Source organism: Heptranchias perlo, unplaced genomic scaffold (assembly GCF_035084215.1).
Source record: "Heptranchias perlo isolate sHepPer1 unplaced genomic scaffold, sHepPer1.hap1 HAP1_SCAFFOLD_192, whole genome shotgun sequence".
NCBI lineage: Eukaryota > Metazoa > Chordata > Chondrichthyes > Hexanchiformes > Hexanchidae > Heptranchias > Heptranchias perlo.
Genome location: NW_027139187.1, coordinates 373,799 through 445,199, shown reverse-complemented (window position 1 = coordinate 445,199; position 71,401 = coordinate 373,799). Strand labels below are relative to the sequence as shown.

The window sequence follows — 71,401 nt, the reverse complement described above, 5'->3', positions numbered from 1 at the left end:
TTCCATCCTGAATACAGGAGTGTGCCCTGGGCTCTCTCCCTCCTGTTACTGTTCCATCCTGAATACAGGAGTGTGCCCTGGGCTCTCTCCCTCCTGTTACTGTCCCATCCTGAATACAAGAGTGTGCCCTGGGCTCTCTCCCTCCTGTTACTGTCCCATCCTGAATACAGGAGTGTGCCCTGGGCTCTCTCCCTCCTGTTACTGTCCCATCCTGCCCACAGCTTGATTAAAGCCTCCATCAGTTTACAAACAGTACCGTGGTTTCACCTGAGAATTCGGGTGAATCTTATGTCCCTTCGGTTAGTCCCTGTTCACTGTGAGTTCCCCAGGACCCCCCTCCAGCCCTGAGTCTGAGACTCGGACCAATTCCGAGTTGTGGAGAGGAAAGAGGTGCAGGAACTCGACCCTCGAATCCTCTGAGCTAAACCCTGACTGAAGAAACACCAGAGCAAAACAAAGAGTTAAACAGAAATGAATCACTGCCCCCGTGATCCTTGTGTAAGATTATAAACAGACCTTGGGATATTCCCGCTCTTCCCGTGATCCCAGTCGACAGCTGGAGGACATTCCCTGGGACAGGGGCTGCTCCAGAGGAGCTGTGTGGGGGAGGAGTTACATTCGATGGGCCACTGTATTCGGTGGAAGCTGGCACTGTAAACAAAGCACACGGTGATTGGGAATTGTGACCCAGTGAGGTATAAAGACTCTGAGAAAAGGGCAGCAAATACTCGAAAACACTTGTTCTGTTGGACCCAGGAAGCCAATCGATGTGTGGGAACAAGTTAAGTCCTGTTTTGTCATCTCATCCACTGATTGGCTCTTGCTTCTGTATAGTTTTGCTTCTTGATAAACACTAATTACTATTTTTCACCTGTACAGAGAACAAAACAGACCGACTGTGTATTGTGTAGAGTGAACCAGACAGCACGGGTGTGACAGACCCTAACACAGTGAAACTGACGGGGCAGGTATTACAGTCGGTGAAACCGACAGGAAAACGGGGTGTGAATTACAGAGTGAAACAGATCAGTCAAGTATTAGAGAGTGGAACAGATAGGGCGGGTATTAAAGGGAATGGAATAGAGAGTCACAGTAATACAGAGAGTGAAACAGACAGGGCAGGGATGGGAACAATTCAATAAATAAATCCTTTTGATGCCAACTGTGGGAACAGTCAATGTTCCTTAAATCAGTCAGTATCAGGACTTCCATTGATTTCAATCTCTCTCTCTCTCTCTCTATCTGTTTATATTTGTGTATTTATTGATTGTCTCTGCATCTGTATGTGTCTGTCTTTGTCTCTGTGACGGGGCGTGTGTGTCTGTGTGAGTCTCTGTGACAGGACGTGTGTGTCTGTGTGAGTCTCTGTGATGGGGCGTGTGTGTCTGTGTGAGTCTCTGTGACAGGGCGTGTGTGTCTGTGCGAGTCTCTGTGACAGGACGTGTGTGTCTGTGTGAGTCTCTGTGACAGGACGTGTGTGTCTGTGTCTTTCTAAGTTCCTGAATTATTTTGGATATTCCCAGCTGTCTGAACACAACTAACCCGACCTGCTCTCAGTCCCTTATATTGGAGAAAAGCTGCACGTTCTCACCAATGATTCCCAATATGTCTGAGTGATACTTTTCCGATCCATTCAGCCTCTTCTGGATAAGTTGAGATATATTGGACAGGTTCAGGGTGAGCGCTGGAACATCTGGGTCTGTGACTCTCTGAGTCTCAGTCACTCTGGAATGAAAGAGGAGAGAATGTTTTTATCAGTGGGGACATTTCAGATCAGAAACCCAAAGGGGAACGAGTGATCAGTGCAACAACCTGCACCCCTTCGAATGCTCGTACTGAGGCCCCGCAGCAACCCATCCTGAAAATGGCAGAATCCCGGGATTTGCAGTCTCCCTGCATTCACACTGATCTCCACACGTGCAGTGGGATCCTGGTTTGCTGCCACTTCAGCTCAGTTTGTGATTTTCAAAGCCGTCTGTGTTCAATCCAGTTTCTCTGTACTGGAGCCCTCATCTTTCCATTATTAATAATTATTATTATCCCCGAGGGTCTCCAGTCTGTGCTCCCCCCTCTCTGCAGGATCACACTCTACAATCATGTGAAGTGAGGAGAGGAGAAGGAACAGCCTCCCAGGGACCTGGGATCGGTGGGATTCCCTCACAGAGGCCATGATTTTAATCTGCCTGTGGGATGGCAGCGGGGGGTCAAGGGGCCCGCGGGAAACCCGAAAAATTAATCCCCACCTTTCCCCACACGATCGCGACTTAATTGATGGCCCTTAACGTTGGTGGCGGGTTTGCCGTCTGAAAGCTGCGCAGCGGGCGGACTGCGCACCCACATGACCTGCTGTCAGTTGGAGTGTCCGTATTTAAAGGGCCATTGATGCAATGGCTTTTGCTGCACAAAGGAACAACCAGGCAGAATGGAGCAGCAGAGGGACAAGGCAGCTCCACGATTTAGTGACTCCTCACTTGAGGTGCTGCTGGCCGGGGTGAGGAGGAGGAGGGAAATATTTTACTCGGCGGACAGGAGGAAGTGGCCTGCCTCTGCCACCAAGAAGGCCTGGCTCGAGGTGGCTGAGGAGGTGACCAGCAGGAGCAACATCTCCCGCACTTGGGTGCAGTTCAGGAAGCGTTTCAATGACCTAACCAGGTCAGCAAAAGTGAGTACACTTCCTGATTCTCCTGCAATCCGTGGTGCACATCACTCCCCCACCCTCACCCCCTCTCACTCTGCACTGCCATCACATCACTCCTCACACCCACTTAAGGCTCATCCTCAACTTACCTTCACTTCCTCAGCACTTCCTCACCTCCCCATTAGTCCCCCCACCACTACCACTCACCCCAATCCTCATCCAATGTGATGTCTCTGTCTGATACTCACCCTCTGATGCACCTCTTTCACGGTCAGCCTCACCCAAAGCAATGCATTCATTGGCTGACCACTTCACCCTCACTCACTCACACGTCTGTACTTTCTCCCCTCGTGGGAGAAGAGCTCAAAATACACGGGAGAGGGTGAGGACTGGAGGGGGGGCCACAACTAATAGTGTTCCTCACAGAGGTGGAGGAGGAGGCCCTGCAGATCAGACGCACCCTCGAGTGCCTGTCCATCGGGGACGCCGAGACTGGCACCCCACAAACATCTGGTGACACAACTTTAACATTCATCACACACAATCTCTGAGATATTGTGGGAATATCTGAGATAGTGTCACAGGTACGTGTGGGAATATCTGAGATAGTGTCACAGGTACGTGTGGGAATATCTGAGATAGTGTCACAGGGACGTGCTGGAATATCTGAGATAGTGTCACAGGGACGTGCTGGAATATCTGAGATAGTGTCACAGGGACGTGTGGGAATATCTGAGATAGTGTCACAGGGACGTGTGGGAATATCTGAGATAGTGTCACAGGGACGTGTGGGAATATCTGAGATAGTGTCACAGGTACGTGCGGGAATATCTGAGATAGTGTCACAGGTACGTGCGGGAATATCTGAGACAGTGTCACAGGTCCGTGCGGGAATATCTGAGATAGTGTCACAGGTACGTGCGGGAATGTCTGCGATGGACAGAAGGCTAGCCTCCATTGAGCATCAAGCACGGCTCACAAATGAGTCCATTCAGGCCCTGACGATGGGCATGCGGACTCTGGATGCCAACATGTCTGCCACCTTAAACAGGCAGACAGAAACTTTAGAAGTGGCCTTACCAGGCATCACACATGTCCTCCAAACTGTTGTCAGCAGGGTGGTACGAGTGATGTGGCCCTGACCCAGGAGAGGGATGTTGGCAAAAGGGGACATGGAAGTGGGGACACCACTCAAAGCGTTCCCATGTCTCACCCTTTGCCCCCCTCTCAACGAATACCCACAATGCTGCCTTCTCTCCAGGTTGCCGAGTCTGCCCCTGAACAGGTGCAGGTGGAGCAGTCTTTGGAGGGACCCTCATGGGCTCCAAAACCCAGAGAGCGTCGGCCGAGAGCATCTTAACAGTCAGGGTATGAATCTGAGCAACCTGCCACTACCTCTGTTACAGCCACAGGGGATGCACCAGGTAGAAGTGGGAGGAAGAGGAAGGTGAAGGTTTTGTGATCACCAAGGGTTTGCACAAGAGTGTCTGACAGACTGTCAGGTTTATCATTTATATTTGGTTTTTGTTAAAGTCACATTAAATGTTATCATTCTCACCACTACTGCCACATCTTGCTCATTCTTGAGTCCCTTTTGTGATAGGGCCCTTTCATGTGCTTCATCATGAACGGTGAGACTTGATGCCACCCAGTGGGTGCGTTTACAGTGGGTGTATGTGTGGTTGTTGGACTGTTTTGTGCCGGGCGGGGGTGCTGGTGTTGGTGGTGCTCATTCCAGGTGGTCTGAGGACTGGACTATCCTCACTTTGCAGATGTCCTGATGAGAATCGGTCAAATATCAGTGACTCCTTGGCCTCACGAGCAGCCAGGTGAGCCACTGCTCTGACGATGGGCTGCCCACCCTCCTCATCCTCGTCCTCCTGCCCCTCCTCCTCAATGTTGATGGCTGGGGCCTCATCCACTGGTAATCCTCTCTGTTGCGCGATGTTGTGCAGGACACAACAGACGACTATAATTCTCCCCACTCTCGCTGGTGCGTATTGAAGCTCTCCCCCAGATCGACCCAGGCACCTGAAGCCCATCACATCGCATGTTCAATGACAGACCTGGTGGTGATGTGACTGTCGTTGTACTGACTCTGTGCCTCGCTGATGGGGTTTCTCACAGGTATCATGAGCCATGTCTGCAGGAGCTTTCCCTTGCTTCCGAGGAGCCAGCCCTTAAGTCTGTTTGGTGCGTGGAAGAGGGCCGGGATGTTGGATTCCCGCAGAATGAAGGAATCGTGGCAGCTGCCAGGGAATCTGGTGCACACGTGAAGAAATCTTTTCCGGTGATCACAAACGAGCTGCGTGTTGAGGGAGTGATATCCCTTTCTGTTGGTGAACAGTCCTGGCTCGTGTGGAGGTGCTCGGATTTCTACGTGTGTGCAATCAATTGCACCCTGTACCCGTGGGAAGCCAGCACAGTGAGTGGAAACCCACTGCCCTCTCCGTCTGGCTGAGATCGTCCATGGGGAAGTTGACGTAGTGAGACACCCTGCAAAACAAACCATCGATGACCTGTCTTATGCACTTGTGGGCAGACGAATGAGAGACCCCGATGATGTCACCGGTGGCACCCTGGAAGGATCCGGAGGTGAAGGAGTTAAGGGCAGTGGTGACTTTAACTGCGACGGGCAATGCGATGCCACCAGGCCCAGCCGGGAGCAGCTCTGCATGAAGGAGGCTGCAGATGTCTGCGACCACCTGGTGACTCACTCTCAGCCTCCGTATGCACTGCTCCTCAGAGAGGTCCAGGAAGCTCAGCCTCGGTCTGTAGACCCTCTCACGAGGGTAGTGCCTCCTGCGATGTCAGGCCCTCTGTTGTTCCCCTCTCTGCTCTTGTGCGGGTCCCTGTGACGTACCTCTGTCTTGTGGAGCTGCAAGTGGTGGATCTGCAGGCCGTGCCTGGCGAGGATGGTGATGTGCCTCCTCCTCGGATATACTGGTGAATGCAGCCATCGCGCCCCCCATCCTGATGTTGTCAGTTTGAGGGGGTCCAAAATGTAGGTAAATATGTGTAAACAGAACAATTCTGAGTGTGAACCAAGAATTCTCAGACTAAACACAAAGAACTCCCAGCCAATAGTTTGTCTGAGAGAACTGAGTGCCCTGCTGCAATAACTCACCTTTTATCCCCATCTGTCAAACAGGGATTTCAATGGCCAAATGGCTGCCGGCTGCAACTCACCTCCGTTTCCATGGCGTGCTTCACACAGCACAGGAAACACGTTGAGGCAGCGTTGATATCGTTTCCCTGCATCAATAAAATGGAAATCACAATTCCAAGGACTTTAACTCCGTTAATTGTGGGTTTAAATATCGTCCCGTCCCAGCTTCCTGAACCCCGCGCACCCAGGTGGCTCTGGGTCGGACGTGTTTTTCAGCGGGTTGGAGCCGGGATTCCTTCCCGCTCCGGAAATCCCCGATTTTGTTTGCCCCACGCCCCCAACCCACCCGGACCTCGGAGATAAAATCGTGGCCCGAGGGTCCAATCACAGTGACATTACTGGGAAATCTCAGCACTGACTCATTTCTCTGTTAGTGGATAGAATGAGCCAATCACAACACATTTTACTGTCACTCTGACACTGGGACCTGCCCCTCTCCTCATTTCTCCATGGGCTGGTTGATGGAACAAGCCAATCACACAGCACTTACTGACCCAATGGAATAAAGCTGTCACTGACACACATGGAGCCTTTCGGAAGCCTCGGTTAGATACAGGTCACTGCAGGTTTCTCTCTCTCTCACTTCCTGTCTAACAGGTTCCTGAGAAGCTCGACACACCGATGGAACAGCCCAGGTCACTCAATAACAACAACAACTGCCTGGAAGGGTGGGAGAGGCAGAAACCCTCATCACATTTAAAAAGTACTTGGACATGCACTTGAAGTGTCGTAACCGACAGGGCTACGGACCAAGAGCTGGAAAGTGGGATTAGGCTAAATTGCTCTATTTTGGCAAGCACGGACACAATGAGCCGAATGGCCTCCTTCTGTGCCATCAATTGCTGTCATTCTGTGATTGTATGATTCTCAGGGGTTGTCGGGCTGGAGGAGGTTATAGAGACAGGGAGGGGCGAGGCCATGGAGGGATTTAAAACAAGGATGAGAATTTTAAACTCGAGGCGTTGCTGGACCAGGAGTCAATGTGGGTCAGTGAGCAGAGGGTGATGGGTGAACGGGACTTGGTGCGAGTTAGGATACGGGCAGCAGAGTTTTGGATCAGCTGAAGGTCATGGTGGGTGGAAGATGGGAGGCCGGACAGGAGAGAATTGGAAAAGTCGAGTCCAGAGGTAACAATAGCATGGATGAGGGTTTCAGCAGCAGATGCTGAGACAGGTGATATTATGGGGTGGAAGTAGGAGGTCTTGGTGATGGAGAGGAAATGGGGTCGGAGGCTCAGCTCAGGGTCAAATAGAATGTCGAGGTTGGGAACAGTCTGGTTCAGACTCAGACAGTGGCCAGGGAGGGGGATGGAGTCGGTGACTAGGGAACGGAGTTTGTGGTGGGGACCGAAGACAATGGCTTCGAACTTCCCAATATTTAATTGGAGGAAATTTCACCTCATCCAATACTGGATGTCGGACAAGCAGCGTAACAAATCAGATGCTGTGGAGGGGTCGAGAGAGGTGGTGGTGAGGTAGAGCTGGGGGTCGTCAGTGTACATGTGGAATCTCCCATTTCCCACAGGCTGCCTGAGCCAATAACCCCTCAAACCACAGTTAAACATCACTCAATATTCCCACCATTTGAAAGCACCTTATCTGGGAAGGTTTCCAAGCGGTGATTCTACTTTCACTCTTCTCCCAGATACAGGGGAAGGTTCCCTATCAGCAGCAGGTACTGTATGACTGAGAGGAACTTACCTGGAAAGGAGCTGCTTCGAGTTCTGTGAATAAAGAGAGGAGATCAAATCAGTCAACGAACAAATCAACACCCAATGGAACCAAAGAGTGAATTTGGGATTGAGAGTAAAGAGTTCAGTGTATAACAGTAGGTGGGGCCAGTCACAGGAATGGGCAATAATCCCACATTTCACTGCACTCCATCCTGGGGCAGCACCAACACTCCGAGGGCAGGGCTGAAGGGGCAGCGCCAACGCCCCTAGGGCAGGGCAGAAGGGGCAGCGCCAACGCCCCTAGGGCAGGGCAGAAGGGGCAGCGCCAACACTCCCAGGGCAGGGCTGAGGGGGCAGCGCCAACACTCCCAGGGCAGGGCTGAGGGGGCAGCGCCAACACTCCCAGGGCAGGGCTGAGGGGGCAGCGCCAACACTCCCAGGGCAGGGCTGAGGGGGCAGCGCCAACACTCCCAGGGCAGGGCTGAGGGGGCAGCGCCAACACTCCCAGGGCAGGGCTGAGGGGGCAGCGCCAACACTCCCAGGGCAGGGCTGAGGGGGCAGCGCCAACACTCCCAGGGCAGGGCTGAGGGGGCAGCGCCAACACTCCCAGGGCAGGGCTGAGGGGGCAGCGCCAACACTCCCAGGGCAGGGCTGAGGGGGCAGCGCCAACACTCCCAGGGCAGGGCTGAGGGGGCAGCGCCAACACTCCCAGGGCAGGGCTGAGGGGGCAGCGCCAACACTCCCAGGGCAGGGCTGAGGGGGCAGCACCAATGCTGGGCCCCACCAACAATCTTCAAACAATTCAGCCCTCTCACCAGCCTCACAGAAACGCCCCATTCCCCAGACATGGCCCTGTTTATATTGAAGATGTACCTGAATAAAGGAGAAATGGTCCCTCTGTACCAGACTCTGGGTTTCTCCATCTATTAATGTAATCTGTTCCATCCTCTTGTTTAATGCTTCAGAACAGCTTCTAATCTGAGAGAGAGCTCGGAGCCCCTCCTCATCGATCAGTTTCAGTGCGTATTCTTCATCTTCTTCCAGCTGTCTCCTCCATTCAGAGAAGCTCTTCGATAGCTTTCCTTTCAGCTCATTGATCCGTGTCTGAAACCCAAACCAACTCTCATTACAAACGGCCCTTCCACACAGCTCTTACCCTGAGCACACGGCACTTTCCAGGGACGGGACAGTTTGTTTCGATCACTACTCGATCACCCGTTAAAGATAGACAAGCAGTGAGGGGAGGATCCACTGGGAGAGAAAACAGAGTTTAACGAGTGTTGCCTTGAGCCTTGAGTTTAATAGAAAGAGCACTGTATTTAGACTGTGTATGGCACTGCCACCTGGTCCATCCACACCTGGAGTGATGGGTCCAGTTTTGGTGCCCACACCTGGTGAAGGAGATTGAGACTCTGGAGAGGACGGTGGCCAGAATGACACGTAGTCTGATGGATTTTAGTTCTGAAGATCGGCTCCAAGAGGGAGGGTGATTTAGAGAAAGGCAGGCCGAGAGGGACATGATTGAGGTTTTTAAAATGATCGAGGGATTATTGGACTCACTCGTTGGGTGAGGTACTTGAGATGGATCAGGATGGTCGGACTAGAGGGCCTGTGTATGAAATCCATAGGCACAGAGTTAGGTTAGACCCCAGAGTCCTCGATCTCTGGAACAGACTCTCTGAACATGTGGGGGGTATGGAGTCACTCCCACCCTTTAAAAGGGAGCTGGGGAGGAATTTCCCAGAGTTTGTCCTGAATTGTCTGCAGGTGTTTTTTCTCTCTTCTGTTTGCCTTTCCCAGGTGAGTACATGGTTCGGGGTGGATCAGTGGTGTGTGTGATTGAACCCTGTCTGCATGGGGCAGGCTCGCTGGGATTAATGGTCTTTTCTTCCTCTTCCTTTCTATGTTCATCTGATACAGGCTTCAGGGCAAGTCTCCAACTCCCAACCTCTGACTGTGTCTGTTTCAGGAAATCCAGTGCCCAAGTGATGTAATAATATTCCCTGGGAGGTGCAGGGAGAGTTAAGCAGCTCCCCCTCACATCAAACACACGGGGAACTCAGTGTAATCAGTGACTCGGCCCCAACACAACCAGTCTGGTTTGGAAGGCCTGTTTCTGATGTGCTCATTGACTCAGCGGGGAGAGAAACCCTTTCTAAATCCAGTCCCACTTTACCCACCTTTATTTCAGCTTCTGATCTCTCCAAGTCTCGCTGTTTGCTGGAACAATTCTGCTGGACTCCCCGAAGCCTCTCGATTTCTCTCTCCAATTCTTCCTGTAAAGGTAATTGGAAAATGTTTAAAAGGGATTGAAACTGGAATGTAAAAGGGAAATGATTCCGTTCCAGGAGTGACCCCACTGGGTGTGGATAGAAAGTGGTTTGGGGGATTCTCAGTGTCTGGGCCCTGAGCAGAAATATTCCCTTCTGTGGCTCTCAGTAAAGAGGCACTCCCTGCCCTGTATAAACTGAGGAACCACACACACACCGGCTTCTTTTCACACTGACTCACCGTGTGCTGCATTTTCAAAAGAAATCAGCTCCTCCATTTCCAGGAATCAGCCGAGGGGAAAGGGAGACAGACTCAGTCACACCAGCATTTCTCAAACACCAATTCCCTCTTGTTGCGAGAAACAGTTTCTCGCCCCAGCCACTGAGTCTCCCCCCGTGGGTGTCCCTCACTCCCCCCACCGGTGATGGTCCTCTCCCTGCTGGTCAGATGGCAGAATACCCCAGCGTTACACAGGGCGACAACATGCTCTGCTCTAAAAACAAACAGCTGTAAACCCAGACCCGGGCAACAAGAAAACACTGGGCTAAATCAGCACTGTCTGCAATCAGTTCCAATTAATGTTGGTCATTCACAGGAAAACTCCCCCTCACTATATTTAATATCAGGAATTGTGTCACTCACCTTAATTGCAGCTTGTGCCTGATCCAGGCTCAGCAGTGTGTGGGATTTATGTTTCCCTATTATTGTACAGGAAACACACACACACTCTGCATCATCTTTACAGTAGAATTCAAGAACCTTCTTATGGTCAACGCACTGCCTGTCTGTAAGATCAGCCACAGGTTCGATTAGGGTGTGATCTTTGTAGGCCTCTTTCAGTAAATGTGGTTTTAAATGAAGGGAGCAAAAGGAAGCTTCACATTTCAGACACGTCTTGACAGCTGGGGATGGATTCTCGATGCACGTATCACACACGACATGGGCTGACTCAGCAGGAGGCTGTGACCGCTTGTATTTTTCCACAATATTACACAGCGTGAAGTTTCTCTTCAGACTGGGCCTGGGGTTGAATTTCTGGCGACACTGAGGACACTCAAACCCTTCTGGGCCTGGTGTCTGGGCCCAAACTCCCTCAATACATTTCAAACAGAAACTGTGCTGACAGGACAACACCACCGGGTCCTGGTACACCTGGAGACACACAGCACAGGTTAATTCATCCTCTAAAGCTCCGGGCTCCATTCCAACAGCACCTGAAGCAGCTTTCACACAGCACAAGAGAGAGCGAGGAACCAGAGCAGGAAGTGAAATTCTTATAAACACTCGGTGCAGGGAGTGACGATGTTCGTTTCATTTCCTGATTGACTCTGTCTGAAGATTAACCCTTTCAGGCCTGCAGCAGCAGTTCAGAAACAAAATCAGAAACACAAGATTAGGATATTTGACTGTGGATAGCATCACAGCTCAGCCCGAGCCTGTTTTTTATTTCTCTCTCTCACTCGTGCTCTGTCTCTCATAGAAACAGTAGCAGGCCATTCAGCCCCTTGAGCCTGTTCTGCCATTCAATTCGATCATGGCTGATCTGCATCCTAACTCCATTTCCCCACCTTGGCTCCATATCCCTTAATTATTAATTGAGCGAGTATCTCCTGCTTTTTGTGGGAGAGAGTTCCACACTTCTACCACCCTTTGTGTGAAGAAGTGTTTCCTAACTTCTCTCCTGAATGGCCTGGCTCTGATTTTCAGGTTATGTCCCCTTGTCCTCGACTCCCCCACCAGCGGAAAAAGTTTCTCTCTATCTACCCGATCAATTCCTTTCAAAATCCGAAATCAAATCACCCCTCAACCTTCAATATTCCAGGGAATTCAAGCCTAGTTTATGTAATCTCTCCTCATCATCTGACCCGTGGTATGTTTTGAAGTGCAGTCAATGTTGTGAGCTGGAAACACAGCAGCCAATTTGTGCACAGCAAGATCCCACAAACAGCAATGTGATAATGAGCAGATAATGTGTTTTGCTGGTGTTGATTGAGGGATAAATAGTATTCAGTCCTGCACTGGAGTGTCAGCCTAGATTTAGTGCTCAAGTCCCTGGAGTGGGACTTGAACCATCACATTGTGACTCCCGAGGCGAGAGTGCTCACACTGAGCCCCGGCTCACACCCACATTCATTACTGAGGGAAACACTTCAACAGATTCAGTTTGTGCTGTTTTATTTATGATCCTTTGTACAAAATGTGGTTCTAAATCCTGTGAGACGGTTGTTTAATAAAAGGTGGTGTTGGTGAAAGTGCCTTTGATTTGCTGCATGAGTCCTGTGTGTAATGACAGTCCCTGGACTATAATACTGGGCCAGGATTGGGGTTTGTTATGTGAGGAAAGAGAATGGGATTTCTCTCCTAATCCTTTCTCCCTGAAGACAAGGTGGACAGAGGCTGGGGTTTGGTTCCCGAGGCCCCGGCAGTCCGACCCCACCTCATCCAAATGAGCGCTGATGGATGAGCCTCGACGGGGAGTGGAGACAGGAGACTTGAGCAGGATGTCTGGGGGAGGGGGGCGAGGCATCATTGCCGGCCTCGGGGAACATCCAGACAGGCCTGGTTTCCGGCAGGAGTCCCTGGATAATGAGAGTGATCAGGAGCAAGGCCCGGGATCATTTCTCCCGCTCCCCTCCCCTCCCCTCCTCACACCAAAAGCCCAAAACCTCAAGGGAACTGATCAGAAGCCCGGGATCAAATCTGGGCCATTCGCGGTCTATTCGGGTCACTGCCCCAGTGAGCGGGGGATTGACCGCGCTCCATGTCGGGGGATCTGATCAGAAGCCGATTACAATTTACTCACAATCAACGGCATTGACTCTCAGCTCACAACTCGCAGCGCGGGCCCGCCCCGCGCGCTCCCGCTCCCCGCCCCCGCGCGCTCCCGCTCACCCCCCGCCCCGCGCGCTCCCGCTCCCCGCCCCCGCGCGCTCCCGCTCACCCCGCCCCGCGCGCTCCCGCTCACCCCTCCCCCCGCGCGCTCTCGCTCACCCCGCCCCCGCTCTCCCGCTCACCCCCGCGCGCTCCCGCTCACCCCGCCCCGCGCGCTCCCGCTCCCCGCCCCGCGCGCTCCCGCTCACCCCTCCCCCCGCGCGCTCTCGCTCACCCCGCCCCGCGCGCTCCCGCTCCCCGCGCGCTCCCGCTCCCCGCCCCGCGCGCTCCCGCTCACCCCTCCCCCCGCGCGCTCTCGCTCACCCCGCCCCCCGCGCGCTCCCGCTCTCCCCTCCCCCCCGCGCGCTCCCGCTCTCCCCTCCCCCCCGCGCCGCCATCGAGCAGCGGACTGTGATCAGGGGGAGAGCGGGAATATTCCCAGGTTTGTTTATAATCTTAAACCGGGATCAGGAATTTCTATTTGACCCTTTATTTGATGATTTGACCCTTTATTTGTTGATTTGACCCTTTATTTGATGATTTGACCCTTTATTTGTTGATTTGATCCTTTATTTGTTGATTTGACCCTTTATTTGATGATTTAACCCTTTATTTGATGATTTGACCCTTTATTTGTTGATTTGACCCTTTATTTGATGATTTAACCCTTTATTTGTTGATTTGACCCTTTATTTGATGATTTGACCCTTTATTTGATGATTTAACCCTTTATTTGATGATTTGACCCTTTATTTGTTGATTTGACCCTTTATTTGATGATTTGACCCTTTATTTGTTGATTTGACCCTTTATTTGTTGATTTGACCCTTTATTTGATGATTTGACCCTTTATTTGTTGATTTGACCCTTTATTTGATGATTTGACCCTTTATTTGTTGATTTGACCCTTTATTTGTTGATTTGACCCTTTATTTGTTGATTTGACCCTTTATTTGTTGATTTGACCCTTTATTTGATGATTTGACCCTTTATTTCCCGGTGCTGTTTCTTCAGTCCGGGTTCAGTGTGAGGGATTCGAGGGTCGAGTTCCTGCTCCTATTCCCTCCTCACAGCTCGGAATTGGTCCGAGTCTCAGACCCGGGTCCGGAGGGAGTGTTGGTGAATTCAGAGTGAACAGGGAGCAACAGTTTAATGGACAGAAGGGAGATCAGATTCCCCTCAATTCCCCACTGAATCCTCCCTCCTGTGAGCTGTGTGTTCCCAGTACAGCCGGTGCTGAGATTGTGGGGCTGGAACTGTGAGTCTGTGGGATGTGTTGTGTGCCGGTGAATCCCCTCCATTGGGGCTGGGAGAACGTGAGCACAGTGTCTGTGTGAATATTACTGTCTCTTTAAAAAGCCTGTGTGAATATTACTGTCTCTTTAAAAAGCCCGTGTGAATATTACTGTCTCTTTAAAAAGCCTGTGTGAATATTACTGTCTCTTTAAAAAGCCCGTGTGAATATTACTGTCTCTTTAAAAAGCCCGTGTGAATATTACTGTCTCTTTAAAAAGCCCGTGTGAATATTACTGTCTCTTTAAAAAGCCTGTGTGAATATTACTGTCTCTTTAAAAAGCCCGTGTGAATATTACTGTCTCTTTAAAAAGCCTGTGTGAATATTACTGTCTCTTTAAAAAGCCCGTGTGAATATTACTGTCTCTTTAAAAAGCCTGTGTGAATACTACTGTCTCTTTAAAAAGCCTGTGTGAATATTACTGTCTCTTTAAAAAGCCTGTGTGAATATTACTGTCTCTTTAAAAAACCTGTGTGAATATTACTGTCTCTTTAAAAAGCCCGTGTGAATATTACTGTCTCTTTAAAAAGCCCGTGTGAATATTACTGTCTCTTTAAAAAGCCCGTGTGAATATTACTGTCTCTTTAAAAACCCAGTGCGAATATTACTGTCTTCTTAAAAAGCCTGTGTGAATATTACTGTCTCTTTAAAAAGCCTGTGAGAATATTACTGTCTCTTGAAAAAGCCCACTTGAATGGAAAAGCAAGTTGTGATGAGGACACAAAGTGTCTGCAAAGAGATATTGGCAGGTGAAGCGAATGGGCAAAAATTTGGCAGATGGAATATAATGTGGGAAAATGTGAAGTCATCCACTTTGGGAGGAAAAATAAAAAAGCAAAATATTATTTGAATGGAGAAATACTACAAAATGCTGCAGTACAGAGGGATCTGGGTGTTCTCGTACATGAAACACAAAAAGTCAACAGACAGGTGCAGAGGTAATCCGGAAGGCAAACGGAATATTGGCCTTTATTTCTAAGGGGATGGAGTATAAAAGCAGGGAAGTCATGCTCCAACTGCACAGGGTGCTGGTGAGACCACACCTGGAGTGCTGCGCATAGTTCTGGTGCCCTTATTTAAGGAAGGACATACTTGCATTGGAGGCAGTTCAGAGAAGGTTCACTCGGTTGATTCTGGGTATGGAAGGGTTGTCTTTTGAGGAAAGATTGAACAGGTTGGGTCTGTACTCATTGGAGTTTAGAAGAATGAGAGGAGATCTTATTGAAACATATAAGATTCTGAGGGGACTCGATAGGGTAGATGCTGAGAGGATGTTACCCCTCATGGAGGAATCTAAAACGAGGGGGCATAGTCTTAGAATAAGCGGTCGCCTGTTTAAGATGGAAATGAGGAGGAATTTCTTCTCTCAGAGGGTCGTGAATCTTTGAAATTCTTTACCCCAAAAAGCTGTGGAGGCTGAGTCATTGAATACATTCAAGGCTGAGTAAGACAAACTTTTGATTAGCAAGGGAGTCAAAGGATATGGGGAAAGGGCGGGAAAGTGGAGTTGAGGTAAAAATCAGATCAGCCATGATCTCATTAAATGGCGGAGCAGGCTGGAGGGGCCGAATGGCCTACTCCTGCTTCTATCTCTTATGGATTTCTCAGTTTGGTTTGGAGACTCTTAAACATGGTGATTGGTTTCACTGCATCAAATACTCACCTGCCCAAGTAAACACATTGAAATGCCTCCCTCTCCTCTTGTTCCACACGGTGGAGATCATTCTTGTCTGGGGATCCAGCTGTATATTTTTTCCAGATAGTCCTTGACACAATGTGTCAGGAATGCTCACTAATATTTCACCTTAAATTCCTTATGTGTGTGTGTACACTGTTTCTCAGTTTTAAATTTCAGAAATGTTGACAAAATAGCCTCTGTACTTTGAATAAAATAAATTGCTGACAATACACAGCAGAACTGACTCAGGATCCCACCCAAACCATTGATCCTCAGATGCTGACTGACCTGTGCGGAGCTCAGTTGGTACCATGTTCCATTCTGTGACGAGAGAGTTGTGGGACTTGCTGGGGCTCGGAGTTTGAGCTCATAGAATCATAGAATGGTTACAGCACAGAAACAGGCCATTCGTCCCATCGAGCCTATGCCTGCTCTTTGTATTAGCAATCCAGTTAGTCCCATTCCCCTGCTTTTTCCCCATAGGCCTGCAAATTGTTCCCACCCCCGGCACTCTCTCTCTCCGTTCCCTCCCCCTACACTCTCTCTCCGTTCCCTCCCCCTGCACTCTCTCTCACCGTTCCCTGCCCCTACACTCTCTCTCACTCTCTCACCGTTCCCTGCCCCTACACTCTCTCTCTCTCTCTCCGTTCCCTCCCCCTACACTCACTCTCTCCGTTCCCTCCCCCGACACTCACTCTCACTCTCTCCGTTCCCTCCCCCGACACTCACTCTCTCTCCGTTCCCTGCCCCTGCTCTCTCTCCGTTCCCTGCCCCTGCTCTCTCTCCGTTCCCTGCCCCTGCTCTCTCTCCGTTCCCTGCCCCTGCTCTCTCTCCGTTCCCTGCCCCTGCTCTCTCTCCGTTCCCTGCCCCTGCTCTCTCTCCGTTCCCTGCCCCTGCTCTCTCTCCGTTCCCTGCCCCTGCTCTCTCTCCGTTCCCTGCCCCTGCTCTCTCTCCGTTCCCTGCCCCTGCTCTCTCTCCGGACCCTGCCCCTGCTCTCTCTCCGGACCCTGCCCCTGCTCTCTCTCCGGACCCTGCCCCTGCTCTCTCTCCGGACCCTGCCCCTACACTCTCTCTCACTCTCTCCGTTCCCTCCCCCTACTCACTCTCTCCGTTCCCTCCCCCTGCACTCTCTCTCTCCCTCCGTTCCCTCCCCCTGCACTCTCTCTCCGTTCCCTCCCCCTGCACTCTCTCTCCGTTCCCTCCCCCTGCACTCTCTCTCCGTTCCCTCCCCCTGCACTCTCTCTCTCCGTTCCCTCCCCCTGCACTCTCTCTCCGTTCCCTCCCCCTGCACTCTCCCTCCGTTCCCTCCCCCTACACACTCTCTCTCTCCGTTCCCTCCCCCTGCACTCTCTCTCTCCGTTCCCTCCCCCTGCACTCTCTCTCTCCGTTCCCTCCCCCTGCACACTCTCTCTCTCTCCATTCCCTCCCCCTACACTCTCTCTCCATTCCCTCCCCCTACACACTCTCTCTCTCCGTTCCCTCCCCCTGCACTCTCTCTCTCTATTCCCTCCCCCTACACTCTCTCTCTCCATTCCCTCCCCCGACACACTCTCTCTCTCCATTCCCTCCCCCTACACACTCTCTCTATCCATTCGCTCCCCCTACACACTCTCTCTCCATTCTCTCCCCCTACACTCTCTCTCTCCATTCCCTCCCCCTACACTCTCTCTCTCTCCATTCCCTCCCCCTACACTCTCTCTCTCTCCATTCCCTCCCCCTACACTCTCTCTCTCTCTCCATTCCCTCCCCCTACACTCTCTCTCTCTCTCCATTCCCTCCCCCTACACTCTCTCTCTCTCCATTCCCTCCCCCTACACTCTCTCTCTCTCCATTCCCTCCCCCTGCACTCTCTCTCTCTCCATTCCCTCCCCCTACACTCTCTCTCTCTCCATTCCCTCCCCCTACACTCTCTCTCTCTCCATTCCCTCCCCCTACACTCTCTCTCTCTCCATTCCCTCCCCCTACACACACACTCTCTCTCTCTCCATTCCCTCCCCCTGCACTCTCTCTCTCTCCATTCCCTCCCCCTACACTCTCTCTCTCCATTCCCTCCCCCTGCACTCTCTCTCTCTCCATTCCCTCCCCCTACACTCTCTCTCTCTCTCCATTCCCTCCCCCTACACTCTCTCTCTCCATTCCCTCCCCCGACACACTCTCTCTCTCCGTTCCCTCCCCCTACACTCTCTCTCTCTCCATTCCCTCTCCCTACACTCTCTCTCTCTCCATTCCCTCCCCCTACACTCTCTCTCTCCATTCCCTCCCCCTACACTCTCTCTCTCTCTCTCCATTCCCTCCCCCTACACTCTCTCTCTCCATTCCCTCCCCCTACACTCTCTCTCTCTCCATTCCCTCCCCCTACACTCTCTCTCTCTCCATTCCCTCCCCCTACACTCTCTCTCTCTCCATTCCCTCCCCCTACACTCTCTCTCTCCATTCCCTCCCCCTACACTCTCTCTCTCTCCATTCCCTCCCCCTACACTCTCTCTCTCTCCATTCCCTCCCCCTACACTCTCTCTCTCTCCGTTCCCTCCCCCTACACTCTCTCTCTCTCCATTCCCTCCCCCTACACTCTCTCTCTCTCTCCATTCCCTCCCCCTCCACTCTCTCTCTCTCCATTCCCTCCCCCTACACTCTCTCTCTCCATGGTTGGGGATCAATGATCTTCAGCGCTGCGGGGCTCGGGGCTTTCAATAAAAACACAACCCGGGGCCGCGCTCACTGAAGGGCAGCGCGGTGCGCAGGCGCGGCCGGCCGGGGGGAGCCCCGCGCATGCGCGTCAGTCAGAGAGGCGGTTCCCGAGATTCAAAGAGCAACTGTCGCCCTCGAGAGGAGGAAATGGCGGGCGGGCCCGGCCCGGACAGTCCGTGTGGGAACGGCGGGGTTTAGAGACGATCCCGGGCCCGGCCCGGACAGTCCGTGTGGGAACGGCGGGGTTTAGAGACGATCCCGGGCCCGGCCCGGACAGTCCGTGTGGGAACGGCGGGGTTTAGAGACGATCCCGGGCCCGGCCCGGACAGTCCGTGTGGGAACGGCGGGGTTTAGAGACGATCCCGGGCCCGGCAGGTCTGCCGCCAGTTCCAGGTGTTGCCGTTTTCACTCAGTGCCGGTGAGCGATTGGGCTTCAGCTTCCCGGCTCCAACATGTGGGACTGGCTGAGCTCGGGGGGGAAATGAGCCCATCAGACAAGATGGGAGTCGCCCCCTTCACCTTGTCGCTGCTGATGGAGATCCGCACAGCCTGTCCGCACCTCCCGCACACAGTCACGGCTCTTCTCCATTCTCAGGGCAGAGAAACTCAGGGCGGACTCACCTCCTCGGCCTTTAAATACAAAACACCGGCATTTCAAAATCTAATCCGAGAAAAGCCGTGTCCACAACTGGCAACAACTGGAGAAACCTCAAACACACAGAAACGCTGCAAATTCACAGCAAGACTTGCATCGATCCAGGATGATGTGTGATCCCCGGCTCCGGCACCCCGAGAGGTCAGTCCCCGTCAGACCATGCTCCCACTTTATGACGTGGGGCTGGACCGCTGTAAAACAAATGTGTGCACCCCCCTGAATGACACCAATGTTCACCCTGTGCACCGGCGCGGGTCGGGCCGTCCCGCCCATGACTGGCATCCTTACAACTATCCCTATGATGGTGTGGTTGGAACGCCCACAGTCCACTGGGACTGGGTCGGCCTCAGAAGCTAGGCGGAGCTGGCACGGACTTAATGTATTCTCAAAAGGGTGGAGGGCTGCGAGGTGTTTGTTGCTGATCCAGGAGGGGACTAAACCTTGCTTTAAATCCTCCAGATTGCTGCGGCCCTCGCCCAGCAACCATGCCCCATACAGCACGCACACTTCATTCTGCGCCGCCTGGTCTGACTCATTCCGATCCTCCCTAATGAGCGCATTCACCGTCTCTGCATGCTTTTCCAGCTCCGCTATGATCTCCTTTAAGTGGAGAGTCATGGCCTGATCTTCGTGCAGTTCCGAACCCACCCCCTTATTCACATCGATTAATATGTTCTTTAATTGCGTTTTTAAACCATTAATCTGGGTCTGCAGCTCGATGTCATCTCAGCTGTTGATGACAGAAGACCCTGTGTTAAAACCAGTTAAGACATCATTAAAAGCACCCCTTCTTTGTCTCCCAATCCTGTCCAAAAGCTCGTGGGTGTATAGTCTGGTTCTGTCAACGTCTGAAAAATCAAACTGATAAAATTTACGGAACATATCTTTTAAGAGGGCTTGATACAACTGCGCGGTCTCTGTGGGGCACCACGTGGGTAGGTGTACCTCGGTGAGGTTTAAAATCATGGAGGCAACTGCGTAGTGCACCCCTTGATACAGCACCTGGTCTGTAGGTACTAGCACCAAGCCGTTCCCTGGTCCCTTGGTGGTGGCGGGGCATCTCTCTACTATCATACGTGACGTTGCGGTCGTGGGCAGGGGCTGTCGGGGGCGGGTTACTAATTCAGTGGCAATTAACCGAGATTGGGGAATATGGGCTCAGGCGCGATTCCCAGTCCATCCCCCTCCCGTCATCTTGCCACTGGCTGCGGAAAATGATGGAAATGCCTGTGGGGCAGACCTTCTCTGAACCCCACATACAGACATAGATCCCCTGATCCGGTCCCCTCCATTTGTCCCAGCACACACTTAACCCTTCCTGTGTCCCTGTGATGGTCCTGTGGGTGTTATTCCCTAACCTCTCCCACTCTACCCTGGGGTTCCCCATATCCTTACTGAATTTTCTAAGCCACCACCACCTATCCAGGGGAATGTTGCCTTTACATGACAAACATATTACTTTTGCCGCAGTGACGCTAATCCTTGGGGTGACAATTCGTATCCTCGGGCACTGGAGGGAGGTCTCTCCATATGAAAACCGGTCTAGCTCGAGTACTGGGTCGGATTTGACCCCAGCCATCCGGGCCAGCTCCCCTCGTGAGTGTACAAGGCGATTTCATCCGCCTCGCGGAGGCCACTCCTATCGTGGGCTAGGGGCGCCGTTTTTTCCGGAGCATCTGAAGATGTGATGGTCCTCGGTGTCGCCCCTTCTCGCGAGGCTCAGCCCAGACAGGGCGAGCAGGATCATGCCTCCGAACATTCCCTTTAATTCCCTGTAAAAGATAAAGAACATCGAGCCGGGCCCCCTATAGGCTTCCTGGCTCGGGTGAAGTGTGAGCGGGTCCCTCAACCTCGGCTCACGTAGACAACACTGGAATGGTTCCATCTTAAAATTACACTATGGTTCCACCCTTATAATTAACCTAAACATCTTAACTTAAAACTACAAACTTAACTGCTAAGGTTATATACATCCGCCGCCCGTCTCCGAGCGGCCAGCTCAAATTCTGTCAGGATTGCTGCAGGCTGCTCCCTGCGGCGTGGCTGTACTGACCTTTACTTCCGGTCCCTCACAGCCCGCGACTGCTGGCTGAGGACCTTTGTCTTTCGACTTAACTTTAACGCGGGAGGTAGCCCTTTTAAACTGGGGAGGCGGCGACCATGCCTTCCTAGGCTGGGGTGTCCGAGGGGACCTCCTAGGAAGTGCTGTTGGTGGGGCTACCCTGGCGAGCGGACCCTTGCTGTGGGTCGCAGTCCTCGCTGGCTGGGGGCTTTTCCCCTGTGGCTCCTCCCTTCCCAAGTCTGAGCTGGGGACAGGCAACCCCTCGCTGCCTGCTGCCGGTGGCTGAGAGTCTTCCTCTCCAGGTTCAAAACCTGGGTCGGGGGCGGGGCTACCTGCCTCGGGCTCCTCCTCCTCCCCACCTGAGCCCCAGAAGAGAGGGGGAATGGTTTGGACAGCGGCCTGGGTGGCTCCTTCCCTGACGCACGCAACTGCGCCTGTTTGTGCTGCCTGTAAGCTGGGACCTGCTGGGAGCTGGGGATTTCTAACCTCGGGTTGGATCCCAGCTGCCTGCTTTTTTGCCTCCGGTAGCTCTTGGACCGCTTCCCTCCTAGTCTTATCTATGGCTCGTTCCCCTGCGCGGACGGTCAGGCCCAGGAATTTCACCTCCTGCTGGCCGATCTGCGCTTTATTTGGGTTCACTTTAAAACCTTTACTCTGCAGCAGCTCCAGCAATTCGGCCAGTCGCGGACCATGCTCTCCGACTGAGTCTGTAAACAAGAGCAGGTCGTCTATATACTACACCAGTTGCCTAGGCTGGCTAAATTCCTTTTAACTACTTGCCATGCACTGGCGAAAGATGCTGGGGCTGTTATGAAAACCTTGCGGCAAGCAGTTCCAAGTATACTGTTGCCCATTAAAAGTAAAGGCAAACTTATACTGGTCTTCCCTCCTCAAGGGGATCGACCAAAACCCATTCGAAATATCCAGCACCGTGAACGTAGTCGCGGATGCTGGAATGCTTCCGATGAGGTCGGCAACTGCTGCCACTGTGGGGGCACACACGGGGATATTGCTGTTGAGCACCCGATAGTCCACCGTGGCTCTCCATGAATTGTCCGGTTTCTTGACCGGCCAAAGCGGAGAATTAACGTGGGTGGCTCTGGGCCTCAGCACTCCCTGCTGCACCAACGAAGATATGGCCATCTCCATCTCAGGCTCTGCTTCTCTAGGAAAGTTATACTGCTTCTGGGGCCGGGCCATGGGGTCCCCGTCTACCCTGACCTCAAACCCGTGACCCTCCCGCAGTCGTGTTTGTGCATGGTGAACGCAGCTAAGTGAGCCTGCACGACTACTTTAAATTCCTCCGGGACACCCTCCACCATGAGCCCGAGGTCGTAACCTTTTGGCTTCACAGTACACAGGGTTCCCTTCCCTTTTCCTGGGATAACTACCACGCCATTCTCCTTACCCGTGTCGGCTCCCCAAAGGCAATGGTTGCGGAGATCCACGAGGATCCCGTGGCCCACGATGAAGTCGGCCCCTAGGATCCCCTTTCCTCCCTCCGCTTCCCACCTCGCCAGGACACACGTCCACTTTGTTTGGAGTGGGCCCAGGCGGACTGAGAGCGGCTTGGAGAAGGCTCCCACCTGTTCCTTGCTGGTGAACCCCGATAGAACGTATGGAACTCCGCTAGACAGAGGTGAGGTGGTGGGATTAGCTGCGTGGATCACGGTGCATGATGCCCCCGTATCCAGCAGATAAGTCCCTTTAACCTTCTCTACCTCCATCTGCATGAGCGGTCTCTTCCATCCATCATATCGACAGTTACATGGGTAAGAGACAGTTACATGGGTAAGATGGGTATAGAGGGATATGGGCCAAGTGCAGGCAATTGGGACTGGCTTAGTGGTATAAACTGGGCAACATGGACATGTTGGGCCGAAGGGCCTGTTTCCATGTTGTAAACGTCTATGATTCTATACCGGAGAGCACACAGGTAACAGGCTGCGCGGGCTCTAGTCATTTCAGGGCGTCGTCAGGGGGGGCTGAGGGAGCTACCACACCGGTAGTGGCTGCTATTTTTCCCTGGCTGGCCATAAAAGATCGCATGGCCTCAAAAAATGACTCCATGGCAGCGGGGGCAATTCCTGTCTCTGCCTCCCTCGTCGCTGCCTTTTGGGCTGGGGCGGTGTGATTCTTTCCCTTGGTGTCCTTCCAGGGGTTTTTACAATCTTTGCGCCAGTGGCCGTCCTTCCCACACCCATAGCAGTTTAACTTAGCCTGGGCGGGACGATTCCCTTCCTGGTGCCATTCCCTTTTATGCTGGGCCCCTGGTTTAACCCCGTGGACTTTCCCCTTGGGTTGGGGCGTCTTGATACCCCTGATATTTTTAAATGCTATCGTGAGCTGGCGGATCACCGCTTCCTCGGTGGTCTGGGGGCTACGGGGGTCAAACCAGGCCGCAGCTCGAGTTCAAATTTGGGGCAGGCAGTTTGCCATGAGACAGCGGAGTGGGCCGATTGATATCTGTCCAGGAATGCCCGCCCTGGCATTCCCGGGCATGCGCTCCGGTAGACTGGCCACAGCCTGTCTGCGAACGCCTGTGGGGACTCCCCGGGGAGCTGTACCATTTTTTCCACCCGGGCAAACAGACTCCCGTCATTTAGTCCCATGGCTTCCAATATCTCATCCCTTAACCCCTCGTAATCTTTCTGTCCCCTTTTACACTCATCTGATAAGGTTTGGAGGAGGTCACCACCCAGAGAAAACAGCAGCATTTTTGCTTGTTCTGCTTCATCGCAGTCATTAACGCACGCTGCCTGCTCTATCTCACGGAAGTGTAGAGAGGGGTCTCCCTTCACTGTAAGCTTAGGGATATGGCTAACCATGGCCCTGAGCTGTTGAGTGCCATGCGGCACTACAAACTGGTTCTGGATGGCCCCTAGGTCCTCGCCATCGGCGGGCGGGCCGTACCTCCATTGTCGGAGGGGGTACACTGGTCCCGGTCCTGGTCTATCTACCAGGGCTTGCTGGGTCTCCCCTAATGCTTCATCCTCCACCCACCTTTGCTGCCAGACCTCCTGAAAACTCGGGGCTATGGGTGGTGGCCGTGAAGCCTCTGGTTCCCTAACCAGTGTCGTTCTGGGAGCTGCCTGTGGGACTTCCCTGCTTGGGTTGCCGGTAAAATCCGACTGGCCCGCCTTCGGGCTAATGAGGCATACCATGCCCTTCGCCCTCGCTAAGGCCATGCCCAAGCTTTCTATTTCTTGCCTGCAGGGGCCATGATCTGCGTCTTCAAACCTCTGGGCGCAGGCCAGCTTATAGGCTGCCTTTACCTCGTCTACTTTCTCCTCCTGCTCTTTTAGTTCTTGCGTGAGGCTGTGGATCTTATCCATTAACCTAACCTCACTGCCTCTCGCCTCTCTGACCTGGTATTCCAGGTGTTCCATTCTGCCTCTAGCGCTACTTTTGAGCTCAGCGATCTGGTATTCCAGGCGCTCTACCTTTGCCTGGTGGTCCCTTGCCATCTGCGCCTTTTCTTGGCTTATTGCCTGGAGCGCTGCTACCCCTTTCTCTTCCGCTGCTGTCTTTTCCTGCAACTCTCGGGTCAACTGCTTAATCTTGGCTGCTCGCGCTGCTACAGCACGGTCTAGTACTAAGACCTGCTTTTTAAAACACAAGAGCCAGACCGCCTTCTCGATACCCTTCTTATACTGTGTACTTGCTGTCCACTGGATGGCTGCATCTATGGGACGCTCGGCCTTTAACATATCGCCCACCCATTTTTCGCGATATTTATCTTGCCGCACACATAGGCAGACAACCCTTCCTCCATTGTGGATTCCTCCTCCGCACCACTGTCTGCCTTGTTACACACTTTCGCCTGAGCTCCTGCCTGACTCGCCATTTCTGTAAGGGGTTTTGTTTCAGGGGCTTATTGTAGGTCAGCCAGTTATGTTTTCCTGAGCTGCCCTGCCCGCTGTGCGGTTTCAAATCGCTTTCCCCTTCCTGATTCTGAGCTCAGGACTTATCGAGTGGTAATAAGGACAGACGAACAGCCCAGTGGATTGGTGCAAGGAAAACCAATGTTTATTAATAAGAAAACTAAAACTACAAGGTAAACAGTATTATACAGAAGATAAAAGGAATCGCTATGGATGCAATACAGTCTTACACTTAACGGGGTGGAAGAAACGGACACATCGAGGGAAAATTCTAAAATCACAATTTTAGCAATACCCCTTTAACTCCCACCCTTACACCTAGCTAGGTTGTCTTGTGGCGGCCAGAAAAAAAATAATGCTCACCGTGAAATAGATGAAAAGGCCTGGCCCCTGTGTCCTGCTGCTGCCGCCGACATGTGATTGCGATGTTTACTGGACGGCCTTCCTTCTTGGTTGCTAGCAGGCAAGCAGGACACTGGACCAAGGTGAAGAGAAAAGAGAGCGCGAGGTCTGGGATGCCCCCAGTAAACATCGCAATCACATGTCGGGTTAATTTCGCGCCTCATCAGTTTGCTCCATTGTCCGATTTGGGCTGAAAACGTAAGACAAAAGGGGTCCCGATCTTGGCCCATTTACATTAATGACTGGTACCTGTACTGATCTGTTCCATAACTGCTTTCCATTGTTCCGAATGTTCCTTGATGGGCTATCTTTTGTCCTGGGATCACTCCTGCTCGAATTTTGATGTGTTGGCCGGAAACGTTGATGGCTTGCCTCAGGGCGTGAATGTAACTGCATTGTTCAAAAAGCCCTGTCAGAAACACGGAGCCTGCCAAGCTGTCAGAGAATCCAATTTCAAATCTGCAGGCCCTTGGCCATGTGTCTGGCCGCAGCCATTTTGAAAGACCCTGGATTTTTTAAAACACAGTCACACCAGAGTTTCTTTAACAACTCCAATAAATCTTTGGCGGGGGAGCGGGGGGACATATGAAATTTTGCAAATCCCTTCAGTCCACATCCCATGAACGAATAATAAAAAAAAAATACCCATTCTCTCCTCTTTGGAAGTTGCTGTGTAAAAGCCAGAAATACGCAAGAGTAAAATGAAAAAAAGACGTTCCAGCAACCGAACCAATTCATGGGACAACATGCAGCCAAGGGTAAACAAAAATATTTCAAAAAAAACAATTTTTAAACTTGCCTTGCCCCTCAGGAGGTCTGCTTGTGCAGGGGAGTTCCCGAATATACGAGTGCACCCAGTTTCTCTGGGCGGAGTTTTGTTCAGGCCTGGCCTTGGTCAACTTAAACAGGGATTTAAATCTTTTAATGAGGTGGTGCATGCCAGTAGCTTAACTGTGCTTTTTTTTAGAAGTGAAATCAAATTAAGATGAGGAAAGACATTCTGTCTGGTCTCTCTAACTGTTCTATCTTTTTCTGTCGCTGGTTCTGTTTCACAGGTGTCAGTAATTAGAATGTCTACATTTTCTAACTGTCAACAAAAGACCGGTGAGATAATAAGAGGCTGTCAGTTGTTTCAAAATTCAACTTGTGGATTTTTTTTTGAAAAATGAACTAAAATTAGGATGAGCAAAGACACTTGTGTGTGTCTCAGCTTAATATACTTTCTGAAGTTTACAGAACACAAAGAATAACCTACAACAGATGTATAAACAGTACAGCATCATTTATTTTTCACATTCCCTCAGACGCACACACCCTCTCTGTTTAAAAAAAACACTCATTATAAATGTTACCTGAATAAATCTTTTGATATTTATCCTCCAGCTTTTCTTTAAATAATTTTGAAAAACAACTGAGCAGAAACTGCTAGAATCTAAAGAAAGATATTCCATCAGTATAGCTGATTGAACAGAACTGATGCACCCTGGGAAATTAGGGACACAATACATGTTCAGAATCTGCATTCAGTTCGCAAAATCACAGCTGCAGGTAAAGATATTAAATCCAAGCCCAGACTTTTGACCTATTTATTACTCACAAGAGTTATCCTTGTGGCCCATCTGAGTGAGATTGCTGGCTTTCTTCCATTTGCCTACCCAGTGCCTGGTACAGATGGACTTTGACAGAGATCAGGGAACACACAGGCCGGGTAACCTGTCGGGAAGCAGTTGTGGGCAGGCACAGAATAACAATACATAGAATGAATTGGGCTTTTGCCTTATTCCTGGATGGACAGAAATTCTTCTGCTCTTCCCCAGTGGATTGGGGTGAAATACTCTGCCTTGTGAGGTACTCAGCTCAAACAAGCTTACAAGATCCTGGGTTTGATCAATGGTCTGTGATTACTCAGCAAATCACGGCTGGGATGTTAATTGAAGTGCTACAACTGGCCTCAGCACCTCATGGCGAAGGATGAGGAAAAATGAACCCAAGTTTCAGCTCCTGATTGCTGCCCAGTGGTTCCTGCTGGGAAGTGTGCATATGTGTGTGGAGGGTAATTGTCCATTGCCACTCATTCACTGGAAGAATTGCTACTTGGGTGAAATACTCGTGGGCAACACTTGTGCAAGACGTCACTGCTTCAAGAAAGGAACGAAGGTAGTGGGGGAAGAGATTAAAAAACAGAAACTGGATGGCTGTTAGTGTCATTGCAGTAATGCAATCTTGGGATTTAGCAAACAAACACGAGCGACTTTCTTTCACTTGAAACCAATGATTGTATTACTACTTTCATATTTCACTGATAGTTGGTCATTTTTTAAAAACGAGATGAACCCTCACAAAGGAAATGTTGAATGAAGTGGTTGGTGGAGTGCACTCAGCACATTGTCATTAAAAGACTCTGACCTCATCGGCTGTTGGGAGTGACTGTGAGATCACAAGTAGCAAAGAGACTGGCAGAATGTGTCTCAATTATGACCTCGCATGTTCTGTGAGTTGCCGAGCAATGAAATGTTTTAGTGATCAGTTTTATTTACTGGCTTAATGCAAATGCATTTGAAAAATGATACGCTGTTTTTTCTTTTTGCAAGTCACTTCATTCAACTGTGTCGAAATGGGGTCCCCGTCACTCCCGGCTTGGTCCAGAGTTGGAATGGAAATACTTCCAGAAGATCGAGCTGAGATAAACCTTTCCTCTACCCATTGGTGGTGTCTGCCATATCCACTCAGCACAGTGTGCTTTGAGAACATTGATCGGATACACATCGAGGAATGGATCACAAGCCAGAACTTTCTTTTCACAACCTTAGGGTCTGTGTTACTGGCACTGTGTTTAATGCTTCTCAAGAAAAGATGGACTTCCCACCGAAGCAAGGTAAGTGCTGTTCTGTGCCCAATATTTGGTCGAGAGCCCGTGTGTGGAAGCTATTGTTCAAATGTTTAATATTTCTGCTAATAACGGTTCATGGAATGAAATGTGTCACAGTTACAAGAGCGAATTCCAATCTATTTTACACCAATTGTTCTCCTCCTCTCCTGAAGGTGATAGTTCATGCTGGGGGTTCAATTCAAGGGACACTGATATCCCTCTGGTACCTCCTCCAACGAGACAATTTTCATTGATGAGCACAGTGAGTGTTGGAAGTCTATTCCACCAAGGAGTGCAACATGCCTTACCTACTACTGTGCTCATCTGACTGCTACACGTGTGCACTTTCCATCAGGGGTGACTGGAGAGCAATTAGTAGAAGGAACCATAGCTTGATTTTAGCACCTCTAAGGGGTGTGGACAATCATAGAACTTCTCCTCAACTCAACAATTCAATCAACAAAGGCTGAACCTGGGACCTTCTGGTACGTATGATTCAGTGCAACATACATTCAGTCCATTTATTCACTGAGCCATCTGATGATCATGCATATCCCTTTGAAGGCTCGGATTACAGGTGGCAAAGCACATTGATGTAACTGTAACATGTGCCCAGATGTAGCAGGACACAGGTTAATGCTCACAATTCCACAAAATGAGGAGTTCTCAATCCCAGTGAAGTGCTGAGTGATGGCATTAATTGAAGGCTGAACACTTAATCTGAGTGAGGAATGGAAAGTCAGAGCAACAAGCAGTCTACATAGCAGGTGGTCAACTACAGGGCCATACTGGGAGAGATCTGGGAACAGATCTCTGGGTCAACCTTGACTAGACTGGTCAGAACAGTGTCTGCCACAGGGGAAGTGGAGAATAAAGCAGGACAGGAAAAATAACCTTTACAACATGGAGCAGAGAGAAGACAAACAAGAAGCACTCTCCATCCATTTCTAATAATTTCCTCAGCAAATAAATTAATCCTGTTTTTTTTATATTTTTCAACAGGACAGTCAGCGTACTCATCGCTCAGATTCAGGCTCAGAGAACTTCATTTCCCCGGATGGATTTCACAATATAATCACAATCCTTTCCAGGATTGAGAAGATTCTTCTGGCGGTGCAGGAAATGGAGGAGAAGTTCCAAACGAGAAGGAGCAGCTTTGTCCATAAGAAGAATCGATTCTGACGTCATAGGCCGGCCTCCTCTTCGAATGTATATTAGGCAGAAATGGCTCTTCCATATTAACGAACATGAGCGAACGTTCTCCGACCTGAATAACCCCTTCCTGCATTAGAGTAATGAGATAACATTTATATAGCTGCCACATAACAGATGCAGCCATAAACAACGTGTGTTATTTGAAAGATATTTTACAATGTCATAGCTACCATAATTGAAACAAGTACTTAACTATTTTGTGGATGATAAGATAAAGTAATTGATAGTTGTTCGACAGTGGCAATGCTTATGGAGTGCCTGCCATCCGGAAAAAGACCTGTTTATTCCTACTCTCTGTTTCCTGTCTGTCAACCAACTCTCAATCTATGCCAGTACATTCCCCCCAATCCCATGTGCTTTAATTTAGCACACTAACCTCTTGTGTGGGACCTTATCAAAAGCCTTCTGAAAATCCAAATACACCACATCCACTGGTTCTCCCCGATCTATTCTACTAGTTACATCCTCAAAAAACTCCAATAGATTTGTTAAGCATGATTTCCCTTTCATAAACCCATGCTGACTTTATCCAATCCTGTTAATGCCCTCCAAGTATTCTGTTATCACATCTTTTATAATAGACTCTCGCATTTTCCCCACTACTGATGTTAGGATAACTGGTCTGTAATTCCCTGATTTTTCTCTCCCTCCTTTTTTAAATAGTGGGGTTACATTTGCCACCCTCCAATCTGTAGGAACTGTTCCAGAGTCTATAGAACTTTGGAAGATGATCACCAATGCATCCACTATTTCCAGGGCCACTTCCTTTAGTACTCTGGGATGTAGATTATCAGGCCCTGGGGATTTGTCAGCCTTTAGCCCCATTAATTTCCCCAGCACTATTTTTTTACTAATACTGGTTTCCTTCAGTTCCTCCCTCTCATTAGACCCTCGGTTCCCTAACATTTCTGGGAGGTTATTTGTGTCCTCCTTTGTGAAGACAGAATCAAAGTATGTGTTTAATTGTTCTGCCATTTCTTTGTTCCCCATTATAATTTCCCCCATTTCTGACTGTAATGGACCTACATTTGTCTTCACTAATCATTTTCTCTTGACATATTTATAGAAGCTTTTACAGTCAGTTTTTATGCTCCCTGCTAGTTTACTCTCATACTCTATTTTCCCCTCTTAATCAATCTCTTTGTCCTCCTTTGCTGAATTCTGAACTGCTCCCAATCCTCAGGCTTGATGCTTTTTCTGGAAATTTTATATGTCTCCTCTTTGGATCTAATACTATCCCTAATTTCTTTTGTAAGCCACGGTTGAGCCACTTTTCCTGTTTTATTATTGCACCAGACAGGAATGAATAATTGTTGTAATCCCTGCACGCGTCCTTTAAATATTAGCCATTGCCTATCCACTGTCATCCCTTTTAGTAAAGTTCCCCAATCTATCATAGACAACTCGCACCTCATACTTTCGTAATTTCCTTTATTTAGATTCAGGACCCTAGTTTTAGATTCAACGACTTCACTCTCCATCTTAATGAGGACTTCTATCATGTTATGGTCGCTCTTCCCTAAGGGACCCCGCACAACAAGATTGTTAATTAATCCTTTCTCATTGCACAATACCCAGTCTAGGATCACCTGTTCTCTAGTTGGTTCCTCAACGTATTGGTCTAGAAAACCATCAGGTACACACTCCAGGACTTCCTCCCCCACAGTATTATTGCTAATTTGGTTTGACCAATCTATATGAGATGAAAGTCACCCATGATTATAATTGTACTCTTCTTGCATGCGTCTCTAATTTCCTGTTTAATGCCCTCCCCTACATCTCCACTACTGTTTGGGGGCCTATAGACAACCCCCACCAATGTTTTCTGCCCCTTGGTGTTTCTTAGCTCCACCCATACAGATTCCACATCGTGATTTTCCGAGCCAATATCCTTCCTCACTATTGCATTGATTTCCTCCTTTACTAACAACGCGACCCCACCTCCTTTCCCTTTTTGCCTGTCCTTCCTAAATATTGAATACCCCTGGATGTTCAGTTCCCATCCTTGGTCACCCTGCAGCCATGTCTCCGTAATCGCAACTATATCATAACCATTAATATCTATCTGCGCTGTTAATTCATCTACCTTATTGTGAATGCTCCGCGCATTAAGACACAATGCCTTTCGAGTTGTCTTTTTAAGATTGCTGGTCATCTTAGTTTTATTTTGCACTATGGCGCTGTTTGTTTTTTGCCCTTGTTTTCTCTGCCTTCCACTATTGCTTCTTCCCTTTCTGTCTTTTGTTTCTATCCTTGTTTCCCCCTCCTCTGACTCCCTGCTCAGGTTCCCATCCCCCTGCCATTCTAGTTTAAACCTTCTCCAACAGAACCAGTAAACACCCCCGCGAGGACACCAGTGCCGGTCGTGCTCGGGTGTAACCCGTCCCACTTGTACAGGTCCCACCTTCCCCAGGAATCTAAATCCCTCCTTCCTACACCATCTCTGCAGCCACGCATTCATCTGATCTATTCTCCTGTTCCTATACTCACTAGCACTTGGCACTGGTAGTAATCCTGAGATCACTACCTTTGAGGTCCTGCTTTTTAATTTATCTCCTAACTCCTTAAATTCACCTTGCAGGACCACATCCCTTTTTAACCTATTCGTTGGTACCGATATGGACCATGACTACTGGCTGTTCACCCTCCCCCTCCAGAATGTCCTGCAGCCGCCCTGTGACATCCTTGACCCTAGCACCAGGGAAGCAACATACCATCCTGGAGGCATGTTTGTGGCCGCAGAAACGCCTATCTGTTCCCCTTACAATTGAATCCCCTATCACTATAGCCCTGCCACTCTTCTTCCTCCCCTCCTGTGCAGCAGAGCCACCCGTGGTGCCCTGAACTTGGCTCTTGCTGCTTTCCCCTAATAAGCCATCTCCCCCAGCAGTATCCAAAGCGGTATGTCTGTTTGAGATTGAGATGGCCCCAGGGGACTCCTGCTCTACCTGCCTAGTCCTTTTACTCTGCTTGGCAGTCACCCATTTTCATTACCTGCGGTGTGACCACCTCACTGAACATGCTATCCACGATAATCTCAGCATCGCGGATGCTCCACAGTGAATCCACCCGCAGCTCCAACTCCGAAATACGGTTAGCCAGTAGCTGCAGCTGGACACACTTCCTGCACACATGGTCGCCAGGGACACCGGTAGTGTCCATGACTCTTCCCACATAGTGCAGGAGGAGCATATCACGGGTGCGAGCTCTGCTGCCATGAACTTGCCTTAGATTTACATTACGTTCACCTCTCGGACGCTCTTCCCGCTCTCGAGACTCTCCTTTTACACTGCGCTCACCTCTCGGACTCTCCTTTTACACTGCGCTCACCTCTCGGGCTCTCCTTTTACACTGCGCTCACCTCTCGGACTCTCCTTTTACACTGCGCTCACCTCTCGGACTCTCCTTTTACACTGTGCTCACCTCTCGGACTCTCCTTTTACACTGCGCTCACCTCTCGGGCTCTCCTTTTGCACTGCGCTCACCTCTCGAGCTCTCCTTTTACACTGCGCTCACCTCTCGGACTCTCCTTTTACACTGCGCTCACCTCTCGGACTCTCCTTTTACACTGCGCTCACCTCTCGGGCTCTCCTTTTGCACTGTGCTCACCTCTCGGACTCTCCTTTTACACTGCGCTCACCTCTCGGGCTCTCGTTTTGCACTGTGCTCACCTCTCGGTCTCTCCTTTTACACTGCACTAATCTCTCGGGCTCTCCTTTTACACTGCGCTCACCTCTCGGGCTCTCCTTTTGCACTGTGCTCACCTCTCGGACTCTCCTTTTACACTGCGCTCACCTCTCGGGCTCTCCTTTTGCACTGTGCTCACCTCTCGGACTCTCCTTTTGCACTGTGCTCACCTCTCGGACTCTCCTTTTGCACTGCGCTCACCTCTCGGACTCTCCTTTTACACTATGCTCACCTCTCGGACCCTCCTTTTGCACTGCGCTTATCTCTCGGGCTTTCCTTTTACACCGCGCTCACCTCTCGGACTCTCCTTTTGCACTGCGCTTATCTCTCGGGCTCTCCTTTTACACTGCGCTCACCTTTCGGACTCTCCTCTCGCTCTCGAATGCTCTACGGAGAGCATTCCTATGCCTTCTTCACAACCTTATCTACCTGTACTGCCACCTTCAGGGACCTGTGCACATGCAGTCCAAGGTCTCTCACTTCCTTTACCCCTCTCAATATATTCCCGTTTACTTCATATTCCCTTTTACTGTTTGCCCTCCCTGAATGCATTACCTCACACTTCTCCGGGTTGAACTCCATGTAGGGGGTGGTGGTGTGTGTCAGCTTCCCCTCTGACTTCTGAGCGGTTCGAATCGCTCCCACTCCCTGGGTTCTAGACCTTGGACTTATTTGGGGGTTGTGACAAAGTGCAGCAGACAACTGGTTTTGGTGAAAGAAACTTTGACCTTTATTCAAGAGAGGAAATACAACACAACAATCTTAACACTCTAATAAAATGGGGAACACTTCAGTACACACGAGGGAAATTACAATAGAAAGATACCTCACCCCTCCCAATCCCACTTTACTAGCTAAGTTGGGCTCTAAAGGACCAGAGATAATGCTCACCAAACGAATCCTTGATAGTTGAGCTGGTTCGCGATTTCGCTGTATGTGTTGGTTGGTGTCTGCCGTACCCCGGACGTGGTAGAGGACTTCAACTGCGTAGCTGGTCAGTCTTCGCGAGTCCGCTGATACTGTGGGGTGCGTCTTGGATCTATCGGGTGAGTACGCACTTTTCTTTGTAAAATGATAGAGTCTTTTGAGTAGAAAACTCACCCAGGAGTAAGTCAGGAATAGATTGTAGAGTGGAAACTTTGCGGATCTTCGGTTTTCTCCTGAGTTTTTCTTTGGTCGCGGTGGCCCAATATTACCCGTTTGGTTGGTGGTAATATTCAGTTGGTTGTTTCGTAAGGCCCTTGTTGCCGCGAGGTGTCTGATGGTCACTGGGGCTGTTGCTCTGGTTTCTTCTTGTATGTCGGCCTGCTTCTAGAGCTGCTGAACTTCTCTGATGAACATCTTTCTGTTGCCCCCTCGTCTTGTTGAACTGTTGTCCCCCGAGCTGTCGAACTCCTGGCTGAACTGAACTTCTTGAGAAAATGGGCCTTCAATTATACAAATTGAAGCCTCCTTATCTGCGCGCCAAATCTGACCCGGTTTATTGTAAGATTTTGGCTGGCTCGTTAAAAGTAACTTGTTTCTGAAATGTGTGAAGTGGTTTCGGGATGGTTTCATGAGTTGTTGAGCTCTTGCTTGATTGTAGTCATTGTGCTCTGGTTTTGAGTTTCCTGACTGGGCCTGAGATTTCTATGGAGTGGGCTGATTGGATTTGTTTTATGCATGTTTTGGATGGGTCCTGTAATTTAAGAACATAAGAAATAGGAGCAGGAGTAGGCCAATCGGCCCCTCGAGCCTGCTCCGCCATTCAATAAGATCATGGCTGATCTGATCCGAACCTCAAATCTAAATTCATGTCCACTTTCCTGTCTGCACCCCGTAACCCCTAATTCCCTTTACTTCTAGGAAACTGTCTATTTCTGTTTTAAATTTATTTAATGATGTAGCTTCCTGGGGCAGCAAATTCCACAGACCTACTACCCTCTGAGTGAAGAAGTTTCTCCTCATCTCAGTTTTGAAAGAGCAGCCCCTTATTCTAAGATTATGCCCCCTAGTTCTAGTTTCACCCATCCTTGGGAACATCCTTACCGCATCCACCCGATCAAGCCCCTTCACAATCTTATATGTTTCAATAAGATCGCCTCTCATTCTTCTGAACTCCAATGAGTAGAGTCCCAATCTACTCAACCTCTCCTCATATGTCCACCCCCTCATCCCCGGGATTAACCGTGTGAACCTTCTTTGTACTGCCTCGAGAGCAAGTATGTCTTTTCTTAAATACGGACACCAAAACTGTATGCAGTATTCCAGGTGCGGTCTCACCAATACCTCATATAACTGCAGCAATACCTCCCTGTTTTTATATTCTATCCCCCTAACAATAAAAGCCAACATTCTGTTGGCCTTCTTGATCACCTGCTGCACCTGCATACTAACTTTTTGATTTTCTTGCACTAGGACCCCCAGATCCCTTTGTACTGCAGTACTTTCCAGTTTCTCGCCATTAAGATAATAACTTGCTCTCTGATTTTTCCTCCCAAAGTGCACAACCTCACATTTTCCAATATTGTATTGCATCTGCCAAATCTCCGCCCACTCACCCAGCCTGTCTATATCCCCTTGTAGGTTTTTTATGTCCTCCTCACTCTCTACTTTCCCTCCCACCTTTGTATCATCTGCAAACTTTGATACGTTACACTCGGTCCCCTCCTCCAAATCGTTAATATAGATTGTAAAGAGTTGGGGACCCAGCACCGACCCCTGCGGAACACCACTGGCTACTGGTTGCCAGTCCGAGAATGAACCATTTATCCCAACACTCTGCTTCCTGTTAGATAACCAATCCTCCACCCATGCCAGAATATTACCCCCAATCCAGTGATTCTTTATTTGGGTGGGGACTGCTCTTCCGTGGGTCTATTGTCTGAATGTAAATGTGTGGTAGGGGCTGAGTGAGGTCACACAGTTCCCCAGACAGTTTGATTAACTCTAATACTCAAACCGTTTATTACAGAGGTTGATCCCAACTCCTGTTGCAGCCTTTTTTTTTCCTTTACAAGCCCAAACATGCCTTTTTTTAAAATACCAAATCTTGGTTTTTGACCTTGAATAACCCTCTGTTAGGCCCAATATTTTATCACCCTGAACTGGTTGGAAAAGAGTCCAAAGTCCTTTTCTTTCGGGTTTTTCTCCGAGTTTTGGGGGATCTGTGAATTTTGAGAATCTTACAAACATGTGGGGAGTGTGGGGGCACTACAGTCCTTATAAAGGGAACTTGACAAGTTCCTGAGAGGACATTGCCAGTAACAGGGAGTTAGTGGTTAGTTTAGATTGTGATGTGTCGGGAGCAACATTGCTCTCCTGGAGCCTCAGGGAGTGGGAGAGCAATTGCCCAGAGGTTTTGTCCTGGATTGTCCACATTTCTTTGTCTGTTCCAGGAGACAGTGTTACTAAGGGGTGGGACGACACCGTGCAAGATTACACTGTCTACTGGATGGGGCGAGCTTGATGGGCCTGATAGACTATCAGTAGATAAAAACTATTTGTATGTTTGTTTGTGCAGATTGAGGATTGTCTCTGGGCCCTGCCTGGTGTGTGGCTCAGAGAATTCACCCAGTCAGTAGCTGAGCCCAGGGACAATCCCCAGTCTGCAACTCATCTCTTCCCCTTTCTGTTCCTTGCTATGACCTGTGCACAAATCAGAAAACACATCGTAAGTTGGTTAATTTTCCTTCCACGTTTATTTCCAGACGTTAAACTTCTCTTATTTAATTTGTTGAAATAACATGGGTCTTAAAACATACAAGAAATGACAGACTGGTCCAAGACGATTGCTTTTCCACTTCTCCTCTGGGGACACCATCTGAACACAGTGGCCTCGGAGCCTGGTCTCCAACGATCTCCAGTCCAGCTCTAAACCAGCAGCCACTCCCTGAACATTCGACGATGATTTGAAACTTGTTGGTGGCTTGTCCAGAGTTCCCACTTCTGTCTCGTTACAGCTTGAAGGAAAACTGTCCCAATCTTTTCTTTAGGTGCTAACTGTAAACGGGTCGAATGGGGGGAATGTGGACCTCATTCTCGAGAAGCACTGGCACAATTTCCTGGGGAAAATCTCTTAAGACATGTCCTCCCTTTTAAGACATTTTTTGGACGTCCTAACTTTGGAGAACATGCCCACGTGTTTTTCCCCTCCCTCCCCGGCTCCCATGCAGTGTTCACTTTTAGCACACTCCAGAACTCAGTTTGTTGACACCCAAAGGCAACCCAGAATGAGGAAAAGACACAAAACCAAACACTCCCCACAAGACCCAAGAGACAACCAGGTGGGTGGAAAATGCCGTGTTAGTTGGAGAATGAAGAGGACCTTACAAGGAAGCAGCTTACAAAGGATCAGCTTACAAGGGAGCTGATGGTCATTCAGGCATTCTTCACACTCTGCTGGGGACTAACCAAGTAGTACTGAGGACAAGGAGGATGGAGGTACTTGTAGGGGAACGGAGACTTAAGTGACCAGGACAGACATGATAAAGTGAACATTACCCATGAATGTCCCACTGCTGGTGTACCCTAATCTGATAGGCATTCCATCTCAACAGCCAGGCCATCAATCAGCTTCTGGCACTATCCAGATCCAGATCCTGACACTTCAGCTGGATCCAGCACCGAGAGAAACATAGAAAATAGGAGCAGAAGTAGGCCATTCGGCCCTTCGAGCCTGCTCCACCATTCAATATGATCCTCTATCTCAATACCATATTCCTGCTCTCTCCCCATACCCCTTAATGCCTTTTGTGTCTAGAAATCTATCTATTTCCTTCTTAAATATAATCAGTGACTTGGCCTCCACAGCCTCCTGTGGTAGAGAATTCCACAGGTTCACCACCCTCTGAGTGAAGAAATTTCTCCTCATCTCAGTCCTAAATGTCCTACCCCGTATCCTGAGACTGTGACCCCTGGGTCTAGACGCCCAGCCAGGGGAAACGTCCTCCCTGCATCCAAACTATCCAGCCCTGTCAGAACTTTAAACGTTTCAATGAGACCCCTCTCATTCTTCTAAACTCTAGTGAATACAGGCCGAGTCGACCCAATCTCTCCTCATACGACAGTCCTGCCATCCCAGGAATCAGTCTGGTGAACCTTCGCTGCACTCCCTCTATGGCAAGTATATCCTTTGAGATAAGGAAACCAAAACTGCACACAATACTCCAGGTGTGGTCTCACTAAGGCCCTGTATAACTGCAGTAAGACATCCGTGCTCCTGTATTCAAATCCTCTTGCAGTAAAGGCCAACATACCATTTGCCCTCCTAACTGCTTGCTGCACCTGCATGTTTGCTTTCAGTGACTGTTGTACAAGGACACCCAGGTCCCTTTCAAATAATACTCTGCCTTTCTGTTTTTCCTTCCAAAGTGGATAACTTCACATTTATCCATGTTATACTGCATCTGCCATGTATTTGCCCATTCAGTCAACTTGTCTAAATCGCCTTGAAGCCTCTTTGCATCCTCCTCACAACTCACAATCCCACCTAGTTTTGTGTCGTCAGCAAACTTGGAAATATTACATTTGGTTCCCTCATCCAAATCATTGATATATATTGTGAATAGCTGGGGCCCAAGCACTGATCCCTGCGGTACCCCACTCGTCACCACCTGGCACCCTGAAAAAGATCCATTTATTCCTACTCTCTGTTCTCTGTCTGTTCACCAATTTTCAATCCATGCCAGTATATTACCCCCAATCCCATGTGCTTCAATTTTGCACACTAACCTCTTATGTGGGACTTTATCAAAGGCCTTCCGAAAATCCAAATAAACAACATCCACTGGTTCTCCCTTATCTATTCGATCAGTTACATCCTCAAAAAACTCTAGTAGGTTTCTCAAACACGATTTCCCTTTCATAAATCCATGTTGACTTTGTCTAATCCCGTTGATATTTTCTAAGTGTCCTGTTATCACATCCTTTATAATAGACTCCAGCATTTTCCCTACTACTGACATGAGGCTAACCAGTCTGTAGCTCCCTGTTTTTTATCTCCCTTTTTTAAATTGTGGGGTTACATTTGCCACCCTCCAATCTGTAGGAACTGTTCCATAACCTATCGAATTTTGAAAGATCACAACCATTGCATCCATTATTTCCATGAAAACCTCTTTTAGTGCTCTGGGATGCAGATTATCAGGCCCTGGGGATTTATCGGCTTCAAGTTCCATTGATTTCTCCAGCACTTTTTTTACGAATAATAATTTCCTTTAATTCCTCCTTCTCACTCGACCCTTGGTTCCCGAGCATTTCTGGGAATCACACTCACTTTGACCTATTTGTCCTGGGAGCCGGATTCTGTTCCCTTGCAGGGTCCACCCTTCTCACCCTGAGTACCAGTTGGACAGTGTCCAGCAGTGTTTGGAGGATGTCGGAATGAAGCAGAAAGATTCCCTAAAAAAGTAGGAACGTCTTTAATCTTCAAATGACTTGGCGTTCTCCCATGGGCTCCTGAAGCCAGACTGGCAGCATTCAACACCGGGGTATCTGAAAAGCATGGTTTATGAGGCCAGTAAAGGGTTAACCAGAACCACCTTCTGCTGCAATTTTCTGTAGCATCCTGGAGATCAGGCAACCCTGAGCAACAGAATCTAGAAACAAAAGAACGAAAGACTGTCCTAGCCTCCACCTTGACTGTCTGAGGTCCTCGAGCAGATTAGTGATTGTCTGGTGATACGAGCAAGTCGATCGATCTGGTCACCCCCCAAGTCCTGAAGATATTCTGGACTACCTCAGTGTGGATCATCCACTCATCAGGATGGACTACAGAGCAGCTGAGTGTGCCGACTGTAGTGTTGTCCACGCCGGCCAAATGTGGCACCAAGAGTGTCACCCCATCGTTCAAGCACCAATGGGAAGCAACGTGTCATCTTGTCAGAAGGACCCAGGAGGGAGTCCCACCCTGTAGACAGACCGGACTACTGTCATATTGCCTGCCTGGTGACACCCTGACTTACCCCGCACCGAGTCTGAAAATGGATAATGTCCTGTTGTATCGTTCACTCCTCGAGCCTGTTGAAATGCCAAGTGAACCCATCCATGTCCACTGGCCGAGAAGCCCATTCACCCTGAATGTGACCTCCACCCATATGTCAGAGCATTAGCTGAAGACCCTGATGGCTGTTGCACCAACCCCTGGAGAACACTGTGCTCCCAGGACCACCAGCTCTAGTTCAGATGCCGTGACAAAGGAGACCTGTGGAAACATTACTGGCGGAGCAAGACTCAACTGGAGAAATATCCCCAACAGTTGAGCCTTCTGGATGACAATCACTCACTCACTCTCAGTGTGGATGGTAGAAGACCATGATGTCACCTGCCAGTATGCCCACTAGTAGATGGTTCCTCTGATGGTCAAACCAAACCACGTTGTGAAAAACATGGAGGCTCAAGCTGCTAACGCAGAGGATACTCACTACTGGTCTCCTGGAACCAAGCATCCAGAGTGATCCACTTCCACATGGAAGGACTGGAAATGGCCAGTCATCCAGATCTGTGGTGGGCCATCAAGGCAGGATCACTGCTTGGGGAGGTGGAGCTGGACAGGGTCTCGAAGGTTGCTTATTGCGAGCTCCCTGCGTTCCAGGTCCGAATCTGGAATGACAGGCTGGCATGCTACAAAGGACATTTCGGTCCAGCTGAAGCCTTGAAAAGGCTGCTGTCCCTGAAGGGGCCTATAAATGGGGTGTTGCCTAAGTGTCCCCCCCACCTTTGGTGCCAGTGGGGGAATGCCTGAAGGTTCTGCTGGAGATGCTTGTAGCCCTGCAACAGCTCCTCCACTTGCTCGCCAAAGAAGACCTCAGCATCAAACGGCAGCTGCAGTAGTTGCTGTACAGTTCCTGAAGGAACCCCAAGGTGCGCAGCCAAGCTAATTGGCGATACAAGATCCACTGGATGATGGACGCTGCTCCTACATTGAGGGCACCCACACAGCCTGCTGCTGCAGTGGACGCTCTCTGAAGGTGGTCCTCACTGTGTAGCAGGAATTGCTCCCCCAACTCACCTGCGAACCATTTGCCTGCCAATAAGTAAAGCCGGCCCCAGTGGATTTGGTAGCAGGGAAAATGGGATATGCGCCAAACCCTGCAGGAAGGTCCACCAGACCCACATGTCCCACCATTTGGATTGTGGTGGGTGGAACAGGACTAGTTTCCTGGGCGGTGACCTTCCTTCTGATGCTTTCACGACTAAAGTTCACCAGCTGGATCAGTGAACTGCAAGGTGTGAAGCAGGGTGGCAGAGGCACTATGGATGCTGTCCACCTTGGCCATAACCAACAGAAGGACAGGGACTTCCGGAACCGACAGTTTCAGACTCTGGGTCACCCTTGTGTTGAATACATGAATAAGCCTCAGTGACTGGAGGTCGTGGTCTGACTCAGGCTCCCAACTGGGCTTCCGAAGGTGGGACGCCTCCGGGCAGCTTCCTCGGGCTAAACCGACAGGGAAGGTTGATAGTTAGCCCCTGGGAACAGGGATGAGGGCGGCTGTACCAGCAACGAGCTCATGAATACAAGTGCCGATCGAGTTAAACCATCGAGACATGAGCCCCTGCCACTCGGGGGAGGTGCCACTGAGGCACACGTAACCTCCCTGGGAGTGAGAGCCCTTGGAACCTGGCTGCCCCTCAGGAATTGTAGGGAGTGGCTGAAGGTGGTGGGGGGTGGGGGAGACACAGATCTGTAAAAAGTGAACGGAGACCTGGGACTGCCCTCACCAAAGTGGAACTCACCCGCAGCATAGGTGACCCTGAGCGGGGTCGAGTCCTCCGAGAGAGGTGCCCCCAAATGAGCTGGCGCCAACTGGAGACCAATGTCCCGGGGCTGGGTTGGTGTCACCAGAGGGCACGACGGATGCCTCTGGTGAAGGACTCACCAACAGTAGCTGGCGGCACTTGGGGGAACCAGCCTGATTCTGGCACCAGAAGGCACGGACACCTCAGAGCCAGCTGGTGCCAGAGGAGGACTCTTCCTCTTTATCCCGGGAGGCCTCGGTACAAGTTGGTACCGGGGCTTCACCCGATGGTGTGGACTGGGATGGCAGGGATTGGTTGGCGAGTGGCCTTAACCAGCCTGTCCCACTCTACACCATCGGGGCAACAACCGGAGCGTCCTCCCTCGAGACTTTCCTGTTCAGTCCCAAGGTGGAGCTCCAGCCGACATCGGTCGGAGATGACTGTGTGGACTGGGCCCTCTCCAGTGCCAGTGCAGTTAACCCCGAGCAGTGCCGAACTGAGCCTGGAGTTGGAGCAGGGTTGGTGCTTGATGCCGATGCAGGGACAAGATGGCTGGACGTGGAGGTCCAGCCCAGGGGAGTGGGGAGGAGGGGAGCAAATTAACAATACAAATAGATGTCAAAATAAGTCAAGGCAGAGCTGGTAGGGATAACAGGCTCGGTGACCTTAGTGTCCAAAGACTTCTCACTCTAAGTGATCAGTGCAAATTGTTGGCCAACCCTTCAATGACTCCTCAGATGGGCCTGCAGATGAGGCACAATCAATCGAGGAAGGGACTAAGGTTCTCTCTGGGCACTTTCTTTGCTTCAATCATCAGAATCAATGAACCAGCTCCTAACTTTTAGTTTCAGTTCCGTACTCTTGACATCTATTTGTCTTGTTCATCCGGGGAGGTGAACAAAATAGACCAGGTTGGTCGATCCTTACATTTTGCTAAAACTGGGAGTCTGAGATGGGAAAGAAATGTGACAGAAGGGAGAGAGTGGGTTTAACACCATCTTCAGTCATTGGCTGCACGTTTAGATGGGTCTTTGGGGGGTTGGTTTTTGGCCGTCAATTAAAAAGCAAATGAAAAGATGTGGAGTTGGCACTGAGAAATGGATGGGACACAGAGGGATGGCGTGAGGGGAATTTCAGTTGCACTGCTCCCTCCTTTGTGGTATCTCTAATGGCATTGATTCGATTCCGGTCAGGATACACTCTCACTTGTATTAGATCCACTTGTTCTTTGTGGTTTTGTTACAACTTTAGTCTGTGGGGAGTTTGATAAAAACACCCATTTCCTCTCACTCATCCTGACACCAACCGTGTACCTGTGGCAGGAGAAGAAATGACACATAAAATCACTGGATTGCAACAAGGACAACGACAGGCATTTTATAGCTGCCCACGTATAGTAAACCATTTAACCTGGAAATGCTTAATGCAGATGTTGGGTGCAGAACCTATCGACTTGTTTCTTTTCTTGTAACGTTTCTGGCCACAGATTCTGATGCCACCTGAGTATTAAAGGCAGAAGATTCCACCGGTTCTGGAGTTGGACAATTGACACCTTCTTCAGAATCAGAGAGAAGGTCCAGAATGGCTGCCATGCCTTCAGGTGAACCAGGATCACTGGCACAAGAGGAGCTTGTCTGACACTATCGGAGTGCTTTAGATGGCAGGACCTGAACCAGCTGACCTGGGAGGTCCTTGGCAAGGACCCAGAGATTGACAAGTCCAGACGACACCAGTAACACCTGGGTCAAGAGTATCTCCCCGACTCCTTCAGTCTCATTGTCTGAGGCCAAGCCCAAGCTCCAGATCTTTTTATATTTTTAATTAACAGAGTGTCAATGCACTGGGTTCAATTAAATAATAAACTGTTCCACATCAAAAACATTTCAGGAGCAGTATTTCCATTTTCTGTTTAAAACAGCCACTATCTCCCCCCTCCACCCCCAGAATGCAGTATTTTTTGTTTCAGATATTGCCTGCAGCTCAAAAGAATGGAAGGAATTGGTACAGTACCTATTTGCTGCAAGAGTTGCCTCTGAGAGTCTCTTGTGAAAGTTTTCCCACCTCACTCTCTGAGCTCTCTTCATATTCTCTGTGTCTTTCTCTCTTTTCTCTTTCTCTGTATCCACTCCCTGTCTCCAACTCTTCCTCTGTCAATGTCTTCTCTCCCTCTCCAAGACTTCTATTCTCTCCCACTCTGCTGGCTCGGTCTATTCTAATCACAATGAGGAAAATTAATTTTGGGTTTTGTAGCTCAGGATCATCGGTTGAGACTGCCGTACCTAGAATCATAGAAAGGTACAGCACAGAATGAGACCATTCGGCCCCTCATGTCTGTGTTGGCTCTTTGAAAGAGCTCCCCAATTAGTCCCACTGCAATGCTCTTTCCTCAGAGTCCTGCAAATCTCTCCTTTACAAGTTTATATCCAATTCCCTTCCCTTGGGCCGGTGTCAGGAGCGGTGGGGCAGCGATGGGATTGTTTGCCTTCTACCAATGATGTTAAGTAGTTGTAAACATTTACAGCAACTGGAGTGGGGCCCAGTAAACATTGGAAACTGGTTCCCACCTTCCAGACTACCTATGAGCAATGCCATGGGAGATCTACCAATGGTAAGTTGTTGTCTACATTTACAGAACAGGGAGTGAGCACCAAACTCAAGGACTGGGAGCAGCCGGTCAGTGAGGGACAACAGGGAGGGAGGGACCTGAGAGTGGGGCTCAGTCACCAGCAGTAACCAGGCTCCAGGCCCCAGACTACCGAATGAGCAACGCCATGGAAGATCCTTTAGTGACATTACATTGAACTATTCCACCCGACTGTGCATCAATATTACTGGGTCTGTTAAACTGTCCATATTACTCGTGACTTTCACAAATAATGATACAAGATAAACACGTTGAGACAAACCTTTCAATGACCACAACCTTCTGTCTAATTGATGATGTTTCCATGTGTTCTCTTCACAAAGTAAACCTGTTCAGATCCTCTACCCGACCCCATTCACTCCGAGATAGATCAGCCAGTTAGTCACAGTCAGTGCCGCTCCCTTTCCTTCACTTAAACTGGTTGTCCAGCCTCCTGCCTCAAATTGACCCAGTTTACAAACCTCTTGTGATGTCTGATCTCACTGTGATGCTCAGTATGAGGGTGAGGCTCGCTCTGTGACCTCACGATGTGACCCGTCCAGTTAAAGGGGCCTCACCTTTGATGAAATGGTGTTTGGCAAAAACCCTTGGTCTTCATTTCAATTACAATGACTTGATTCACTAGAATGCAATAACAGTAATAATCCATGTGGTTACGACCCAGAGAACAGGGTGCACGGGCAATGGGGAATGATGGAAACATAGAAACATAAAACATAGAAAATAGGAGCAAGAGTCGGGCATTCGGCCCTTCGGGCCTGCTCCGCCATTCAAAATGATCATGGCTGATTGTCTAACTCAGTACCCTGTTCCCGCTTTTTCCCCATATCCTTTGATTCCTTTAGCATTAAGAAATATATCTATCTCCTTCTTGAATATATTTAATGACTTGGCCTCCACTGCCTTCTGTGGCAGAGAATTCCACAGGTTCACCACCCTCTGAGTGAAGAAATTTCTCCTCATCTCGGTTCCTGAGACTGTGACCCCTGGTTCTGGACTCCCCAGCAATCGGGAACATCCTCCCTGCATCTAGTCTGTCTGGTCCTGTTAGAATTTTATATGTTTCAATGGGATCACCTCTCATTCTTCTAAACTCTCGTGAATATCGGCCTGGTCGACCCAATCTCTCCTCATACATCAGTTCTGCCATCCCAGGAATCAGTCTGGTAAACCTTCGTTGTACTCCCTCCATGGCAAGGACATCCTTCCTCAGATAAGGAGACCAAAACAGCACACAATATTCCAGATGTGGTCTCTCCAAGGCCCTGTATAACTGCAGTAAGACATCCCTGCTCCTGTACTCAAATCCTCTTGCAATGAAGGCCAACATACCATTCGCCTTCCTAACTGCTTGCTGCACCTGAATGCTCGCTTTCAGCGACTGGTGTACAAGGACACCCAGGTCTCATTGCACCTCCCCTTTTCTCAATCTATCACCATTCAGATAATAATCTGCCTTTCTGTTTTTACAACCAAAGTGGATAACCTCACATTTATCCACATTATAATGCATCTGCCATGTTCTTGCCCACTCACCCAACTTGTCTAAATCACATTGGAGCCTCTTTGCATCCTCCTCACAGCTCACATTCCACCCCAGCTTTGTGTCGTCTGCAAACTTGCAAATGTTACATTTAGTTCCCTCATCCAAATCATTGATATATATTGTGAATAGCTGGGGCCCAAGCACTGATCCCTGCGGTACCCCACTAGTCACTGCCTGCCACCCGGAAAAAGACCCGTTTATTCCTACTCTCTGTTTCCTGTCTGTCAACCAATTCTCAATCCATGCCAGTATATTCCCCCCAATCCCATGTGCTCTAATTTTGCACACTAACCTCTTGTGTGGGACCTTATCAAAAGCCTCTGAAAATCCAAAAACACCACATCCACTGGTTCTCCCCTATCTATTCTACTAGTTACATCTTCAAAAAACTCCAGTAGATTTGTGAAGCATGATTTCCCTTTCATAAATCAATGCTGACTTTGTCCAATCCCGTTAATGCCCTCCAAGTGTTCCATTATGACATCTTTTATAATAGACTGTAGCATTTTCCCCACTACTGATGTTAGGATAACTGGTCTGTAATTCCGTTTTTTCTCTCCCTTCTTTTTTAAATAGTGGGGTTACATTTGCCACCCTCCAATCTGTAGGAACTGTTCCAGAGTCTATGGAGTTTTGGACGATGATCACCAATGTATCCACTATTTCCAGGGACACGTCCTTTGGTACTCTGGGATGTAGATTATCAGGCCCTGGGGATTTGTCAGCCTTTAGCCCCATTAATTTCCCTAGCACTATTTCTTTTACTAATACTGGTTTCCTTCAGTTCCTCCCTCTCACTGGACCCTTGCTTCCCTAACATTTCTGGCAGGTTATTTGTGTCCTCCTTTGTAAAGACAGAACCAAAGTATGTGTTCAATTGTTCTGCCATTTCTTTGTTCCCCATTATAATTTCCCCCATTTCTGACTGTAAGGGACCTACATTTGTCTTCACTAATCAGTTTCTCTTGACATATTTATGGAAGCTTTTACAGTCAGTTTTTATGCTCCCTGCTAGTTTACTCTCATACTCTTATTTTCCCACTCTTAATCAATCTCTTTGTCCTCCTTTGCTGAATTCTGAACTGCTCCCAATCCTCAGGTTTGCCGCTTTTTCTGGCAATTTTATATGTCTCCTCTTTGGATCGAATCCCATCCCTAATTTCTTTTGTAAGCCACGGTTGAGCCACCTTTCCTGTTTTATTATTGCACCAACATCTGTTCCAAATGTTGTAGACAGTGAGGGGCGAATCTTCGCTGCGCTATCAGTGTGAGACGCAGAGTGAAGGCTCGGGGCTTCAATGGGTGGAGTTACACTGCTCCACAATTGTGGTCATCCTGGAGACCAGTGTCCTAAAGATGAACCTAGAATCAGAATTAGCAGAGATAAATGCCCTGTCTCTTAGCTAGTGAAAAATAACAAAAAAAGTGGGCGAGGGAACTAATTAAAACAAAATGCATAATAGTTATTATTCATATGTATCTGGGATTTTTCAAAAGAAATCTTTTTAAGGCAGATTTTTGTTTCCAATCCCCCCAGTTGTCCTTTGGTGAGTAGTAATGCTTTGTGATAGTGACAAAAGGATGTTAATAAGATACACCAGGGAGCACGGCAGAACAATGCTGTTGGCTGTTGAACCACTTGCACATGGTACCATGGAGGAGTGGATGTATTTTGTGCTCATGATGTCTTGCAACCCGACCTCGGTGCTGTGCCTTGGGGCAAGTACCAAGGGGAGTAAGATGGGTAAGATGGGAGACCAGTGGAACCCCCAAGGAATTTCATCCCCTCTGTATATCGAACTAAAAATCTTCCGTCTGCAGACACTTCCCGTCCACAAATCTTACTTCCTATTTTCACCTTATTTGGTCACAATTTTATGTCAACTTTTCCTTATAAAATCCTATGTTCACATTTCCCATTCACTTTTCCCAAGTCAACTGGCACCTGTCACTCTGTTATTACAAGCTTGGGCCATGAGATGGCAGTATATTATCTTTTCCTCACAAATCACTCGGAATGCTTTCTGATAACAAATTACATCCAACATTTTCTTTCTCAGTAGTTTTTTTTTTATTCGTTCATGGGATGTGGGCAAGGCCAGTATTTATTGCCCATCCCTAATTGCCCTTGAGAAGGTGATGGTGAGCCGCCTTCTTGAACCGCTGCAGTCCGTGTGGTGAAGGTTCTCCCACAGTGCTGTTAGGAAGGGAAGTTGAAATTTCTAATGTCCAAATAAGGTTTTAAACAAAATAATTTTTTTTGAAAGGCATATTTTAAAATAACATGATTCAATTTATCCATTGCAGTCTTTTGTGCCTTTTGGTACCTTCATTAAAGTTTTCACTTTGAGGCCAAAGCCTTTCCCAAAAGTTGCAACCATGTTCGCTGAATTTAGATTGTGCAGATTGGAATGTAGATTCCGACTGAAGACTTTGGGCAGACCAAGGCCTCCAGCGGATAAGTCTCTGGGAACGTCTGGAGGTGGAGGAGGCGACTGCAAGGCCACCTCCTTCCATTTGGATATTTACCGCTGTGTCTTAGGGCCTATTGGCACCTTCCACACGGTGGACCCTGGAACCAGTGGTAAGTGTGTCAGAAACAGGAAAATCCATCTGGATCCCAGGCCTCACCCCACTGCTCCATTTGCATGTGGCAGGTGGAAAAGGAGCAGGCAGCATCAGTCCCAGTGGGGGGAGGGAATTCCTGCTTGGGCAGTGAGGTGGTGGAAGGCCCCTCGACCCTAATTGTTCAGTATTGTCCGCTGTGATCCCACCTGATTTTGGGCAGGCTCCTGGAGGAGAATTTCACCTAGGGTGTCTTTCCTGATCCTAATTTGACTTCATTTAAAACAAAACAAGTTAAATTTTGAAGTAAACCTCTAATTATTTTACCTGTGCTTTGTTGACAGTTAGAAAATGTAAACATTCTAATTGCTGATATCTGTGATATATGTAGAGAGCAGAAGACCAAAAGAGAGTCTTTCCTCATCCTAGGTCGATTTTATAAAAAAGTTGAATTTTGAAAGCAAAAAAAAAGCCTCTGAGAGGGAAATGTGTAGGAGTGGGTGAAGGGAGGAGGGAAAAATTGAAGCCTCTTGCCACCTGCCCTAGGGAGAAATGAGTGGGAATGAAATGGGAGTAGATGGAGGGTTAAGAGTGAGGTGAGTGACTGTGGAACAAGTAGAATGAGAGAATACAGAGTTTGAATGGGTACTTCAGAGAGGACGAGGTAATGATTGTGATCGGGTTATGGTTTGGTAGGAAGGCAGAAGAGAACTGAGAGAGAAGCAAAAAGAGCTCGGAAGAGAAAGATAGAAGCAAAGAGAGAGAAAGAGCAACACAAAGTCAATAGTGACAAGAGAAAGACCATGGGCTCGATTTTCAAATGGTGGTGGGATGGCAGCGGGGGAGGGGGGTCAATGGGCACGCGGCAAACCCGGATAATAAAATCTTATCGTCCCCCACACGATCGCGAGTTCATTGGTGGCTCTTAACGTGGCTTCCGGGTTTGCCGTCTGAAAGCTGCGCAGTGGGCGGACTACACACCCGAATGACAGGCTGTCAGCTGGAGCGTCTCTATTTAAAGGGACATTGCTCCAATGGCTTTTTCTGGAGCAAAGACTAAAACGACACAATGTAGCAGCACAGGGGCACGGCTGCTCCAAGATTTAATGATGCCTCACTTCAGGTGCTCCTGGCTGGGGTGAGGAGGAGGAGGGAACTGTTTTACCCGGCCGATAGGAGGAAGTGCCCCTGCTTCTGCCACCAAGAAGGCCTGGCCTGAGGGAGCAGAGGAGGTCACCAGAAGCAGAAACATCGGCAGCACTTGGGTCCAGTTCAGGAAACGTTTCAATGACCTAACCAGGTCAGCAAAAGTGAGTCCACTCACTGATTCTCCTGCATTCCGTGTTCCACATCACCACCCCCCCAACTCATTCTGCACTGTCAGGACTATTCCATCACATCACTCCTCACACCCATTAAGGCTCATCTTCAACTTACCTTCACTTCCTGAGCACTTCCTCACCTCCCCAATGTGAGCCCACCACTGCCACTCACCCCAATCCTCATCCAATGGGATGTCTCTGCCTCATACTCACCCTCTGATGCACCTCTTTCACGGTCAGCCTCACCCAAAGCAATGCACCATCACTCACTCACTCACAGGTCTGTGCTTTCTCCCCTTTTAGGAGAAGAGAGCACAAAATGCACACAAGAGGGCGAGGACTGGAGGGGGGGCCACAACAAATAGTGGTCCTCACAGACAGGAGGCCCTGGAGATCAGCCGCACCCTCGAGTGCCTGTCCGTCGGGGACGGCGAGACTGGGAGCTCACAAACATCTGGTGACACAACTTTAACATTCATCACACACAAGATGAATTGATGTTAACAACGATTGGCATGTTGAACACCTCAGTAAGCTCATCGCAACTTGACACATCTGTGATGATGCTTAATATTGCCTTCTGTTCTCTCACAGGCCCTTCAACCACTGCAGTGACGGCAGAGGGTGATTCCTCAGAGGAGCTCCCGGCCTCTGAGGGTGCACCGTCACATCTTAGTGAGCCATCCACCAGTGCAGATACTCACACCTTGGCGAGTCCTTGTAGTCAGTTAGTTGGGTTGGCACCTGGTGAGTCACCACACACAAGTGAGCACGAGAGACACTGGTGGCAGAGGCAGCTGTGGAGAGTGCACGTCAGTGGGCGCACTACTCTCCAGGCTCTGCTCAGCTGGATGCAGATGCTGAATTCCGGGGGCCATCCTTTAGAAGGAGAATGATCGAGGGACAGCAGCACATTCACGAGGTACTGGAACAGGTGCCACGCACACTCTCCACAATAGTGCAGAGAATGGAGGAGTCCAACTCCTGCATGAGTGGAATGGTGGCACAGGTACGGGAGGGAATCTCTGAGATACTGTCACAGGGACCTGCGCACCTGTCTGAGACAGGGTCACAGGTAAGTACAGGAATGTCTGCGATGGAGAGAAGGCTAGCCTCCATTGAGCTTCAAGCACGGCTCACAAATGAGTCCATTCAGGCCCTGACAACGGCTGTTCGGACTCACAGTGAACAACATTCTGCTGCCCTTAAACAGGCTGACAGATACTTTAGAAGTGGCCTTCCAAGGCAACATACATGGCCTCCAAAGTGTTTTCCAGCAGGGTGGTAGGAGTGATGTGGGCCTGGCCCAGGAGAGGGTTGATGGCGAAAGGGGACATGGAAGCGGGGACGCCACTCAAAGCACCCCCACGTCTCACCCCCTCCCTCTCAACCAGTACCTGCAATGCTGCCTCCTCTCCAGGTGGCCGATTCAGCCCCTGCGCAGGTGCAGGTGGAGCAGTCTTTGGAGGGGCCCTCACGGGCTCCAAAACCCAGAGGACGTAGGCCGAGAGCATCTAAACAGTCTGGGCATGAACATGAGCAACCTGCCACTACCTCTGCTGCAGCCACAGGGGATGCACCACGGAGAAGTAGTAGGAAGAGGAAGGCGAAGGTTTTGTGATCACAAAGGGTTTGCACAAGGGGGCCTGTCGGACTGTCGTGTTTTTCATTTATATTTGATTTTTATTGAAGTCACATTAAATTATATCACTCTCACCACTACTGCCACGCCTTGCCCATTCTTGACTGGCTTTTGTGATCGGGCCCTTTCATGTGCTTCACCATGAACGGCGAGACTTGATGCCACCCAGTGGGTCGCTTTACAATGGGCATATGTGTAGTTGCAGGATTTTTTTGTGCAGGGGCTGGGGGAGAGGGGGTGCTGGTGTTGGCGCTGGTCTTTCCAGGTGGTGTGAGGACTGGACTCTTCTCACTTTCTACTCTTACGAGAACCATTCACAAATGAGTGACTCCCTGGCCTCACGAGCATCCAGGTGAGCCACTGCTCTGCCCATGGGTTCATCGTCCTCCTCCTCCACCTCCTCCTCCTCAATGTGGATGGTGGATGTGGATGGTGGATGAGGGGATGGGGCCTCCTCAACAGGTGCCCCTCTCTGTAGCACCATGTTGTGCAGGGCACAACACAATACGATAATGTGACCCACTTCACTGGTGCGTATTGAAGCGCTCCCCCAGAACGATCGAGGCACCGAAATCACATCTTGAGCAGCCCTATCGCACGTTCAATTATAGACCTGGTGGCAAAGTGGCTGTTTTTATATCGGCGCTGTTGCTCGCTGATGGGGTTCCTCAGAGGTGTCATGAGCCACTTGTGCAGGGGGTATCCCTTGTCCCAAGGAGCCAGCCCTTACGGGTATTTGCTGCGTGGACGAGGGGCGGGATGTTGGATTCCCGGAGGATGAAGGAATCGTGGCAGCTGCCAGGGAATCTGGTGCACATGTGAAGGAATCTCCTGCGGTGGTCACAAACGAGCTGAGTGTTGATGGAGTGATAACCCTTTCTATTGATGAACAGTTGGGGTTCGTGTGGAGGTGATCAGATTGCTGAATGGGTGAAATCAATTGCACCCTGTACCCATGGGAAGCCAGCCACAGAGTGGAATCCCACTGCCCTCTCCGTCTGGCTGAGGTCGTCCATGGGGAAGTTGACACATTGTGAGGCCCTGCTAAACAAGCCGTCGGTGACCTGCTTGTGTGTGGACGACTGAGAGACCCCGGCGATGTCACCAGTGGCACCCTGGAATGATCTGGAGGCGAAGAAGTTGAGGGCAGTGGTGACTTTAACAGCAACAGGTAATGAGATGCCGCTCGGCCCAGCCGGGAGCAGCTCTGCATGAAGAAGGCTGCAGATGTCTGCGACCACCTGGCGACTCACTCTTGTAGGGGGTGGTGGTGTGTGTCAGCTTCACCTCTGACTTCTGAGCGGTCCGAATTGCTCCCACTCCCTGGGTTCTGGACCTTGGACTTATTTGGGGGTTGTGACAAAGTGCAGCAGACAACTGGTTTTGGTGCAAGAAACTTTGACCTTTATTCAAGAGAGCAAATACAACACAACAATCTTAACACTCTAATAAAATGGGGAACACTTCAGTACGTGAGAGGGAAATTACAGTAGAAAGATACCTCACCCCTCCCAATCCCACTGTACTAGCTAGGTTGGACTCTGAAGGACCAGAGATAATGCTCACCAAACGAATCTTTGACAGTAATTCACCCAGAGGTAAGTCAGAAATAGATTGTAGAGTGGAAACTTTGCGGATCTTCGGTTTCCTCCCGAGTTGGTTTTCTTTGGTTGCGGTGGCCCAATATTACCCGGTTGGTTGGTGGTAATATTCGGTTGATTGTTTCGTAAGGCCCTTGTTGCCGCGAGGTGTCTGATGGTCACTGGGACTGTTGCACCGGTTTCTTCTTGTGTGTGTTGGCCTGCTTCTAGAGCTGCTGACCTTCCCTGTCGAGCCCCTTGCCTTGTTGTTTGCTGGAAGCTGCTTTCCTTCCAGAGACAGGCAGAACCAAGACAAGCAGCCCACCAGAGTCAGCAAGACAGAGAGAGAGAGCGAGATAGAGCGAGAGGTTTTGAGTTTCCACTTGTGTATCCCTCTCTTACAAAGGTCTTCGACACCTTAAAAAAAACACTTCATGTCTGTTTAAACAGTTCTTACAAAGTCCTTAAGAATCTTTGATGGTCCCTCATCATGTTGCAATTGCTTCTCCCGATGGGTCATTGTTAATTCCGAATTTTAGAGCTTGTCACACAAGGCTTCCTTTTGTGTCCAACGTCCCAGGTGTTGATGGTTTTGCTTTAAAACAAAGACATGACCCCACCAAGTCTGGAGCAGTTGCCTCTTCCAATGGGAGTGATTGTCGACCACCTGCTGTCGGTTTTGCATTAAAACAGAGACATGTCTGAAGCATTAATTCTCCCACCTTCCACTGTGTGGGTTGTGGATTTGTCTGGTGACCTCTCACCTATCCTTCCATCTTAGGATTTTAGTCAGGGGCCAAAGTTTTTCCATGCTCAGGGTAAAGGTGAATTTCTTGAGGGTTTTTCTCTGAGTTTTGGGGGAATCTGTGAATTTTGAGAATCTTACACCACAGATAAGGTTAACAATTGTTGTTACAAGAAGTTTAATCACCGAGACATTGACTCAAAAGTTCTTTCAAATACAACAAATGAAAAAAAAGTGTTCCAATCATAACAAGCTGTATAATAACAAAAAGTATAGACATGATTTTCACCCAAGGCTGCTGTCCCACATTATAGACGACCTCCCACCATTCATGATTCCCAAGGGGAGAGGTCCCCTTTTCAATCTCAGCATTACGTTGTTTCATGTGCACTGTCAGTCTATCAATATTAGGGGTTTTAAACTACAGAAGTAATCAAAGAAAGTGGTTTCCCTTCTTACTTCTCAGTCTCAATCTTCAACAGCCCCTCCCTCCTCCTCCTTTGTGGGATCCTGGGGGCCTTATCCAAGGTCCTCATCTTGTTAGCATCACAGACCGATCTCCAGCCATTTGCTCTTCTAATCTAAGTTTCATTTGGTTAATATTACACATCACGATAGAGACAAAGAAAATCATAATACATTGTACAGAAAACTACAGAAACTCAGCTCCCCCAAATACTACCATATTATCAAGAAATCTTGGACTTCAAAGATCCTCCAGCTCCCCTCTTTCCCATTATCCATCTTGTGGATAATTCAGGCGAAGTATTATTTCTCCCCGGCCCTCAGTTGTCCCAATTTCATTGTTAACTCAAAGAAACCCAACCCTGAATTCTGGAAATCCAAATTCTCTGTCCCTCTTTACTTTAATGTCAATCCCTCTGACAGGTACCAGTGTGTTTAACTCGATCCTGATTGTTTCATTAACTGCTCGGTTTATGGAATTTGTGTCAGTGCCTTGATTAAAAAAAGTTCAGATCAGTAGTGACCCAGGAAATGTCCTCACTCTCCTGAGCACATTAACCATTTCATGTAGTGATGTTGTCAACGTGACTGAGCGTGTCTGAGACCCGTTCTTCAGTGCATCTTCATCATGCATTCCACATACGAGTTGCCTCACACGCAACATATCACATTTACACACAGCGGTTTCCCAAAATCATCCCAAACGTGACATCAAATACAAACCGTTCCTGCACTTTCAGTCTGTCTTATCAACAGATCGGGGGGTGTCTGGAGGTCTTTGCTTATCTCCCCCTGCACGGTCCCGATGTCTCGGGTAGTGGCCAGGTTATAAAATATTCTTCTCACTGTTCAGTATAAGCAAGGACACAACCATCTCCAAGAGAAAGCTGTCAATGAACTATTCTTAACTCCCCTTCCCTGACTTTCACTGGATTGTGCATTGATCCCTGATTGATGTCCTTTGGGGGTTGTTCCCAGGTGATCTTTGTTTCTCACCGGTCACTCACACATCTTTTTCCCGACCCGCTGGTTTTGGTTATCACAAAATGTCCCATGGTCACCTGGGACACTGATTGTAGACCCCAATTGGTGGGACAATTTTCCTGTTTATTCCTCACACACTCAGTCACTTCCTCGTGTCTAATGAAGTTAAACATCCCATAATATTACCATTTCATGTTGGTCGTGAGCCCTGGAGGAACCTTACTGTCCAATAAACTAAAAATCATTACCCCATAAACCATAGATTAAAAGTTCCCAGTCTGGTCCAATCGATCAATACATTGACTTAGTTTAGGACAGATGTGTTACCCCCCTGGGCAGTCCCAGAGGCTCTCAGCGATGCCCAGGAGACCCCGGAGGTGGAATTAGTCTCTGGTGTTAGTGCAACACGGGCGATAGTGAATGGACAGCCCATTTTACACCCCGCACGATTTTCCTTTCCACTGAAGTCAGTGTAACTCGGGCTGTCGATTCACCATCGCTGTTTTGAGCTACGGCCAAAGAACAATTTCAACCCCAGCCTCAGATTTTCAGAGCAGCTCTTTAAAGGGCCCGTGACCTGTCACTACTATCATTCACGACTGAGATTAATACAGTCACACCTGTCACAACTATCATTCACTACTGAGATTAATACAGTCACACCTGTCACTACTATCATTCACTACTGAGATTAATACAGTCCCACCTGTCACAACTATCATTCACTACTGAGATTAATACAGTCACACCTGTCACTACTATCATTCACTACTGAGATTAATACAGTCACACCTGTCACTATTATCATTCACTACTGAGATTAATACAGTCACACCTGTCACTACTATCATTCAATACTGAGATTAATAATCACACCTGTCACCACTATCATTAACCATTGAGATTAATACTATCATTCACTACTGAGATTAATACAGTCACACCTGTCACTACTATCATTCAATACTGAGATTAATAATCACACCTGTCACCACTATCATTAACCATTGAGATTAATACAGTCACACCTGTCACCACTATCATTCACTACTGAGATGAATCGTCACACCTGACACGACTATCATTAACCATTGAGATTAATACAGTCACACCTGTCACTATTATCATTAACCACTGAGATTAATACAGTCACACCTGTCACTACTATCATTCACCACTGAGATTAATACAGTCACACCTGTCACTATTATCATTAACCACTGAGATTAATACAGTCACACCTGTCACTACTATCATTCACCACTGAAATTAATACAGTCACACCTGCCACGACTATCATTCACGACTGAGGTTAATACAGTCACACCGGCCGTTACTGCGATTCATTACTGAGATTAATACAGTCACACCTGCCGTTACTACGATTCATTACTGAGATTAATACAGTCACACCGGCCGTTACTACGATTCATTACTGAGATTAATACAGTCACACCCGCCGTTACTACGATTCATTACTGAGATTAATACAGTCACACCGGCCGTTACTACGATTCATTACTGAGATTAATACAGTCACACCGGCCGTTACTACGATTCATTACTGAGATTAATACAGTCACACCGGCCGTTACTACGATTCATTACTGAGATTAATACAGTCACACCTGCCGTTACTACGATTCATAACTGAGATTAATACAGTCACACCGGCCGTTACTACGATTCATTACTGAGATTAATACAGTCACACCGGCCGTTACTACGATTCATTACTGAGATTAATCCCATGACAATTATGGAACTAAAGTAAAATTATACAACTGAAGAAAACAATCAATTGTAACACGATCGTGTCACACCTGGAAATGACATCATCAGAAGGGCAGACCTGGAAGTGACATCATCAGAGGGGCAGACCTGGAAGTGATGACATGGGCGGGGGGGGGGGAATACACCTGGAAGTGATGTTATCAGAAAGGCAGATGTGGAAGTGAAGTCATCAGAGGGGCAGACCTGGAAGTGACATCATCAGAGGGGCAAACCTGGAAGTGGCATCATCAGAGGGGAAGACATGGAAGTGGCATCATCAGAGGGGCAGACATGGAAGTGATGTCACCTCAGGATCCAGAAACATGAAGTGATGTCATCCAATTCTGAGATTAATTTAATAGTTTTAGGGATTTATTCCCACAATAAAATGCGGGAAACACGGGTTCAGTGAATGTGGTTTGAAATGTGTGTAAATGTCTCAGTGAGTCAGTGACCCGGTGAAATGACAGAGTCCCGGCCTCGTAGTCCAACTGAACTCGGATCCTGATGTTAGACGGGGTCAGTGGGAGGTCAGTGAACTGGGAATAGTGAGCGGCTGTGAGAGAACCATAATGAAAATCCAAACACCAGGATTTCCTGCTAAGCCTAAGATCAGACTTGTCCCCCTCCCTCTCGACACTCCCACACACAATCCCTATTCCCCAGCGTTTCCCATCAGTCTCTGTATCCCAGGAATGGGATCCTGAGGAGAAACTCTGGGAGCAGAGGACTTGAGGACGGTCTTTAAACCTCTCTGGGTGAGGTGGGTGGGGCTGTTTCCATTCAGTCCGTGTTACTGATCTCAGATCATCAGACAGAACCAAGTTCCAGTTCACTGTCTTTGGATCCAGGCTCATCGGTGACCTTTGCCCTAGAGAGGAGAGAAGAGATTGGTCAGACAGGGTTATTCCACTCAGATCAATGATTGACAGCTGCAGGGTGGGAGTGTCAGTATTTCCCAGACAGTGTCAGCCCCATATTACCTCTTAGACTGGATTCATCCCATGTTAAATCAATGGCCTTCAATCAGAATCCCTGTTAAATAGCAGTGTGTGGGTCCCAGTGCTGTACACTCAGTGCAAACACTGCAGTGGAGACACACAGTAGCAGTCAGTTTAATCACACAAGCCCCTGGCACTGTGCTCACGTTCTCCCAGCCCCAATGGAGGGGATTCACCGGCACACAACACATCCCACAGACTCACAGTTCCAGCCCCACAATCTCAGCACCGGCTGTACTGGGAACACACAGCTCACAGGAGTGTGCCCTGGGCTCTCTCCCTCCTGTTACTGTTCCATCCTGAATACAGGAGTGTGCCCTGGGCTCTCTCCCTCCTGTTACTGTCCCATCCTGAATACAGGAGTGTGCCCTGGGCTCTCTCCCTCCTGTTACTGTTCCATCCTGAATACAGGAGTGTGTCCTGGGCTCTCTCCCTCCTGTTACTGTTCCATCCTGAATACAGGAGTGTGCCCTGGGCTCTCTCCCTCCTGTTACTGTTCCATCCTGAATACAGGAGTGTGCCCTGGGCTCTCTCCCTCCTGTTACTGTCCCATCCTGCCCACAGCTTGATTAAAGCCTCCATCAGTTTACAAACAGGACCGCGGATTGACCTGATAATTCGGATGAATCTTATGTCCCTTCGGTTAGTCCCTGTTCACTGTGAGTTCCCCAGGACCCCCCTCCAGCCCTGAGTCTGAGACTCGGATCAATTCCGAGTTGTGGAGAGGAAAGAGGTGCAGGAACTCGACCCTCGAATCCTCTGAGCTAAACCCTGACTGAAGAAACACCAGAGAAAAACAAAGAGTTAAACAGAAATGAATCACTGCCCCCGTGATCCTTGTGTAAGATTATAAACAGACCTTGGGATATTCCCGCTCTTCCCGTGATCCCAGTCGACAGCTGGAGGACATTCCCTGGGACAGGGACTGCCCCAGAGGAGCTGTGTGGGGGAGGAGTTACGTTCGATGGGCCCCCATATTCGGTGGAAGCTGGCACTGTAAACAAAGCACACGGTGATTGGGAATTGTGACCCAGTGAGGTATAAAGACTCTGAGAAAAGGGCAGCAAATACTCGAAAACACTTGTTCTGTTGGACCCAGGAAGCCAATCGATGTGTGGGAACAAATTAAGTCCTGTTTTGTCATCTCATCCACTGATTGGCTCTTGCTTCTGTATCGTTTTGCTTCATGATAAATTCCACATACTATTTTTCACCCGTACAGAGAACAAAACAGACCGACTGTGTATTGTGTAGAGTGAACCAGACAGCACGGGTGTGACAGACCCTAACACAGTGAAACTGACGGGGCAGGTATTACAGTCGGTGAAACCGACAGGAAAATGGGGTGGGAATTACAGAGTGAAACAGATCAGTCAAGTATTAGAGAGTGGAACAGATAGGGCGGGTATTAAAGGGAATGGAATAGAGAGTCACAGTAATACAGAGAGTGAAACAGACAGGGCAGGGATGGGAACAATTCAATAAATAAATCCTTTTGATGCCAACTGTGGGAACAGTCAATGTTCCTTAAATCAGTCAGTATCAGGACTTCCATTGATTTCAATCTCTCTCTCTCTGTTTATATTTGTGTATTTATTGATTGTCTCCATATCTGTCTGTGTGACTCTCTGTGACGGGGCGTGTGTGTCTGTGTGAGTCTCTGTGACAGGGCGTGTGTGTCTGTGTGAGTCTCTGTGACAGGGCGTGTGTGTCTATGGGAGTCTCTGTGACAGGGCGTGTGTGTCTGTGTGACTCTCTGTGACAGGGCGTGTGTGTCTGTGTGAGTGTCTGTGACGGGGCGTGTGTGTCCGTGTGAGTCTCTGTGACGGGGCGTGTGTGTCCGTGTGAGTCTCTGTGACGCGGCGTGTGTGTCCGTGTGAGTCTCTGTGACAGGGCGTGTGTGTCTGTGTGAGTCTCTGTGACAGGGCGTGTGTGTCTGTGTGAGTCTCTGTGACAGGGCGTGTGTGTCTGTGTGAGTCTCTGTGACTGGGCGTGTGTGTCTGTGTGAGTCTCTGTGACAGGGCGTGTGTGTCTGTGTGAGTCTCTGTGACAGGGCATGTGTGTCTGTGTGAGTCTCTGTGACGGGGCGTGTGTGTCTGTGTGAGTCTCTGTGACAGGGCGTGTGTGTCTGTGTGAGTCTCTGTGACGGGGCGTGTGTGTCTGTGTGAGTCTCTGTGACGGGGCGTGTGTGTCTGTGTGAGTGTCTGTGACGGGGCGTGTGTGTCCGTGTGAGTCTCTGTGTCGCGGCGTGTGTGTCTGTGTGAGTGTCTGTGACGGGGCGTGTGTGTCTGTGTGAGTCTCTGTGACGGGGCGTGTGTGTCCGTGTGAGTCTCTGTGACGCGGCGTGTGTGTCCGTGTGAGTCTCTGTGACAGGGCGTGTGTGTCCGTGTGAGTCTCTGTGACAGGGCGTGTGTGTCTGTGTGAGTCTCTGTGACAGGGCGTGTGTGTCTGTGTGAGTCTCTGTGACAGGGCGTGTGTGTCTGTGTGAGTCTCTGTGACAGGGCGTGTGTGTTCTGTGTGAGTCTCTGTGACAGGGCGTGTGTGTCTGTGTGAGTCTCTGTGACGCGGCGTGTGTGTCTGTGTGAGTGTCTGTGACGGGGCTTGTGTGTCTGTGAGTGTCTCTGTGACAGGGCGTGTGTGTCTGTGTGAGTCTCTGTGACAGGGCGTGTGTGTCTGTGTGAGTCTCTGTGACAGGGCGTGTGTGTCCGTGTGAGTCTCTGTGACGCGGCGTGTGTGTCTGTGTGAGTCTCTGTGACAGGGCGTGTGTGTCTGTGGGAGTCTCTGTGACAGGGCGCGTCTGTCTGTGCGAGTCTCTGTGACAGGGCGTGTGTGTCTGTGTGAGTCTCTGTGACAGGGCGTGTGTGTCTGTGTGAGTCTCTGTGACGGGGCGTGTGTGTCTGTGTGAGTCTCTGTGACGGGGCGTGTGTGTCTGTGTCTTTGTAAGTTACTGAATTATTTTGGATATTCCCAGCTGTCTGAACACAACTAACCCGACCTGCTCTCAGTCCCATATATTGGAGAAAAGCTGCACGTTCTTACCAATGATTCCCAGTATGTCTGAGTGATACTTTTCCGATCCATTCAGCCTCTTCTGGATAAGTTGAGATATATTGGACAGGTTCAGGGTGAGCGCTGGAACATCTGGGTCTGTGACTCTCTGAGTCTCAGTCACTCTGGAATGAAAGAGGAGAGAATGTTTTTATCAGTGGGGACATTTCAGATCAGAAACCCAAAGGGGAACGAGTGATCAGTGCAACAACCTGCACCCCTTCGAATGCTCGTACTGAGACCCCGCAGCAACCCATCCTGAAAATGGCAGAATCCCGGGATTTGCAGTCTCCCTGCATTCACACTGATCTCCACATGTGCAGTGGGATCCTGGTTTGCTGCCACTTCAGCTCAGTTTGTGATTTTCAAAGCCGTCTGTGTTCAGTTCAGTTTCTCTGTCCTGGAGCCCTCATCTTTCCATTATTAATAATTATTATTATCCCGAGGGTCTCCAGTCTGTGCTCCCCCCTCTCTGCAGGATCACACTCTCCACAATCATGTGAAGTGAGGAGAGGAGAAGGAACAGCCTCCCAGGGACCTGGGATCGGTGGGATTCCCTCACAGAGGCCATGATTTTAATCTGCCTGTGGGATGGCAGCGGGGGGTCAAGGGGCCCGCGGGAAACCCGAAAAATTAATCCCCACCTTTCCCCACACGATCGCGACTTAATCGATGGCCCTTCACGTTGGTTGTGGGTTTGCCGTCTGAAAGCTGCGCACCCACATGACCTGCTGTCAGTTGGAGTGTCCGTATTTAAAGGGCCATTGATGCAATGACTTTTGCTGCACAAAGGGACAACCAGGCAGAATGGAGCAGCAGAGGGACAAGGCAGCTCCACGATTTAGTGACTCCTCACTTGAGGTGCTGCTGGCCGGGGAGAGGAGGAGGAGGGAAATATTTTACCCGGCTGACAGGAGGAAGTGGCCTGCCTCTGCCACCAAGATGGCCTGGCTCGAGGTGGCTGAGGAGGTGACCAGCAGGAGCAACATCTCCCGCACTTGGGTGCAGTTCAGGAAGCGTTTCAATGACCTAACCAGGTCAGCAAAAGTGAGTGCACTCACTGATTCTCCTGCAATTCGTGGTGCACATCACTCCCCCACCCTCACCCCCTCTCACTCTGCACTGCCATCACATCACTCCTCACACCCACTTAAGGCTCATCCTCAACTTACCTTCACTTCCTCAGCACTTCCTCACCTCCCCATTAGTCCCCCCACCACTACCACTCACCCCAATCCTCATCCAATGTGATGTCTCTGTCTGATACTCACCCTCTGATGCACCTCTTTCACGGTCAGCCTCACCCAAAGCAATGCATTCATTGGCTGACCACTTCACCCTCACTCACTCACACGTCTGTACTTTCTCCCCTCGTGGGAGAAGAGAGCTCAAAATACACGGGAGAGGGTGAGGACTGGAGGGGGGGCCACAACTAATAGTGGTCCTTACAGAGGTGGAGGAGGAGGCCCTGCAGATTAGACGCACCCTCGAGTGCCTGTCCATCGGGGACGGCGAGACTGGCACCCCACAAACATCTGGTGACACAACTTTAACATTCATCACACACAACATGAATTGATGTTAACAACGATTGGCATGTTGAACACCTCAGTGTGCTCATCGCAACATGACACATCTGTGATGATGCTTAATATTGCCTTCTGTTCTCTCACAGGCCCTTCAGCGACCGAAGTGATGGCAGAGGGCGATTCCTCAGAGGAGCTCCCGGCCTCTGAGGGTGCACCGTCACATCTTAGTGAGCCATCCACCAGCACAGATACTCACACCTCGATGGGTCCTCGTAGTGAGTTCGTTGGGTTGGCACCTGGTGAGTAACCACACACAAGTGAGCACGAGCAGGCACTGGTCGCAGAGGCAGCTGTGGAGAGTCCACGTCGGTGGGAGCACTCCTCTCCAGGCTCTGCTCAGCTGGACGCAGATGCTGAACCCTGGGGACCATCATTTAAAAAGAGAATGATCGAGGGACAGCAGCACATTTACGAGGTACTGGAACAGGTGCCACGCACACTCTCCACAATAGCGGAGAGGATGGAGGAGTCCAACTCCTGCATTAGTGGAATGGTGGCACAGATACAGGAGGGAATCTCTGAGATAGTGTCACAGGTACGTGCGGGAATATCTGAGATAGTGGCACAGGTACGTGTGGGAATATCTGAGATAGTGGCACAGGTACGTGCGGGAATATCTGAGACAGTGGCACAGGTAAGTGCGGGAACGTCTGCGATGGAGGGAAGGCGAGCCTCCATTGAGCTTCAAGCACGGCTCACAAATGAGTCCATTCAGGCCCTGACAATGGGCTTTCGGACTCTGGAAGCCAACATGTCTGCCACCTTAAACAGGCAGACAGAAACTTTAGAAGTGGCCTTACCAGGCATCACACATGTCCTCCAAACTGTTGTCAGCAGGGTGGTAGGAGTGATGTGGCCCTGACCCAGGAGAGGGATGTTGGCAAAAGGGGACATGGAAGTGGGGACACCACTCAAAGCGTTCCCATGTCTCACCCTTTGCCCCCCTCTCAACCGGTACCCACAATGCTGCCTCCTCTCCAGGTTGCCGAGTCTGCCCCTGCACAGGTGCAGGTGGAGCAGTCTTTGGAGGGGCCCTCATGGGCTCCAAAACCCAGAGAGCGTCGGCCGAGAGCATCTTAACAGTCAGGGTATGAATCTGAGCAACCTGCCACTACCTCTGTTACAGCCACAGGGGATGCACCAGGTAGAAGTAGGAGGAAGAGGAAGGTGAAGGTTTTGTGATCACCGGGGGTTTGCACAAGAGTGTCTGACAGACTGTCAGGTTTATCATTTATATTTGGTTTTTGTTAAATTCACATTAAATGTTATCATTCTCACCACTACTGCCACATCTTGCCCATTCTTGAGTCCCTTTTGTGATCGGGCCTTTTCATGTGCTTCATCATGAACAGTGAGACTTGATGCCACCCAGTGGGTGTGTTTACAGTGGGTGTATGTGTGGTTGTTGGACTGTTTTGTGTGGGCTGGGGGTGCTGGTGTTGGTGGTGCTCGTTCCAGGTGGTCTGAGGACTGGACTATCCTCACTTTGCAGATGTCCTTATGAGAATCGGTCAAATATCAGTGACTCCTTGGCCTCACGAGCAGCCACCCTCCTCGTCCTCATCCTCGTCCTCCTGCTCCTCCTCCTCAATGTTGATGGCTGGGGCCTCATCCACTGGTAATCCTCTCTGTTGCGCGATGTTGTGCAGGACACAACAGACGACTATAATTCTACCCACTCTCGCTGGTGCGTATTGAAGCTCTCCCTCAGATCGACCCAGGCACCTGAAGCCCATCACATCGCATGTTCAATGACAGACCTGGTGGTGATGTGACTGTCGTTGTACTGACTCTGTGCCTCGCTGATGGGGTTTCTCACAGGTATCATGAGCCATGTCTGCAGGAGGTTTCCCTTGTCTCCGAGGAGCCAGTCCTTAAGTCTGTTTGGTGCGTGGAAGAGGGCTGGGATGTTGGATTCCCGCAGAATGAAGGAATCGTGGCAGCTGCCAGGGAATCTGGTGCACACGTGAAGAAATCTTTTCCGGTGATCACAAACGAGCTGCGTGTTGAGGGAGTGATATCCCTTTCTGTTGGTGAACAGTCCTGGCTCGTGTGGAGGTGCTCGGATTTCTACGTGTGTGCAATCAATTGCACCCTGTACCCGTGGGAAGCCAGCACAGTGAGTGGAAACCCACTGCCCTCTCCGTCTGGCTGAGATCGTCCATGGGGAAGTTGATGTGGTGAGACACCCTGCAAAACAAACCATCGGAGACCTGTCTTATACACTTGGGGGCAGACGAATGAGAGACCCCGATGATGTCACCGGTGGCACCCTGGAAGGATCTGGAGGTGAAGGAGTTAAGGGCAGTGGTGACTTTAACTGCGACGAGCAATGCGATGCCACCAGGCCCAGCCGGGAGCAGCTCTGCATGAAGGAGGCTGCAGATGTCTGCGACCACCTGGTGACTCACTCTCAGCCTCCGTATGCACTGCTCCTCAGAGAGGTCCAGGAAGCTCAGCCTCGGTCTGTAGACCCTCTCACGAGGGTAGTGCCTCCTGCGATGTCAGGCCCTCTGTTGTTCCTCTCTCTGCTCTTGTGCGGGTCCCTGTGACGTACCTCTGTCTTGTGGAGCTGCAAGTGGTGGATCTGCAGGCCGTGCCTGGCGAGGATGGTGATGTGCCTCCTCCTCGGATATACTGGTGAATGCAGCCATCGTGTCCCCCATCCTGATGTTACCAGTTTGAGGGGGTCCAAAATGTAGGTAAATATGTGTAAACAGAACAATTCTGAGTGTGAACCAAGAATTCTCAGACTAAACACAAAGAACTCCCAGCCAATAGTTTGTCTGAGAGAACTGAGTGCCCTGCTGCAATAACTCACCTTTTATCCCCATCTGTCAAACAGGGATTTCAATGGCCAAATGGCTGCCGGCTGCAACTCACCTCCGTTTCCATGGCATGCTTCACACAGCACAGGAAACACGTTGAGGCAGCGTTGATATCGTTTCCCTGCATCAATAAAATGGAAATCACAATTCCAAGGACTTTAACTCCGTTAATTGTGGGTTTAAATATCGTCCCGTCCCAGCTTCCTGAACCCCGCGCACCCAGGTGGCTCTGGGTCGGACGTGTTTTTCAGCGGGTTGGAGCCGGGATTCCTTCCCGCTCCGGAAATCCCCGATTTTGTTTGCCTCCCGCCCCCAACCCACCCGGATCTCGGAGATAAAATCGTGGCCAGAGGGTCCAATCACAGTGACATTACTGGGAAATCTCGCACTGACTCATTTCTCTGTTAGTGGATAGAATGAGCCAATCACAACACATTTTACTGTCACTCTGACACTGGGACCTGCCCCTCTCCTCATTTCTCCATGGGCTGGTTGATGGAACAAGCCAATCACACAGCACTTCCTGACCCAATGGAATAAAGCTGTCACTGACACACATGGAGCCTTTCGGAAGCCTCGGTTAGATACAGGTCACTGCAGGTTTCTCTCTCTCTCACTTCCTGTCTAACAGGTTCCTGAGAAGCTCGACACACCGATGGAACAGCCCAGGTCACTCAATAACAACAACAACTGCCTGGAAGGGTGGGAGAGGCAGAAACCCTCATCACATTTAAAAAGTACTTGGACATGCACTTGAAGTGCCGTAACCGACAGGGCTACGGACCAAGAGCTGGAAAGTGGGATTAGGCTAAAGGTCATGGCGGGTGGAAGATGGGAGGCCGGCCAGGAGAGAATTGGAAAAGTCGAGTCGAGAGGTAACAATAGCATGGATGAGGGTTTCAGCAGCAGATGCTGAGACAGGTGATATTATGGGGTGGAAGTAGGAGGTCTTGGTGATGGAGAGGAAATGGGGTCGGAGGCTCAGCTCAGGGTCAAATAGAACGCCGAGGTTGGGAACAGTCTGGTTCAGACTCAGACAGTGGCCAGGGAGGGGGATGGAGTCGGTGACTAGGGAACGGAGTTTGTGGTGGGGACTGAAGACAATGGCTTCGAACTTCCCAATATTTAATTGGAGGAAATTTCACCTCATCCAATCCTGGATGTCGGACAAGCAGCGTAACAAATCAGATGCTGTGGAGGGGTCGAGAGAGGTGGTGGTGAGGTAGAGCTGGGGGTCGTCAGTGTACATGTGGAATCTCCCATTTCCCACAGGCTGCCTGAGCCAATAACCCCTCAAACCACAGTTAAACATCACTCAATATTCCCACCATTTGAAAGCACCTTATCTGGGAAGGTTTCCAAGCGGTGATTCTACTTTCACTCTTCTCCCAGATACAGGGGAAGGTTCCCTATCAGCAGCAGGTACTGTATGACTGAGAGGAACTTACCTGGAAAGGAGCTGCTTCGAGTTCTGTGAATAAAGAGAGGAGATCAAATCAGTCAACGAACAAATCAACACCCAATGGAACCAAAGAGTGAATTTGGGATTGAGAGTAAAGAGTTCAGTGTATAACAGTAGGTGCGGCCAGTCACAGGAATGGGCAATAATCCCACATTTCACTGCACTCCATGCTGGGGCAGCACCAACACTCCGAGGGCAGGGCTGAGGGGGCAGCGCAAACACTCCGAGGGCAGGGCTGAGGGGGCAGCGCCAACACTCCCAGGGCAGGGCTGAGGGGGCAGCGCCAACACTCCGAGGGCAGGGCTGAGGGGGCAGCGCAAACACTCCGAGGGCAGGGCTGTGGGGGCAGCGCCAGCACTCCGAGGGCAGGGCTGTGGGGGCAGCGCCAACACTCCGAGGGCAGGGCTGAGGGGGCAGCGCCAACACTCCGAGGGTAGGGCTGAGGGGGCAGCGCCAACACTCCGAGGGCAGGGCTGAGGGGGCAGCGCCAACACTCCGAGGGCAGGGCTGAGGAGGCAGCGCCAACACTCCAAGGGCAGGGCTGAGGGGGCAGCGCCAACACTCCGAGGGCAGGGCTGAGGAGGCAGCGCCAACACTCCGAGGGCAGGGCTGAGGGGGCAGCGCCAACACTCCGAGGGCAGGGCTGAGGGGGCAGCGCCAACACTCCGAGGGCAGGGCTGAGGGGGCAGAGCCAACATTCCCAGGGCAGGGCTGAGGGGGCAGTGCCAACAATCCGAGGGCAGGGCCGAGGGGGCAGCGCCAACACTCCGAGGGCAGGGCTGAGGGGGCAGCGCCAATGCTGGGCCCAACCAACAATCTTCAAACAATTCAGCCCACTCACAGAAACACCCCATTCCCCAGACATGGCCCTGTTTATATTGAAGATGTACCTGAATAAAGGAGAGATGGTCCCTCTGTACCAGACTCTGGGTTTCTCCATCTATTAATGTAATCTGTTCCATCCTCTTGTTTAATGCTTCAGAACAGCTTCTAATCTGTGAGAGAGCTCGGAGCCCCTCCTCATCGATCAGTTTCAGTGCGTATTCTTCATCTTCTTCCAGCTGTCTCCTCCATTCAGAGAAGCTCTTCGATAGCTTTCCTTTCAGCTCATTGATTCGTGTCTGAAACACAAACCAACTCTCATTACAAACGGCCCTTCCACACAGCTCTTACCCTGAGCACACGGCACTTTCCAGGGACGGGACAGTTTGTTTCGATCACTACTCGATCACCCGTTACAGATGGACAAGCAGTGGGGGAGGGTCCACTGGGAGAGAAAAGAGAGTTTAACGAGTGTTGCCTTGAGCCTTGAGTTTAATAGAAAGAGCACTGCCACCTGGTCCATCCACACCTGGAGTGATGGGTCCAGTTTTGGTGCCCACACCTGGTGAAGGAGATTGAGACTCTGGAGAGGACGGTGGCCAGAATGACACGTAGTCTGACGGATTTTAGTTCTGAGGATCGGCTCCAAGAGGGAGGGCGATTTAGAGAAAGGCAGGCCGAGAGGGACATGATTGAGGTTTTTAAAATGATTGAGGGATTATTGGACTCACTCGTTGGGTGAGGTACTTGAGTTGGATCGGGATGGTTGGACGAGAGGGCCTGTGTATAAAATCCATAGGCACAGAGTTAGGTTAGACCCCAGAGTCCTCGATCTCTGGAACAGACTCTCTGAACATGTGGGGGGTATGGAGTCACTCCCACCCTTTAGAAGGGAGCTGGGGAGGAATTTCCCAGAGTTTGTCCTGAATTGTCTGCAGGTGTTTTTTCTCTCTTCTGTTTGCCTTTCCCAGGTGAGTCCATGGTTCGGGGTGGATCAGTGGTGTGTGTGATTGAACCCTGTCTGCATGGGGCAGGCTCGCTGGGACTAATGGTCTTTTCTTCCTCTTCCTTTCTATGTTCATCTGACACAGGCTTCAGGGCAAGTCTCCAACTCCCAGCCTCTGACTGTGTCTGTTTCAGGAAATCCAGTGCCCAAGTGATGTAATAATATTCCCTGGGAGGTGCAGGGAGAGTTAAGCAGCTCCCCCTCACATCAAACACACGGGGAACTCAGTGTAATCAGTGACTCGGCCCCAACACAACCAGCCTGGTTTGGAAGGCCTGTTTCTGATGTGCTCATTGACTCAGTGGGGAGAGAAACCCTTTCTAAATCCAGTCCCACTTTACCCACCTTTATTTCAGCTTCTGATCTCTCCAAGTCTCGCTGTTTGCTGGAACAATTCTGTTGGACTCCCCGAAGACTCCCGATTTCTCTCTCCAATTCTTCCTGTAAAAGTCATTCGAAAGTGTTTGAAAGGGATTCAAACTGGAATGTAAAAGGGAAATGATTCCGTTCCAGGAGTGACCCCACTGGGTGTGGATCGAAAGTGGTTTGGGGGATTCTCAGTGTCTGGGCCCTGAGCAGAAATATTCCCTTCTGTGACTCTCAGTAAAGAGGCGCTCCCTGCCCTGTATAAACTGAGGAACCACACACACACCGGCTTCTTTTCACACTGACTCACCGTGTGCTGCATTTTCACACGGACTCAGCTCCTCCATTTCCAGGAATCAGCCGAGGGGAAAGGGAGACAGACTCAGTCACACCAGCATTTCTCAAACACCAATTCCCTCTTGTTGTGAGAAACAGTTTCTCCCCCCAGCCCCTGAGTCTCCCCCCGTGGGTGTCCCTCACTCCCCCCACCGGTGATGGTCCTCTCCCTGCTGGTCAGATGGCAGAATACCCCAGTGTTACACAGGGCTACAACATGCTCTGCTCTACAGCCCTATGCCATGGAGTGCCAGTTCTCACTGGTGCCCACACAGTGAATTACTGAGCTCGACAGGAAAACTCTCCCTCACTGTATTTAATATCAGGAATTGTGTCACTCACCTTAATTGCAGCTTGTGCCTGATCCAGGCTCAGCAGTGTGTGGGATTTATGTTTCCCTATTATTATACAGGAAACACACACACACTCTGCATCATCTTTACAGTAGAATTCAAGAACCTTCTTATGGTCAACGCACTGCCTGTCTGTAAGATCAGCCACAGGTTCGATTAGGGTGTGATCTTTGTAGGCCTCTTTCAGTAAATGTGGTTTTAAATGAAGGGAGCAAAAGGAAGCCAAACAAAAAAGACACGTCTTGACAGCTGGGGATGGATTCTCGATGCACGCATCACACACGACATGGGCTGAATCAGCAGGAGGCTGTGACTGGTTGTATTTTTCCACAATATTACACAGCGTGAAGTTTCTCTTCAGACTGGGCCTGGGGTTGAATTTCTGGCGACACTGAGGACACTCAAACCCTTCTGGGCCTGGTGTCTGGGCCCAAACTCCCTCAATACATTTCAAACAGAAACTGTGCTGACAGGACAACACCACCGGGTCCTGGTACACCTGGAGACACACAGCACAGGTTAATTCATCCTCGAAAGCTCCGGGCTCCATTCCTACAGCACCTGAAGCAGCTTTCACACAGAACAAGAGAGAGCGACGAACCAGAGCAGGAAGTGAAATTCTTATAAACACTCGGCGCAGGGAGTGACGGTGTTAATTTCATTTCCTGATTGACTCTGTCTGAAGATTAACCCTTTCAGGCCTGCAGCAGCAGTTCAGAAACAAAATCAGAAACACAAGATTACAATTTTACAATCTGGAGCCAGAATACAGCAAACTGGGCTCAGTAAACACAAACCGAATACTAATCAGCTCAGACCAGACCCAAAATGGTTCAAGAAACAAATTAAAACTGATATAAAGAGGAAAAAATAACCTTTACAAATCCTGCAGAGAGGAAGGTGAAGGAGATCTCTGGGAGGAATAGAAAAATATGCAGAAAAAGTTAAAGGGTTCATCAGAGGGGCAAAGAGAGATCATAAACTCCATCTTCTCATAATGAAGTCCACGTGTTTATTATAATCTTTCCTCTCTCTCCCCCCCCCCAATTTTTAATGATTAATTTCCACCCTCTTCCTCCTCAGAAGGCAATAACCCAAAGTCTAGTTCCAGCCCAACAGGCAGTGTTTGCCTCCAGTACCTCACCCTCACGTGGCCAGCATTCATGACAGCTTGGACATCGAGTACTGGCAGGATATTTGACCGTGGAGAGCATCACAGCTCAGCCCAAGTCTGTTTTTTATTTCTCTCTCTCACTCGTGCTCTGTCTCTCATCGGAACAGGAGTTGGCCCTTCAGCCCCTCGAGCCTGTTCCGCCATTCAATCGGATCATGACTGATCTGTATCCTAACTCCATTTACCCACCTTGGCTACATGTCCCTTAATACCCTCGGTGAGCAAAAATCTATCGATCTCAGATTTTAAATTGTGAATTGAGCTCGCACCGACTGCTTTTAGTGGGAGAGAGTTCCACACTTCACCACCCTTTGCCTGAAGAAGTGTTTACTAACTTCTCACCCATGCTCTCTCTCGCCCGTGCTCTCTCTCCT

At 49.7% G+C, this 71,401-nt stretch overlaps 2 protein-coding genes across 2 annotated transcripts in view; both read right to left on the bottom strand.

Annotated features, from left to right (window-relative positions):
- The window catches only part of LOC137309938 (E3 ubiquitin/ISG15 ligase TRIM25-like), an 18,509-nt gene extending 5,886 nt beyond the window's left edge, over window positions 1-12,623 (bottom strand). Inside the window, exons 1-7 of the mRNA XM_067977939.1 lie at window positions 12,554-12,623; window positions 10,393-11,104; window positions 9,660-9,755; window positions 8,353-8,583; window positions 7,508-7,530; window positions 1,592-1,725; window positions 517-651 (exon numbers count right to left, since the gene is read on the bottom strand). Coding sequence (XP_067834040.1) covers window positions 517-651; window positions 1,592-1,725; window positions 7,508-7,530; window positions 8,353-8,583; window positions 9,660-9,755; window positions 10,393-10,953 — 1,180 coding nt within the window. The 5' untranslated portion in view covers window positions 10,954-11,104; window positions 12,554-12,623. The remainder of the gene's footprint in view (window positions 1-516; window positions 652-1,591; window positions 1,726-7,507; window positions 7,531-8,352; window positions 8,584-9,659; window positions 9,756-10,392; window positions 11,105-12,553) is intronic.
- A 40,253-nt stretch (window positions 12,624-52,876) lies between these two features.
- On the bottom strand, window positions 52,877-70,548 carry LOC137309933 (E3 ubiquitin/ISG15 ligase TRIM25-like). The gene is made up of 7 exons (XM_067977935.1): window positions 69,843-70,548; window positions 69,144-69,239; window positions 67,861-68,091; window positions 66,957-66,979; window positions 61,083-61,216; window positions 58,903-59,037; window positions 52,877-57,913 (listed from the first exon to the last, which is right to left on the bottom strand). The coding sequence occupies exons 1-7, from the start codon at window positions 70,401-70,403 to the stop codon at window positions 57,393-57,395; spliced, it is 1,701 nt and encodes a 566-aa protein (XP_067834036.1). The 5' UTR covers window positions 70,404-70,548; the 3' UTR covers window positions 52,877-57,392.
- Between the last annotated feature and the right edge of the window lie 853 nt (window positions 70,549-71,401).

Coding starts and splice junctions, on each gene's coding strand:
- LOC137309933 (XM_067977935.1), bottom strand. CDS start 70,403: ATGGAGCCCGGAGCTTTCGAGGATGAATTAACCTGTGCTGTGTGTCTC. Junction 69,240..69,842: donor AGGCACAAGCTGCAATTAAG/GTGAGTGACACA, acceptor TGACTTTTACAG/GAAGAATTGGAGAGAGAAAT. Junction 59,038..61,082: donor AGACATACTGGGAATCATTG/GTAAGAACGTGC, acceptor CTTTGTTTACAG/TGCCAGCTTCCACCGAATAT.